The sequence below is a fragment of the Amblyomma americanum genome, chromosome 4 (assembly GCF_052857255.1).
Source record: "Amblyomma americanum isolate KBUSLIRL-KWMA chromosome 4, ASM5285725v1, whole genome shotgun sequence".
NCBI classification, from domain to species: domain Eukaryota; kingdom Metazoa; phylum Arthropoda; class Arachnida; order Ixodida; family Ixodidae; genus Amblyomma; species Amblyomma americanum.
Window position 1 is genome coordinate 199,832,229 of NC_135500.1, and position 69,545 is coordinate 199,901,773.

The window sequence follows — 69,545 nt, forward strand, 5'->3', positions numbered from 1 at the left end:
AACTAAACATTTTTCATAGTGCTTCTTCGATTGGAGCGTATTTCTAGCGATGCTGAGTCAAATAAGTATTCAGCATCTGAATATTATTGTCGCCATCGACAATACTATACAGGAGGACCCCTTACAGCTCCATTCACGAAAATTTACATGAAACTTCTAGAAATGTAACTATTTATTAATTCGTGCTTAATATACTAGTGATCTCATCTCTATTTTTGCAGCGCATTCTAGCCATACATTCCTAGCTTCCAATAGGTTCCGAATTTATTTCGAATTGCGAATTTCGCCGACGCGAAGCGCCGTTTCATTGCAGGCTTGTTGCTCAGGGAACTCCTCTGTCTTTACATATCTAAGGCATATATAGCATCTCGAATACTGGGAGTCGCAAGCAACTTATGTTCAAAGAATGTAATCGATGCCCTGCTCGGAATGACTCCACATGTTTATAGCTGCGCCTTTGGTTTTTCTTTGCAGTGGTGTTTATACACCGGTAGAATTTCTGCTCACGTCGCTTTTATGAACGATGCCTCAGGTTTCTTCCTTGTGAGTTGCTCGTCCATGACTAATCTTTCTTTTTAGTCAGTTTTTGTTTGCGCTCCTTCGTACGCCTGTACTGAACGATAGTGTTTATTCAGCTCCAGTTTTCTTATTGCAGCTTACGACAGTGATTGCAACCGAAAGTGCTGTAGCAGACCTTTTAGCAGTCGTTGGCAGTTAATAAAAGTGATAGTGTATTCCCAGCAAGTAGCAGGGGTAGTATTGATAGTGTAGTGGGAGCATAGTACAGTAGTAGTAGTCGCAGCAGTAGTAGTATTTATTGTAGCAGTAGCAGTTGCAGTACTAGCAGTAGTGATAGTGTAGTACTAATAGAGTCACCATCATCATCATGCCTGACTACACCCACTGCAGGGCAAAGGACTCTCCCATGTCTATCCAGTTAACCCTGACCTCTGCTAGATGCGCCCATCCTATGCCTGCAAACTTCTTAATTTCTTCCGCCCACCTAACCTTCTGCCGCCCCCTGCTACGCCTGCCTTCTCTTGAAATCCACTCCGTTACCCTTAAGGACCAGCGGTTATCTTGCCTTCGCAAGATAGAGTAGGTTTGGCTTATGGGGGTTTCATGTCCAAAAGCGATTCAGGCTATGAGGGACGCCGTAGTGAAGGGCTGTGGAAATTTCCACCACATAGGGTCTTTTAACGTGCACTGACATCGCACAGTACACGGGCCTCTAGCATTTCGCCTCCATCGAAATTCGACCCCCACGGCCGGGATCGAACCCGCGTATTTCGGGTCAGCAGCCGAGCCCCATAACCACTGAGCCACGGCGGCGGCTAGTAGTAATAGAGCAGTAGTACTAAATCTTGCCAGGATTGCAAACGGAGCGCGCTTTCCGCGCACGTCAAAACAAATATAGCGTCGGGCGCGCATAGCAATCCACGACTGCTTGGCGCAGGCAGCAGCGCGTGCGTAGAGTAACGAAGCAACAAACGGCACAGCATTCTCACACCGCGCGCGGCCGAGTGCTGCCCAAGGCCAGTGGCTGCGTGCGTGGCTGCGCACTTCTTTGCCACCAAACGTGAGAGGAGGTGGTCCCAGGAAGTGGCGAATCCCGCTTGTCGCGTGCGCACATCGACCTTCCTGCGTGCAGCACTCGGCCCGGAATTCAGCGTCGAAGGTCGCGCCGTCGCTCGCGATTCGCGTCTTCTGCCTTCGCGCCATCGCGCCTGCTTCGTGCCGTCTGCTTCCTGCCGTGAAGCCAAGGGCCTCGCGTTGTGGTTTGAGTAGGGACCTCTGATTGACGGTGTGACCCATACGTCTCCGACCATTGTTGAGATGCACCAAACTACCGGCACGAGTTAATTGCTGAGTCATTCGGGTGTTGTGCACTCGTTCGCGAATTCGATCATCGTCAAAGCAGCCGCAGTTCTGTGGAGGTGAAATGCAGAATCTGCGGTATGATGAGATTGCGGAATACAATAACGAAATCCAAAGAGTGAAAATTAACTCCGAAATCTCCACTATTTCCAGCAGTGTGGCACTGAGCTTTAAGATATTAATTAGCAATGATGACGAGGTTTATTTCATTGATCCGACGGGCTGAGGTCTCAGCCTGCGCTTCGGCTGACGCACTAGAGAATGGGGGAACAAAGTTTTAAAAAATAATAAGAATCGCAAAAAACGCATTACGCATTCCCCTTAGTTGCCTGCATCACAAAAGAAAGCGGAAAAAATAACTTTAGAAGTCGGTGATACGAACTGTCTTCGTAGTTGTTTATAAATCCATAAATCAATCATTTTTGCTATCAGAGAAACTCCGAGTCGTACTCACAAACAGAAATATGCACGCGTTCTGACGCGCGCAATTGTATACGCTGTCTGTCTTCTCAAAAGGGCTTAATTAATTAAATATGTTCGCTTAATTGCTCTGTGCCACCGGCTGTAATTAGTTGAGAAATGTTGGGCACCGAAGAGCAGTGAAATTATGCGAGTCGCATATGTGGAAAAAAGTGCGCTCTCGTGCATTTTCTGACTCGTAGTGTCACTCACGCAACTTGCTACCATTGTGTGTAACTATATCCGTAATTACGCGATGAGATCACTTTGAAAGCTGTGCTATTGAAAATTTCATGTCTTCGCTGTGTTGGTGTTTCTTTATACTGCATAGATTCGCTACTGTTATCGGGGCTGTACTGGCGGCTTCTTTCTAGGTTATCCAATTTAGACTTAATGCCGATCTTAGGGCTTCTTTTTTGTGCACAAATAAAATGTCTAAAAAAACTCGCATCTTTAAATACACGCGGATGGAAAAAATTGGGGGTAGACTGTAAACGCAACTAGGCACTCAGTGCTTCAAATCTGCAAGTGATGAAACTGAAAGTTCTTGTGGGTGTGCAGATAAACATACGAGTCTCATGTGGGTTGGTGTTCGTGTCTTTGTGTCCCCTGAAATTATGCTAAGTGTTTATGTCGCAAAACCATGAGAAAGGGCGCTTTGGACAGGCGAATGCGACTTTGCCTTCATTTTAAGCGACCGCTTTCTCTTAGTAGAGGCAGCGCTATGCCTTTCTTTCGCATAAGAGGTGTGCATGTCTCAAAAAGAAAACAGAATAAATGTTATAATTGCTTGACTGCCTGGAACGGCACGTGACACAGAGCCCCTAGGCGTAACTGGATAGATGAATGTACGCGTCCCCTTTGAATTGAGGTGGTTGCACGTGCAACCATGCTTGGTGCTTGTTGTTCCTTACATTTCTCTAACCGATCTGTAAAACTTAAGGGTGTCCTCTATAGATTCGCTATTTTTTTTTCAAATGGAAATTCTATTGAATTTTACGTTTCAGAAAATTTTTAATTACGAAGTTATATCCTTAGGTCACCGCCTTGCTTTAGAGCTACCAATCTTGCATTCACTTCCTGCTAACGTCTAACGCAGATTCATTCGCTTTTCCTTTGTCATTTAGGGTCTCAGGGAGAGTGATTGTGCTTGGATTGCCATATGTATGTTGACACCGGGCGTGAAGTGTTCCTAACAGGCGGCGTTCTGCACGCCGCCTTGTGAGTGAAGCACAAAATGAGCGGGGTGTCTATGCCACCTATCGGAAGCTAGGGAAAGTGATCTGGCAAGCAGGAAAATGGCCAGCTAGGAAACATTATTGGAAATCAAGGAAAAGGCAATGTACGGGCCGTCGCATCGAAGAACGCTACGAAGCTCGAACATATCCTTGCTCAGTGGTCAGGTATTATAGTTCACAAAATGAAAATGAAGAACTTGTGTCCAGGTGCCGCTATAATCGCGCTTGCTGCCACTGAGGCAGACTCTGGCGCGGGAGCGCAAACGTGCCGTCAATAAGAGAATGGCGGAGAGGCGAAGTCACGTACCGCCGTAAACCGTGCATCTATGTATTATCCTATTCTACTTTGGCAGGACATAATAAATCTCAGTGGTTATGGCTATACGCAGCTCAGTAAAAATGAGCGGCAAGATGCCTGGAAGGAGAAAGAACGACGCGTTTGAAATATCGCAGATGATAGCAGTGTGACATAGTGTCTACATGCGCAAGTTTTCGGTTTTGTGTGTTAATATTTGTTGTGAGCTTGTGTTTTGCTCCGCTGCCTGAAAAACTTAGCCAGCTAACAGCCTGTCGCTCCAGAACAGACAAGCGGCACTGCATCTGATTTCTCTAAGGATGGTTAGTGCTGCATTTTGGGGAGCGTTAGTATTCATTATGCTGGCGTGTCATAATTTGGTCGGGCACACTGTACAGACATAATCTACTCACGCATGCTTGCTGTAATACATATTCTAGTAAAACCGCCGCGATGGCTAAGTGGTTATGGCGCTCTGCTGCTGACCCGAAAGACGCGGGTTCGATTCCGGCTGTGGTGGTCGAATTTCGATGGAGGCGAAATTCTAGAGGCCCGTGTACTGTGCGATGTCAGTGCACGTTGAAGAACCCCAGGTGGTCGAAATTTCCGGAGCCCTTCACTACGGCGTCTCTCATAGCCTGAGTCGCTTTGGGACGTTAAACCCCCATAAACCAATCCAAAACATATTCTAGTAAAACTGTTACCTTCGTTTCATTAAATTTATCTATCTATCTATGGATAGATAGTTTTACTATTTATAGTAAAACTGCGGCTGTTCAGACTCACAACAGTTTATACCAGAAAAAAAAGTAATAGACTACCGGCCTCATACCAACCGCCATCTATGAGTCCAGGAAGAGCGTCGAAAGCCTGGTCGTTTTCCTAATCGACTTATACCGCAAACCGGTTTCCACGTGCACTGTGGAAGCTAGCCTCCGTACTCAAAGACAGTGCCCGTGACATCAGGCTCTAACTATGTGTACAGACGCTGTTGAGCGGACAAGAACCGCGAAATGAGAGGCTCGTTATGGCACACATGCGGAGGAAGCCAATGGTCACCGAATTCCGAAAGCACAGGGGAATTTTTCTGTCTTGTTTTTAAAATTAGTGCTGTTGATAAATCTTTTTTTTTAATTCGTGCTGTTGATCAATAAGTATTCAGGATTTTTGACACATATGCACTAGAATAGCAATCAATATGCAGGTGATTGGTTTTGCGTTCGCCGGCGGATACCAACAGACCTCGAGTGATCCCCTTCGCATCGATCCTGACTGAAAAGATCATGCCGTTCCAAGATTCGTTATATTCGCTGCCCCGCCGCGGTGGCTCAGTGGTTAGGGCGCTCGACTACTGATCCGGAGTTCCCGGGTTCGAACCCGACCGCGGCGGCTGCGTTTTTATGGAGGAAAAACGCTAAGGCGCCCGTGTGCTGTGCGATGTCAGTGCACGTTAAAGATCCCCAGGTGGTCGAAATTATTCCGGAGCCCTCCACTACGGCACCTCTCTCTTCCTTTCTTCTTTCACTCCCTCCTTTATCCCTTCCCTTACGGCGCGGTTCAGGTGTCCAACGATATATGAGACAGATACTGCGCAATTTCCTTTCCACCAAAAAACCAATTATTATTATTATTATATTATATTCGCACCTGCCTGGCCTCACTGCCGAAGGGACTGTTGCAGCAAGCAGTCTTCTTCGCTGGAATAATGTCTCCATCGAGGGTGTTAAAGACGACACCTTTGAGAATGGACGGCCAACGTGGCAGCAGCCTCGTTGCATCAGGGATTTCCATCGCGCAAGAAGATATTGCCGTAGAACCTTACGCATGTTCGTGCTGGAACGTCGGTCGGCGGTCGACCGTAGATCGAGGCGACGAATCTTCCCCGACGTTCCTCAAGGCCACGATCAAGGCGACGTTTCACGAGGCGCGGCCCTGCGTAGGATCGTGGGCTGCAAAGTGTGAGGGCCAGCGGAATGCAAGACCTTCGTTGATTCGGCGGTAATGATGCACACTCTGTGGGATTGTGACGTACATCGTGACTGGTGGAGCCAGGAGGGACTTAGCCGCAGTTTCGGAGTAATCGCAATAAACACGCAAGCGCGCGCTTGTGAACAAATTCCGCGTATAAACAGTTGCAGGCGTTCCTCGGTGCAGCTAGTATGCACGCACAGAGCGGAAGGAAGACTTACTCAGTGGACGAGTGATATTAGAGAATGCAACGGCCTCCAGGTGCAGCTGAAAACAGTGGAGGAGTAGGAGAGAGGAGAGACAGAGACTTTGATGAAACAGGAGAGGTCTGCCTGGTTGTTGGAATGACATACAACCAGACAGACCTCTCCTGTTTCATTAAAGTCTCTCTCTCTCTCTCCAAATGCTCGTTGTAAACGCTTGCTGGATGACGTCGGCCATACATTAAGCCACCGGTTGCATACGGTAGCGGTAACGCTCTACGAAAGCCGTAGTGAGCTGGACTTTCGTGCAGCAGCTAAGAGGTGAGCAATGGGAGAATCCCCAAGATCAGCTAGGCACATGGTCGTGCACTGCCCGCCAATATGCATAGGAGCGTATAGCTGCAGGTTACAACTAGCCTGATTCATGCTTCTAGCGAAAATTCCTACCGAAGTACATATTAATAAACCGGTTGTAAAAGAATATCTCACTGCAAAGTATGAAAGCACGGCATGGTGGTGTTGGCGTTTCATTCCGCTCTGACTGTACAGTACAACTCCCATAGTTTCATTTTTGGGCTCCATGTGCTGGCTCGCGAAAACATTGCCGTACTCTCAACAGACCGCCTCTTGTTATAAAAACACAAATCAGGAGAGGAGCGACTGTAATGTCACAAACGCGCAGCTGGTTGGTGGTGGTCGTATGCGAATACCATTTCGTTTTGGAAACGGACGCATGTTAGATGTGTTCAGCACCACGCAGATTGTGCCATGTACATTTGTTCAGTTCAAGTTGCTAGTTCAACCATTTTTATTGGTAGCACCCAGCTAAACTTAAGAACTAGGTGCATTACAGTCAGCCGCTTCTGAATGTTGGGGATGTCAGAGTGGGCTTGTGTTGTCATATATCACTACCTCTAGTGGTGACCCGTCTGACCTCAATGTAATTATCAAAGTCAGGCTTACTGCGACTCATATAAGAACTTTGCATTCACATTATATTGAGGCAGTGACAGAGGTCTTCTCCATTTTGTAAGATACTGCCTTAGCTTATAAGCTTACTTATGCTGTTGATTCAGGTTTTAGCTAATACACATCTCTCGGGTGTTTGTTATAAATACATTTAAATTCAGTTAAATGAAAATTTCTCAACCAGGAAACGCATTTCTATCAATAAATTGACGTCATTCTACTGTCCACGGCCGTCATACGTGCGTAGCGGCGTTGGTTTCCGCTAACTCACCTTTACACGAACGGCAAGGCCTGTCAGTTTTTACAGCAAAAATAGTGACCGGCATTTCAGCAACGCCCTCATTCATTGGCGGAGCCACAGAAAATTATCATGTGGCCCTTACCGGAGACGACGTCGCTGAAAATTATCCGTCACCGTGACCGATGGGGGACTGAGCGAAAATCATCGCGTCACATATTGCCGGACAATGAGAATGTCGTCCGTATGCCACGATGAGTTTGCACCCTCGTTAACGAGATCTACGCGCTCGCGTGATCTACGAGTAGCACGACCTAAACTATGCGGTCAGTGCACACTCTTCATATAGTGAGGTGTGGGGGAGGTGCAGTAGTCAGACACGAACGCGACGATCGCGCAGCAACGCCTCCGCTGTCGTTGTAATGCGCCTTGCGCGATAGCGAATATTGATAATCGCTTTTTTAGGAAAGAAAATTGCGCAGTAACGGTCTGATATCTCTGTGGACACCTGAACTTCGCCGTTAAGGGAAGCGATAAAGGAAGGAGTGAAAGAAGAAAGAGGTGCCCTAGTGGAAGGCTGACGAATAATTTCGACCACCTGGGGATCTTTAACGTGCACTGAAAGAAGAAATATTCTTCAGAAGATGCGCGGAATTAAACCGAGGACTTTTAGATTGCGTGAAGAGCACGCAGCCCATAGGCCACAAAACTATCTTTTTTTTCTTTATGCAGAACACAAAACTTTTCTTTATACAAAACTGCGGCACAGCGACAAGAAGAAATTAGACGTAATAGTCACAGCGGCCATCAAGAAGGCGCCTGGACTCCCCCTCCAAGACGTCCCCTAATCGCCTTCTCCACCTAGGAATGCATAACACGCTGGAAGAACTACTCTCAAGAAGAGATTACCAAAAAAGCCATATAATGCGGTTGTCAACGACCACCAAAGTTGATAGACGAGTCCTCGAGGTTCTGCACATAGCGCTGCCACCCACCACAGGAGACAGAGGGGACATTCCCAAGGACTAGAGAGATAAACTACTAGTTAGATCAAGACCAAAAAACATGCATCCCGAGCACAATCAAGGTAGGAGAGAAGCCAGAGCTAGAGCTATAGAGGAGCATTACGGCAGCGAAAATGGCACGTATTATGAAGACTCGGCGAGCCCTACGCAAGAGGGCATCTGCACCGTCGCGGTCATACACGATGGAAAGCAGGTGGATGGACTGTTGGTAAAAACTAGTAAAGTTGCGTTAGCCGAGGAAGTGGCGGTATCGCTAGCAGTAACTCGTTCAGACGCCACGCACATAATTTCTGATTCTCAACACGCCTGTCGAAATTGTACAAGGGGAAGAATAGGGTCACTTGCCAGCAAAATTTTAGCAAACGTGCAACATAGCTCAATGCGGAGAACAAAACAATTGGTATCGGTGCCCGGACACCAGGGAATAGAAGGGAACGAGGCTGCTCACACAGCCGCCCGAGTGTCTCCCTCCCGGAGTTGCACTGAACTCCCAGACTCTGTCGGGACTCCTGTACCAAATACGCTTACCAGATTATTCGGACATTACAGCATATCTGCGCCTCATTAGGCAGACGTTCCTGGAGCCCGTCAAGGGCCAGGATAGAACTGAGGAACGACACCTCGGGAGGCTGAAAACGGGATCGTTTCTATAAGCCCTGCGATTCTTAAACACATAGACCCGACTTTTTCGGGGTACTGTAAGTTTTGTGAGATGTGGGCAGACGCATATCATATGGTATGGGACTGCCAGAATAAAATCCGTAAATAAAGAGAGTAAATCAGCCAACGAGAGGGGGCTGGGAAGCGACCTTGTTCGACTGCTTGGACTTGGAGTCCCAGAGGGGCGCTGGTTCAAAGAGTGCGGGCAGCGGCTACTGTTAATGGTGTCCCGGAATGAGGACTACCACCAAGGCGAGGGAGCGGTGAAATCCTCCACTCTCCTCTAAAACCCACCCCAGTGTATCCAATAAAGTTTTACCACCATACAAAACACACTTCTTCTCTGGCGAATGACAGCGAACGTAGTGTATGCGTTCATTTACGACTGTATGTTAATGAGTAGGTGTTTAATTACAAAGAAAGAAAAATGTGAATTAAAAATTAATGATTTCGCCTTCAAAGCACGCAGTTATAGTCTTAACTGCCCTCCATAATTTTTTTTCAGTCGCATTCTTTTTGGTTTACAACACGAGGACGCAATGGTGGACACAGAATGAAAAGACGTCTGTATTTGTATCAATTTCAAGCGCGCGGTATAATGAGCATCGCATGGAAGCCACGCTGACTGGAATGTAACACTTTTCAGAGCTTGTTGACCTGTCCAGCAAAGAAAAGCTCCTGCGTACTACGGTCGCGGATGAAGAACAGAAACGGGTGGTCTGCGTAGAAGCGGAAGGGGTCGATGCCGATGCGGTTTACGCCGACCACTCCAGAGGCAGCGGCCGCCTCGGTGCCCTCCTCGTTCACTTCGACGACAGCACGCTGGAGCACATCGGACACGACCAGCTGGCGGTCGCCTGTGATGCCCGAGAGGTCCGCATCGTCGAAGATCCTCCCCAGGCCGAGGTGCGTGAGGTTGCTCTTGAGTGGGTTGAACTTGTCCAGCTTGAACCTGGAAGTGAGGTCGACACATTGTTGAGGCGTACAGTTTGACAATTTCTTCCGAGCCTTTCAATTTTCTCTCACACCTTTTCGCACCATAATATACTCTGAAAACAATGATCTCTCATTCCGAAGTACACCTGAAAAGTGTAATGCGCTCGGCGCTGGAATCAGTGTTCATTAAAGGTAGAGGTATTTCTGTCGTTGCCTTTTAGCGTGAGGTGAGGGGAACGCTTGGATGCGATCTGTATATTCTTTAGAAGAGCGATTTGGCTGGCTGGTTGGTTCTTTTGCATGGTGAGGGAACGGCGCAGGAACGAAAGACAAGGAACAAGCCCGCCAACTCGCTTTTCTAAACTTCATTTCTTGTTCTTCGGGCTCTCTAAACTGTCTGAACTCCGATCCTAGCCTTCTGAAACAGCACCCGTGAGTGTCTTTCAAACTTTCTTGTGTCTCGTCCCTACGCTGTTCCTTCACCGTTGTATATGCTGCCTCAAGGCCAGACTCGAGTAGCGGCCGTTCCTCCCCAGACCGGCCATGGCTGCCTACAGCGGTTGCTTAAAAAGTGCGACAGATGGAGCCACGCTTTCTAGCCAAACGATTCCAAGCGCAGCGCGCCTAATTTGAACTCCGAAGCCGACTGTATGGTCCAAAATATTGCCCCCCCCCCCCCCCCCCCCCCCAAAAAAAAAGCTACGCTAATGAGGATGACTGTGTTTATACCCACATATTCGAATACAGTGTAAAAATATTTACCTTGCTCAAGAAATGATCGCTACCATACTGTCGTTGCCAACCTCCCCAACCAGTTGCGTTTGCGGAAATTTTTACACGCAGTAAAGAAGCTTCCAGGTGGGCGTTACGTCACAGCATCGTAACTCTTATACCATAATGTCGGAGAGGGGTCCTTCACGGAGTTTTTCTTTCTTTCCGAAAGAGGGCATCTCATTACACACTGACGCCAATCTATTTTTGCACAATATTGGCTTCACATGTAGCTACACTGGTTATATAGTCGCAAAATTTGCGTACCCTATGTAGCCTGACTATGTTTACAGGAGCGGTGAACAGCGAATTTATACAGACTAAGGAACGAGCGCTTAACACACAAAGGGCGCTCTCTCTATCACGCTGATAGAGGAAAAAGTCACTGACTAATTATTCTGCATCAGCCCACTGTAAGTGCCACTTCAAAGGCATCGCTTCTAAAATTTTCAAAATTTCATTCGCTCCCTAAAATTTTTCGTTCTGTTTTTTAGCAAGTGGTAACCACGAGCGCCTAACCATGTTGGACCTCTTCCTGACTTCTGATCTTTTCTTGCAAAACTATGCAGCGCCTGAAATTTACTTCAGGGCTAACCCAACGACTGTCCGTTTGCATCTGTGTTCACGGGGTTTTACCCAAAAATCAAGCGCTGTGGTTGATAACAGGTCGCGGATTTTCGGGCAGGTTTATGCGTGGGTGGCCCCAGATGCAGCACACACATGGAAAGATGTAATCAGTGTGGCCTTGAAAAGAAAATTCTAATTTCAAAGAGGTGTGATATAGCAGTAATGTGCCCCTTTAAACCGACTTGCTTTAGGATATTAGTGGGAGTTTAAGCGCTTGTGCCTGCTTCGTCATCATTCTTATCAGCCTGACTGCAACCACTGCAGGGCAAAGGCCTCTCCCATGTCTCTCCAATAAACCCTATCCTTTACCAGCTGCGCCTACCCTATGCCTGCAAATTTCCTAATCACACCCGACCACCTGGGGATCTTTAACGTGCGATGTCAGTGCACGTTAAAGATCCCCAGGTGGTCGAAATTATTCCGGAGCCCTCCACTACGGCACCTCTTCCTTCCTTTCTGCTTTCACTCCCTCCTTTATCCCTTCCTTTATGGCGCGGTTCAGGTGTCCAACGATATATGAGACAGATACTGCGCCATTTCCTTTCCCCCCAAAACCAATTATTATTGTCAAGGCGTTTATTTGAAGCACAGGTCGGTTGGTCTTGGTTGACCGGCGACACGACGGGCACACTCACAGGCGTCGTTCGAAAAAACTCAGCTGCACTTCGTCTGCTTCTTCGTTGTCCCGCTTGAACTCGTCCGCTTCTTCGCTGCGCTGCGCCTCCGCCCACCTAACTTTCTGCCGCCCCATGCTATGCTTGCCTTCTCTTAGAATCCAATCAGTTATCCTTAAGGACCAGCTGTTATCTTTCCTTCGCATTACATGCCCTGCATTACATGCCCTGTATTGTGCCTGCATTACTCAGTAAAAAAAAAAGATACTCACTTGGGGAGAGAAATCACGACTGTGCGGTTCGTGAGCGAAGCGATGGCCGCATTGAGCTTTTCGATAGTCAAGACCTGCTTGACTGCTTCCACGCCGTCACGCTGTGTAGGCAGCACGACGACCATGCTGTAATCACTGTCGCGGTACGGAAGTTCGATCACCTGGGACTGCAGCTCCTCGGAGAAGCCCCGGGGCGTCTCCCGCCTCGAGAACATGGTGTCCACTTCCACGGGCTGGATGCCGCCATTATGGAATACATGCTTACTAGTTTCGCTGGGTTTGAACTGCAGCTCCCACAGGCCTTTGAAGACAATGGCATTCACCAGCACCAGACGCGTGTCGGTGCTGAGGGGCTCATTGAAGAGCTTGTCAATCTTGTTCCGCGTAGCCCCTTGGACCCACGAGTTGATGGCATCAATGGCTTGCTGACCTTGCTGCACGAAGTCCACCTCGAAGACGCGAGCTTTGAACGTGCTGTTGAGGACGTTGTAGTAACTCTCGAGGACATGGAAACTTTCCTGGACAGCAGCGCTGTTGGCCACTTCGAGGCCAGCTCGCGAGGCGTGCGCTTGCAGTCGGCTGGTTTGGTGGGTGAACGCCTCCCGGACGTCACCTTCGCTGAGAGATGCTGCGCTGTAGCCGAGGGCGTTCGAAAGCTCCTCCAGCGTTGCTCCCCTGGCGCCCACGTAGGCCATGGCCAGGGCCGTAGAGAGGCTGTACGGAGAGAAGAATACGTTCTCGTCCGGTCGGCTGGACAGCACCTTGAGAAGCCGGATGGCGAATTCGTTGTTCGCTGCGATGAGCTTCTGCTCCTTCTCTGTCAGGCAGAGGCCATGCGGGAAGAGGCTCACCGCCATGATGGCGGTGAGGGCCACTAGCAGATTCATGATGTGGTGACTGCGCAGAGAGAAAGTAACGATAAATGTCAACGATAGCCAGGGCGGTTGCCAGCATCTAGTGTACAGCCGTATTGCCTGTATAATTAGGTGCGTTAAAAAACTGGTAAGAATTCCATCAGCGGTTACTGATATATCAGTACAAGTTATTTTTTCTATTGGGGCATCATAGCGTCGGAGATACCACTACCGCAATCGAAGCGGTTATCATGCATACGAAGCATCGTTAGAGAAGGCGGGATTTATGTTTATATGAGGAGATGTATAGGTAAAATATGTCGGAAGGCGGCTGAAAGCCTGATCGAGATAACCGCGAGATGGTGCGGCGAACAGTTTTTACATTAAGACAACTTCAAGGTATCATATATTAGTAAAATAGGGCATGTAAAGAGTGGTCAGGGTACGCCAAAAGTGAGTGAAGCATACTGGAGGAGCCGACAACCAATTGCACCAAGGAACACATTTATATCATATTCAAACCCTGTCTTGTCTGTGTCTCTACCTTGCACGGCCTGAGGCAACTTACTTTTTTTTTCAGGGCTGATTCAGTGTAGACTACTGATCTTCATACTAGTAGCCAACCAGGAATGAGATAATTTTGCAGCTGCGAAAAATACTGTACACTTATTTTGTGAGAGCAGTTATGTTGAAATGGCGCTCAGACGTACCTGTTTCCGATGTGTCCTCAACGCAGTTTGTTTACAGCCGGCCTAAGTCGATCGTAATGGTCGCTCAAGAAAGTTCACGTGGCTGTCCGCTGCCCTGCCTTCGCTACGTGTGTGCGGGGCCGGTGCCAAGCGTCGCTTATATCGAGAGGCAGCAGACACCCAATATGGTCGAGGGCTCCTTGGAAACGCGAAAGACCACCGTCCGCTTTCTCTCTCACCCCTCTCTTCAAAATAGCGTCTAATCTGATGACGCCCCCCAAGGCGGCCCCGCGCCATCCCTTCTGTTTCTTTGACTATACTCGCGCGACTTCTGATTGCGCAGCGTTGTGTTTCGGTCGCGCGTCTCGCACCGATAAGGAAAGTCAAGGTCCTTCAGTGCCTCGGGCTTCCTTCTTGCTTTTGTGCGAGGCGTTTTCCCTCCTCCTTCTCCTTCTATGTTGTGCCGGCGCCTATGCGATGAAGTTGTGCTCATTATAGCTGTTTTTTTTTTTGTGTCCTTCTATGCGGTGCTTCTCAGAACGGCGCTGGAAACAACATAAAACGGCGGCGAATTTTTCTTTCCCGCACTCTTATCGCCCCACTTGTCTGCTTAAAGCGGTGGTTGAACGTATTTAAGCGCTCTTGTTTAGTTTTTCACGAGTCTGCTGCGCCGTGGCGACAGCGGCTAGATGCAAGTTCAAGTTTCACCGAGTCGGCGTACTCAGACCCCAGCATCGCACGAGTTTCGCGTTGCACGAGGTAACGGAGTAGCGTGCGCTAAAGCGCAGTGGGCACTGTAGACTTTTTTTTTTTCCTGCGTTTCAGTTTATAGAAAAAAATGCACTCGAATATTACCGCTATGCTAAGCTTTTTTGCAGATGTAACACTAAATTCATGCTTGAGGCGCACGTGAATTATGCATTGCACGAATGGAATTTCCCTTTCTTATACGGTTCAGTAATAGCTAACAAGTCAGGTAAAACTCTTGCTTGGGCTAGTTGGCTCATGCTGACGACGATTATGAACTTCCACCTGCCGGTGTGGCTCAATGGTTTTGGCGTTCGGGTGCAGAGCACGAGAGCGCGTGGTCAAGTCCCGGCTGCGGCAGCCCCATTTAATGGAGACGCAATGCTAACAGCTGCGTCTGCCGAGGTTTTGACTTTCGTGAAATGACTTCACGTGGTCGGGACTCTCCGGAACTCTCCACTACGCCGTGCCTCGTAGTTCATAGCGTTGCTTTGACACATAAGCATTTAGTAAACACACGCACGCACGCCATCTTCCCGTACCTTGTAGCTGGAGAAGGATGCATTTCACTCAACGTCTAGATTAGACACGTGTCTTACGAGTTCCGCATAACATGTAGAAAACAGTAAGCTAACTTTTCCATGGCCCCACCGCTGCCGCACATTGCTCAAGGTCTTGACACCATTTGGCGCGTGTCAACGCGAGAGGCGCATCAAGGCTGGGCACGCCACCAAGGCCGCAGCAGCACACAGCGCGTGGCAGCACGTCTGAAGAGCTGCGCACGTTATCTGGCGGGCAGGGCAGGCCTAAACGGGTCTAGGAGCTGCTACAGTACTTGAGATACAACTCACCAGCAACTGCAGGTGCACTTCTTCTTCGCCTTCCTCTGTAAATCTCAAGAGCAGGAATAGATAAATCGTTTTTCTTTATAGTCCCCTCATAGGTCCTCGCCGATTCCAAATCCCGGCCTTTTTAACGCCTACTGTCCTGCCATTCCCACTGCTATCATAGAGGGAGGGAGAACTTTAATTATAGAGAAGGTGGAGAGGTCAGCCGGTGGAAAAGTGACCCTGGCCTGGTACTCCACAATAGCGTAAAGGAAATTCGAAGGAAAGAAGATTGAGAGTGTAGATGAGAGAATGTTATGTCATAATACAGTGAGCTGCATCAAGTGTCCCGGACGATGCACACGTGCGCGCTAACAACAGGAGACAAAAGCGGAAACTTTGTTTTAGCGCTCTTCACACTTGACTGCGATATTGCTTACTCGTTTGGAGTGTGACCACCAAACATTAAAAGCCTTCTCTTGACGCAAAAAAAGGGGTGTTAGATTTATTGAAAACATATCCAAGTCTAATTCTACGTACTTTAGTCTACTTTAAAAATCACGCAATGCCGCCTATTCGGAACCTCTACGATCAACAGTTGTCACAGCTCATCTTCTCTGAATTTCGAGGCGACCCTAAACGCTTCTTCTCTGCACTTTACACAGATGCTGAAACGATCTACTTTAAGACGCATGCATTTTAACACAAGAAAAATTAGAACAAACTATGGAACAGTTACTATCCTGACAAGTCCCTGAGCTTTTAAATCGCCATCCTTCATTACTTGAAATAGTGGAACGGTCTGCTAGCTTGCCTGTTTCCCGAAAACTAAGCTATATTTTTTGTCTATCCAATGAGTGAATTTCCTTCCTTTAATGATCACCGAAAGGCATTGACTTTTTTATCATGCATAAAATGTTTATTTTAATGCTACAGTAAAAAGTGTTTGAATGTGTGTTTCGTTTGCGATGACTGTGTTACATTTCTTCTTTCACTGAAAGCACAAGTGCTCTACTATGATTATTGTAATGAACAAGAATGTACTGTTGCTTGCGCTTCGACAGCTGTAGTGTGCAAGGGGCCTAGTCAGAGGACTACTCCTTTTTTGTCCCGGTGCATTGGTAATGCTGCTGCGTATTGTCAAATATTGCCAAAATCCGAAACTCAACGTAATGCTACCGGCTGGAGCTGGGCTCTGCTGTAACGCCGGCATCGCTTTGTAGTGGCCAGCTCTAGCCAAACCTATCTTCCTTTCTTTTGCCGCTCGCACCACCGCTGTTTTTCCGAGTCTGTGCTCCTAAAGCCTTCCAAGTGGCTTGTGCCCTCGCGGCGGCCGGGTCAACTGCACTTTGTAATGGACGAAAGTCACTTGCGTACGACCGAAAGATCTAATAATACTCTAGAGGAGCTGTTCGGAAGCGTTCTGTGCCTCCGGCCTTCAACATTATTCGCACATGCCGGCCTCGCAATGCCGATACTTTACACCGCTACAATTTCCTCCTCGAATCCACCTTTAGAAACTGATCCAATGACGCCGATCAAGAAAATAAAGAACTGAGTTGTCAGCGGGAATGGCTAATGAAGAGGCAACGAAGGTATATTTTTTACACTTCTTCACTAGCGACACAACCCGAACCGAATGGTGAGCGCAGAATATCTGGAGCAGCGCATGCGCAGAAAGAAGCGAGATCCATAGGCCAGCAAGCAGTCCCCTCGAAGTTCATCCAGGCAGGCTTTTGTGCCAAGCTCCCGAAATTGATATGGCAAAAATGAACGCGAAAGAAGGGCAGCTGTACTGCTACTTTAGTGCTGGTAGAGCTATACGGGACAAACACCTGCCATCATATCGTGGCGTAAACCTGCCCAAATTCCTGCTTGAGGGAGTGGTACGTCCTTTTCTTGTTACATTTGAAATTTTTGCCTAAATGTATACAGCTCCGCTCGAGGTTTAACTTCATCATGACAATTCCCGGCCTTCTTGGGCTCAAGGACAGTGCAGCGAGCAGTGGAAAGAAAAATGATAGATGTAACGTTAAGAGACACGAAAAGGGCCGAGTGGGTGAGGGAACAAGCACGGGGTAATGACATCCTATCGAAATAAAGAGCAAGAAATGGGCTTGGGCAAGGCATGTAATGTGGAGGAAAGATAACCGATGGTCCTTCAGGGTAATAGACTGGGTTGCAACGGGAGGGAAGCGTAGCAGGGGGCGGCAGAGAGATGCGTGGGCGGATGAGATTAAGCAGCCTGCCGAAATAGGATGGCCGCAGCTGGCGCAGGACAGTGTTAATTGGAGAGATATGTGAGAGGCCTTTGCCCTCCAGTGGGCGTAGTCAGACGGATTTAGATGATGATTGATGATGATGATACTGGAACATTGCTGCATACATGACCCAACTGGTTCGTTTAGTCAGACACTTTCCAAGGTGTTACGATTTACACGTGAGTTTTGTAGTCGCGCATTTGCTGGATAGCTTTTGTCTGCGTGCACCAATTTTTACACACATCGTGACGCGGCCAGAGGGTTGAAATGATCTCCGTTCCTGATCACAGAAAAACTTCCCTCTTCTCTCCATGGCATCCCTAGAAGGCCCATAACATCTGCTGTTCCGCTAGTTTATTCGTATTTGCTCCTCAACTAATATACGTAGCGCGCGACAGAGCCTATCAGACGCAGAATGGCAGGACAAGAGCGTCCTGAACTGCGCAGGGAACGGCGTCACATTCGAACGATTGGCTAACTTTTGCAATTGTTTATTACAACCCTTGCTACACCTTTGTATTTAGAGGGAAAACTGTGATACTGCAAGCAAATTCTCATGGGAGAACTGATGTTTCGGAACCAGCTCGGCAACTGCTTCAGGTTTGACTGGGGAGGAAGCAAGAGTCAATCCTTTTTCTGTTCATGATAACGTCAGTCGAACAACAGTGCTCTCAGGGCGAAGTTAGAGCGAAATGTAACTCACTTTTCTAGCGTAGCCAAACACTTTTGGAGGCTGAAAAAAAAGAAAAAAATGTTTTTATATTTTTTTAGTGGGACGAGAGAAGAACTGTAAAAAGCATTCGCCGAGTAGTCTTGGCACAGCGAGCAGTAAACACCGCAGAGCTTTATAACATCGATTAAAGAAAAGACAAACAAGTCCGTTCTGTGCCACGCCCAGAACAAGAGAGGGCTGGCGTTTTATTACGACATGGTGCCTACAACACGCGCCAGAGGGTGCTGTGGTTCTGTAGACCACCTAAAATGACCATTGCAGACGCGTGCTAGGGTGTCATGTGGCTCCGTAGGCCACCTGAAGTAATCCTAGGAGACCTTCACTTTTAGCAGTGTTTTTGTTATTCACATATCTAAACCGAGTACCGTGGTAATGGCCGTACCAGTTTCTTTTTTTTTTTTTGCTTCGACGTGTCCGTGCACAGCTTGCGGCAGAAGTAGGCACAGCACCATTTGATGCTGAGTCGCCGTCAGCAAAGTTACTTTCAATGACGCAGATGCAAGCAACCCAACGAAAGCATTGGTACGCAAGGCAGTTGGCTTGTCACCACTGCATGTAGTCCTAAGCTGTCTGTGCTGCCGGTTGGCTATAGCGGCGCATTTGCTGCCGTCATTGTGGTGGTGGTGTTTTCTTGTCTGGTCCTCAAGTCGTCACTGCGTCGATGCCACACCGCGCCCTCTTAAAGGCACAATGTTCTGTCCCGCGCAAAACTGCTGCATTTGGCTCAAATGAATAGGCACAGGTTCTATCAATTGCCTACGCTCTTAAACGGGGCTAATTGGTTAATGAATCTAAAAACAGTAACTACCGCAAAAATAAACAGACAGGACACATGTTAGTGTGACCTGTCGTTTTTCTCCAGTCTGTGTCTTTCTGCGCTAGTTTATATATGTCTGGATCTATAAAATAAGGAAGGTTTATATATACTTACCGCGCAAAAATGTATTCGGCGTAAACAAAAATGGTGGAAAGAGTGGAATGAGTAAAGCTGAGAGTTACATTTGAAAGGGGCAACAGCGTCCCGAAAATCAGGCCAACATCATTCCCTTTTCTATCTTCTTTTTTTTCGGAGCAGTCAAAATGTGAAACAGCCAGCGGTGAGAGCCCTTCGCGCGTCAAAATGTTGTTAACAATTTGTTCATAAATTGATCAATTGGTCCTTTTAATCTACCTTCTTGAAGCATAACATTTTCAATACCTAATTTTTTTTTCAGACTGATGGCTTATTCTTACAGTGAACTATTAATTGAAGGCACGATATAATTTTCATTCCCTCCCTATCACCACCGAGAACTGCTACGTACACGACCTGACAACTTGGTAGCAAAAGCAGCTATCGTTTTTTTATTCATAGATGCTAGAATGCAGCCCACGTGGTGAGGTGTTCGCATGCTGATTAGCCTACAAAACGCGTGACTGCGTCGTTCAGCTGAACAAATCTCAACGCTGACGGCGGTGGACGCCAAGCGATGCATGCTTCATCACTTGCGAAAATCTGGGCGTCGGCGCTGGCGAGCACTGTACCCATGGCGCCAACTTTTCAGGTGCCCGCAGCGCCCATTAGAAGCAGTAATATTTGAACGCAGTGGTCATGAGAGCTCAACGCATTCGTACCAAAACACTATGATCCGGTTAAGCGGCGCTTTTGTAGCGATAGCTATATTACGGTGGCATTTCGAGCCTTAAGCGGGGCGGCGCGCCACCCTGTGGCTCGTCACGTGGTGCGGAGCAGCTGCCGGCGGCGCGGCGCCGTGGCTGATCACGTGGTTGGTCACGTGACCAAGTTCCACTCGGCCAGTTGTAGCTATCGCGTCACTCCAGGTTTAACCAGCGTTATACCACTGCCATTTTTGTTATCTGTTTATTATTTCACTATTCATGAAATGAGCTCAAAATGAATGCAGTGAGGGAGAGCAGGTAACGCTGCGAATTCAATCATCGGCCAGCGTTTAGGGTACGTCTTGCAGTAGTGCGCGTGCGCAGTTGAGCGTTTAAAGCCAAACAAATAACGCGGTTTTTCATACGACGCATGTGTTTTTACTCAGAAAAAGATAGGGAGTTGGGGGTACAAATACATAAAAGATGCCTTCGCATCCCTCAGAAGAAAAAAAGGTATGGGTGGAAAATGGTGGAGCGATAATGATTGCTCTGAGTTGGCTTGGATTTCGAAAGAATCTGAGCAAAAGGTCACATGTGCATCTGTTGATGCGTGCTATACCCTCTACCAACGAGTTTTTACGCTGGGAAGTATCAAAGCGCTACATAATGGTCTCCCCTAATGGCGCCTTCAGAACTGCCGCGATGATACCGGAGCAAAAAATACGCAATTTAATTGTCGGCGTGAACGGCATATTCAAAACAAGTGAAGCATTTCTGCGCTTGTTTATTTGAAAGAGACTTCTATTCAAATGTTGAGTATAGAATATCGAGAAGATCGCATACAGGGGAAGCCAACATTGAAGTCTTCTGGATGCAGAGCTGGAAATCAGAACGAAGAAACACCAAGAACATTCTCCAATAAAAATTTGGCACCGCATTCCCAGAAGCGCAAACTCGATGCAATTAAAGAAATGGAGACTTATACGCCTCCACTGCTTAGTTAGTAAAGCCCTATTGGAGGCAAACAGGAGTCCTTCCGATTGAAGGAGTAGTGTCTCTATTTATTTTAACTCCTAAAATTTATTGTTTAAAAAGATATTGCACCGTCACTAGTTTCACTTTGCAGTGATAAAGTTTTTCCCTTATCTAGGCTGAACATTATGAGTAAACCTGAATACAAATGCCAAAATACTGAGCAAAGCTATGCTCTGAACCTGGCTCCTCCTCTAGAGGTGGTTCACTTGACCGGCGAACAGGACATCTCCGGTCTGCCTGTTACGGATGAAGAACAAAAACGGGTGGTTCACTACGAACGGAGTTCCCACGAATGCGCTTTGAGTGTAGATGGTGACACCTGTGACTGCAGCTGCCTGACTGCCTTCCTCGTTAACCTCCACGACGGCTTTGTGAACGACGTCGTGGACGAACAGGTCCCGAGAGCCGCTGATTCCTGAGAAATCAGCCTCATCCTTGGTGAAAGCCTTCGAGACTCCGAGGAGCGACAGTGGACGTCTCAGCTTGTACTCGCCTTCAATCTTGAACCTGCGTTGCATGTAGGAAACAAAAAAAAAACATGGCCGGATTAACTCGAGGTTATACCAACCGCAACTGAACTTAACGTCCCTAACGGTCCTACTGCTGCTGCGTCGGCGGCGTGGCGGCATCTATCCAGTCTCTTCGCCTTCCTGGATTGCGGCGCGCGTCGGGTTTCTTTGCTTGTCCCGGTGGCGGGTTAACTTCACAATGGCAGATCAACTACACTGGCTAACGACTCCGGTATTTCTAGCCTCGCCGCGGTGGCTCAGTGTTTAGGGTGCTCGGCTGCTGACCGGAAAGACGCGGGTTCGATCCCGGCCGACACGGTCGAATTTCGATGGAGGCGAAATTCTAGAGGCTCGTGTGTTGTCCGATGTCAGTGCACGTTAAAGAATTCCAGGTTGTTCAAATTTCCGGAGCCCTTCACTACGGCGTCCCTCATAGCCTGAGTCGCTACGGGATGTTAAACCCCTCGATAAACTATAAACACTACGGTTTTCTTTGTGATGTTTCGTAGGTAAAGAAGCTTAAATTTTAATACCCCTTACGTAAATGCGTTTTTCTGAGGTGAGGTCTGTATTTCCTCTTAATCGGGTCTGAATGCCGTTTCAAAGTGTCAGTTGAAGGTCTATGCGCAAAAGAACAGAAAAAAAAAATTGAGGGAGGCGAGCTCCGCTATAAAGGATATGACGGGCAGCGTTAATCGGTCCCGTCAACGGTTTATCTGGTGCACGCAGACACGGGCGCTGCTTCCTCTTTCACAAGCACAATCATTATGTGAAAGACCAGAAAGACCACACGAAACATTTATAAAGCTGCACTTTAACCAAACCATGTGAGTTGGCAGGACAACCGCATGTAATATCTGCCCCGTCGCAACAAGTTATTGTGTAGTTCACATTATTCATTGCACAAGACATTATATGCAGTGTTTTCACAGAGTTTGCGCCAATTTTATGTGGGATGCGTCTTCTGAATGTCTGAAGCGGAATAGCCTTTTCCGGTCTGTAAGCGCTGGCGGCCTTGGTTTAATCAACCTTCATGTCCGGCAGATAGTTTCACATTTAATGTTTTTCCGCGGCACTACACACCCAATAGAACGTGCGTTCTTGCAAGTCAGTTCATGCTTTACCGACCCTCACTGTGTCTTGTAATGTTTCTGATCGTCCGTGTTTGGGTGGGTTAATGCATGAGGGGTATTTGGCTGTTCGTTTCCAGCTTGTTCGTTTCTCCCTTGAGTTCTTGTTTTCAGTGTCGGGGAAATGGTTGTAGAAGGATTTTGGTTTACTGGGACATGATGCAGTGAAAACAGTACGTAAAATGCCCCTCTCGCCGCGTACAAAGACATTTTTCTGTAAGCTACTCAGCGAGGTATTGCCCGTGAAAACATGGGTAGGGAAAAATGGCACCTTTGTGATGTTACATAAAAGATCTAGCATTGTCTCATAAGTTCATAAGTTGCAAAGATGCAATACTATTCTTGGACATCATGAAACGGAGATTTAAAAAAAAAACACAATTTCACACCGCATTCTGCACGATATCTCATTTGTCTGCAATTTGGTAATGAACCCTTAGACATGTTCTTTCTTATTGGACTATACAGCTTCTGGGAAACACGCATGATGAACTGACACTTTGAATCTGTTGTTTCAGCAAAAAATCACTTCAGTAGAATGATTGCCCATCCAAAGGAAGTGTGTTCCCAGACCAATTTCGAACAGGAGTGGCACTCGCTCTGAGTGCTGTGCTTTTATTCCCTTTTTTCGAGTGCTGGGTTGCTTAGGTGTGTCGTACGATGCATTCTGTTGATTTACCACTGTTTTCCTCATGGTTTGTACATTAGTCGTGCACATAGAACACTGCATCACTGTAATAGATACTCCATTGAAAAAAAAAAAAGAAAAATGCCTGTGTGGCCACACGGTAGCGTGTCTGACTCTCATCCAAAGGGTCAGGGATGTGATAACCGACTAATTTCACAATTTTATTTTCAGCATAATTCATTTACCTTATATACTTACATGTCCTAACGACGTCTAAGCCATGTTGCGACTTTCTAATCACCAGTTTTCCAATACTTTTTAGAACTTTACAAATTTGCCGCTCACAGTGTGACGTAACCATCTTTTCGACTAGTCCGGATTCTTTTGCTCACAACCACAATACCGACGCCGGATTTTCTGTATAACGAGAGCCTTACGCCGTCGCGTAATAGATAGACATTACAGTCATCCATGTTGTAGCCTGTATACTAAAGTCGCGGAGTAAACACAGTACCCCAAATTTAGGCGAGTAATAATGCTGTAGAATGATTACGTCAATGTCGTCTAAAGAATGATTTGATTCACATGCAAACCAATATATATGCATCCTCATTAACGGCAGTGACTGCCATGACTGCCGGTCTAACGAATTTAGGCACTGGATCTATGAGTAACTTTCCGCCTGACTGATTAATATCTTTTATCGATTAATATCTTATCTCTAAAATTGTGAACATGTTCTCACTTTGTGGAGAGCAAAGAGGAGGGTGACCGACTATGAGAATCATGTGTTCTCCGACTGAGCGAACCTGGAATTAAGGAATATGAGCATCATACGCTCCTTTCGAACTTGACGTCTCCTTTTGCCTTGTGACTGCAAATTCACGCTGTTTCCGTGGATAGGCATGTGGGCAAGCCACCCATCATTACTCATGTCATCGGACCGCATTGTAAAAAGAGAAAAGATTACCGAGGTGTTTACTAAAATCACGATGTGGCAGGAGTAGTCTACATTCAAATTAATGAATTATGAGCACTACATGCTGGTTCTAACAAAAAGGAAAGTACGGTACCGACACAAATTCTGCCAAACTTCAAAAAATTCACTCTCACCCTTTTCAAAACTGCTCATCTCTGTATAATATAAACTTTCTACTCACTTTGGCAAGGCCACATTGACAACGGTTTCACTGAGCTCGGAGAGGAAGCGCCGAAAGACCTGCCGCGTAAGAACTTGTCTCAGGGCGTCCGCACCAGTCCGGTCTCGTGGTCGAACAATGGTCATGCTGTAATCGAGACCCGCGTAAGGCACGTCGACGACGTCCGAATTCGTCTCGTCGTCCCGAGCGTATCCAGCCGTGATCTGTCCGTGCATCATGTCGACCTCCACTCGCTCCGTTCCCGCATTGAAGAAGGAAGCCTTGAAGGTGGAGGCTGAGTGGAAGGGCGTGTTCCAGAGGCCCTTGAAGTATATCGCGTTCAAAAGCACAAACCTCGCGTCGCTCGAGAGTGGTTCGCTGAGCAGCCGCTCAATCTTCCCATCCGTATGGTGCTTCACCCATTCGTTGATACTTCTCAGGGATTGTTCATCAGCCAAGTTGGTAGTACTTACTTCGGCGCTGAAGGACTGGTTCAGCGTCTGGAGGTACTCTCTCAGTACGTTGTATCCTTCTTGAACGACGGCTGTGTTGGCTACAAGAAGGGTCGAGCTTGAAGGTGACTTCAATGCTTGAGTGTGCTGGGCGTGGGCGTTGGGGACGTGGTCAGGCGCCAAGCCAGCGGACGAGTAAGCCAGAGAATCGTACAACTCTTGCTGCGTCTCGCCCCTGGCGCCTGCGTAAGCCATGGCTAGCGCTGTCGACACGCTGTACGGCGAGAAGAATACGTTCACTTCAGATGAGGCCGGGATCTTCTGCAAGAGCCGAAAGCCAAACTCGTTGTTGGCGTTGGCCACCATTTTCTCCTCTTGTGCGGCGCACAGGGCCCACAGCCACGCGAAGTAGATGACGCACTTCATTCCTGAAAACTGGGGGAGAAGAGTGGAGGCATGTCAGCAGATTGCGTTACATGGTGCTCTCTGACGGTGCACTTCCGAACTACAGCTACGTAGCCAGGGCTGCCACCCAAGCTGCCTGCCAGACACGCGCATGTGGACACATGGGCCTCGGCATCGGGCCCCTTTAGCATTCATTAACGAAATCATTATGAACCTTTCCCTTTATTTCAAAGGGCAAATTTGCCAAGAAAAAAAAAATTCCTGCTAAACGTGAGAACCCCAGGAACACCAACATCAGCAATTCCGCACTCAGTGGCCATGAGCCTAGCTACAGACAAGTCAGCCTGCGTGCTTTTGTTACAGAGCCCATAACTGGCAGCGTTCTTTGCGTGGGGTCCTGAATAGTATACGGGTCTTATAGACAGAACTCGTGCGTGCATAAGAAACCGCAGCCCGTGTAATGCGCTGACGCGCAGTACGCACTGACTGTACTGCCTAGCAGTTGCGTTAGTTAATGGGGGGTAGAATGTTCAAAGCGGTGACCACGTAACAGTATACAGGGTGTCCCAGTTAACTTGGACCAAGATATTAAAAAAGCCTAAGCGTTCTTTGCAACTGAAATCGCGTGGATGCTGTTAGGGTTTACCTAAAGTTGCAGTACAATTTTTTGCTCGTTTTAGTTGAATAATTATTCAAGATAAATGAATTATTTTTTAAATATAGCTTGAAATGCTCAGGCGTCAATAGGAAAGTTGTGGAGCTCCATAAACAATGCCCAACCCAGGCACTTCCAACGAGATAGGCTTAGCGTGGCCGTTTTTATTCGGGAAAAACGAACGCCCGCGGAGTTCAAGAAATACCACGTGACAGCGCGCTTCGTGCGCCAGAATGCGTCGCGATTACAGCGCTCTCCTCCGTTATTTGCAAAAAAAAAAAAAACATTGCAAGCGCCACGCCTTCTCTTCGCTTACGAGAAAGGGTTTCTATCTTTGTTCGGCTCCGACGTTACCGGCGGCGGCTGGCGGCGCATTCAACAATCTGCTAGCGTGATAGCGCAATTATCACCGCAGGAACGGGAGCCAGCTTTCTTTCAGCTGCCGCCCGAACCCACTGGCGCTTATATTGAACCAACCACAACGCGAAGCTCTGTCGTGCGCAGCACGAAAGGCGCGAAACGAGCGATGTTTTTTACAAAGCCCGAATGAGAGCGCTGCAATCGCGGTTTGTTCGGGCGCGTAGAGCGCACTGTCACGTGGTATTTTTTAAACTCCGCGGGCTTTCGTTTTTCCCGAATTAAAACGGCCACGCTAAGTCTATCTCGTTGGAAATGTCGGTGTCGGACAATATTTGTCGAGCTCCACAAATTTCCTATTGACGCCTGAACGTTTGAAGCTATATTTGAAAAGTTAATTAATTTATTTCGACTAATTATTTACGTAGGACGATCAAAAAATGGTACTGTAACTTTAGATAAGCCTTAACAACATCCACGCGATTTCATTTCTGAAGAACGCTTAGCTTTTTTAAAAATCTTGGTCCGAGTTGGCTGGGACACCCTGTATAGCCCGTCAACTGGCAGCTCCTTGTCTATACAGCGATGGACTAATACGGTGGTGAGTGGCATGGGCCTGAGTCATTCGCAAAACGTTCTAATGTCCTAGAGGCTTTTCTTATCAGGTCCTTACTTGGCTCGACTACATTGCCTGCAAGTATGGAAACCGAATCGAGATATTAAACGTGCCAATTACTAGCGCCCGTTTTTGTTATCCTATGCCGTACTGATCAAGACTCGTAAATAATTCCATCTCTCGCGAGCAGACAACAAGAGGCTGGAAACATTTTATGGTGATTACCCTTGGCCAATACTGGAATGCACGTTTACTGGCTGAAAGGGTTGCTTGGTTAAAAACAGGGACCATTTTAACGGCGAGACGAAACACACAGAAAGCATATGTGCTCCAGGTAACTGTTACAAGTCCTTCATGTAATATGTGTGCGCCTAGTACTTCCTTTAATCAGAGAAGAAATTATGTACGTTATTAAACCTTTATCATTAGACACCTATGGGTCTGCGCCTACTTAAATGTTCTTCGAGAGCGCTACGCGCGAAACATAGTGATTTTTGAATACTGTTTTTCTACGCAAGTAAGCTCAGAAAGAGAATAGTGTGTTGAAATGGATGACTTTTTAGGCGGGCAAGAAAAAAGACGGGAGCAAACTGTGAGTAAAGTAGTGTTTCTCGCTAGGCGCTGTGACGCACTCGCTCAAGCATGTCTTAATTCAAATAAACTTTTGAAAGGATGGAATTCACTCCTACCTGAATACGGCTACCCGTCATGCGGAGCGGACTCGTTGGGGGCACCAGAAATCAGATTAACGCGATTAGTTTCCCGTCTCAGACTTTGTTCCTTGTAGAAAATAAGGGAGAGTTATTCCAGGCTTCGCGACCGAACGCCGCGTTTTATACTCCGCGAAATTAGCTAGGCAACCGTGAATGGATGTGCGGATAGCTTTTTGCAACTTCTGACGCACTATCTTTGCTCCCTTACGGAAACCGAAGAAGGAGGCCGCTAGAAAACGAGACCTTGTGCTATCTGTAGACGCTACTTGTGATACTCGAGTGCTTGGTGAGGAAATGTGGGCTTTCCAGTCTCAAGCTGCAGCAACGAAATAGGCTGTCGCGCCGCCAGCACAGAAGCATATCGGCGTGTGCTGTGGGAGTGAAACTGAACGAGAGATAGCTGACGAAAATGCAGCGAATGGCGCACTACTGCAGCTGACGTCCGAAAATCCCGCGCGTTTATACCGCGAGGAAATGTGAATGGTCTGCAAATGGTAATAATAATGGGCGTTATGAATAACCGAACCCTGTAAGTACAGCGCTTCTGACTGTCCAGCGTAAACAATATTTGTCGCTTCTAGCAGTTTTTCAACAGCCGCGGTGGCTCAGTGATTAGGGTGCCCGGCTACTACTACTACTACTACTACTACTACTACTACTACTACTACTACTACTACTACTACTACTACTAATACTACTACTACTACTACTACTACTACTACTACTACTACTAATAATAATAATAATAATAATAATAATAATAATAATAATAATAATAATAATAATAATAATAATAATAATAATAATAATAATAATAATTGATTTTGGGGAAAGGAAATGGCGCAGTATCTGTCTCATATTTCGATGGACACCTGAACCGCGCCGTTAGGGAAGGATTAAGGGAGGGAGTGAAAGATGAAAGGGAGAAGGAGGTGCCGTAGTGGAGGGCTCCGGAATAATTTCGACCACCTGGGGATCTTTAACGTGCACTGACATCGCACAGCACACGGGCGCCTTAGCGTTTTTCCTACATAAAAACGCAGCCGCCGTAACAGAATTCAAACCCGCCCGCGGCGGCCGCGTTTCGATGGAAGCGAAACGCAAAAGCAGCCCGTGTGCTGTGCTATGTCAATGCAGGTTAAAGATCCCCAGGTGGTCGAAATTATTCCGGAGCCCTCCTCTACGTCACCTCTTTCTGTCTTTCTTCTTTCACTCCAACTTTCCTCTCTTTCCTTACGGCGCGGTTTAGGTGTCCGCCGACATATGCGGGACAATTCCACCGGCATATGTGAGACAATTACTACGCCATTTCCTTTCTTCAAAAACCAATTTTCAATTTTTATCAGTTTGGTGCGGGGAGTTCCTGTCCACACACAACGTTATCTGTATTGAGCTAGTTCAGAGAATTCTGCACTAGGTGCCTTCTTTGATCGCTTTAATTTTTTTGCCAACAAAAAAAATTGCTCCTGGATCAGGAACACGAAGACTAATTATAGAATTTCCGCATATTAATTTAAGTACTTGTGATAGCGCTTGAGTATGCGCGCCGTCTCCCGGTGGTTGTCTGTGTTTGGCTAGCTCTTTTTACTAAATCATTATGCACCAGTTCACCCAAAAAGAACTTTTAATCATTTAAGCACAGTAGGAAAATGCTAACTGCGAGCGTCGTTTTTGTTTCTAAATGAGACTTCTTGATGTTCAACAATGCTGAATCTTGGGCTAGTTGGTTCTGTTCACTCATAATGGCAAAGCCTTTAGCGCAAAAAAACGAGGACGTGAGAGCACGCAGCGGAGCTTTCTTCGATGCATGTCATTGTTTCTAGTGCTCCAGATTAGAGAGAATTAGGTGCTGAACAAGCCTCTTTAGACGGTCGACCGGAGCCCTTCACTACGACGTCTCTCATAGCCTGAGTCGCTTTGGGACGTTAAACCACCATAAACCAAACCAAACCTTTAGACTGTATAGGTTGTGGCAGTTTAGCGAGGAAAACCAAAGAACGCTACGGCACTTAAAATGGAAACCAGAGGCTTCACATGTGCGGCTCACTTAGTCACGCTCATGGCATTAGTAGCGACGAGGAACGTAAGACACAATGGGCTTCGATGTCAAAATGGCAATTTCTCTTCGCGTGAAGGAATCAGGAAGCAAACGTTTTTGAAGCAGGAATCATGCTTCTATATTTCTGCTAATCCTGCCTCCGCCTGGATGGCACCGATGATCTTCAATAGAAGAGAATAGAATAGAATAGAACAGACTAGAATAGAATAGAACAGACTAGAATAGAATAGAACAGAATAGAATAGAAGGAAATATTTATTTCACATAATATTTCACGTAATTTCACATAATATTTCACAGCATCAATTGTTTAATGGACCCAAGGCTGACCAATGTTCTGTTCAGAGAAACCTCGCAAACAAATGACGCGATGAAACGCTTTAACCCCGAAGTTAATCGATGTGCTTAAGCATGGACAATGCCTCGTGGGATGCGGCGAAATTCAACGACGTAGTTCGCAGCTTTTGATTCAACTAACGGCGTTGACAAGGGAGGCAAAATTCGCGACGGAGTGCTGCGGTTAGGTCTGTAGTGTGGGCCCATTGTTGGAAAAACGTCCCCCACCGCGCGCAGTTGATAAGGGGCTTGGTCTTGAACGCAACATTCGCAGCCATTTGAGGAAGCCGCCAAATTCCCTCACAGCATCGCAGTGTCTGTGTAGGATGATTTTAGCGTATTTGTTGCTACATGTTATGGGACGTTCAGGTCTCTTCTCTTCCTGTTGTACTGTGCACAAAGCTACAGGTCGTCGGATTCTTCTGCAATCAAATTTGCATTTGCTCGTTTATAGACTCATTATATACTACTTGAAAATAAAAGGTTAAGCTTACCTTTGGATTTTCAAACTCAAAAGGCGTTCGCTTTTTATGCACAAACTTCTTTGTTAAAGGGGATGTCTACTGACTTTTATCGGCTATAATTTTTTGCGTTAATTGAAAGCACCTTGTTCAAATAAGCCAATACCCGAATGTGGCGCTGAGAAACACCATATGGAAGTCTAGAACCTAACTTTAACATATGGCCGCCATTCGTTTTTTTCGTAGACGGTGTCTGCAAACTCTGACATTGCAGGCATGTTATATAGTTTTTATAGTCACTCTATTGAACTCTACGCACACCACTACTGCTGCGTCACCCTAGGCGACGTTCAGTAAGGATATTGAGCGTGACATTAACCAAGTTTTATACATTTCATTAAAAATTCAGTTGAGAGCACAGAGGTGTATTTAAAGCACTGTGAATGAAATAAAACTGGTGATATCTATCGCAACCACTTTTGCCGCCACCAGCGATCCCGATGGCAGCGTCACTGGCTGCAGAGTGGCAACCTGTCTGTTTGAAAACAATAGAAGAAAAGATGACAAAGTGTGTTTAGTCCACGCAAGGGGACGACTGCTTACATCACGGCGGCACGATTTCGAATGTACACTGTAATGAAAGAATTTGGCGCATCAGCGCTTACTTCATTGGACGACTTCCAACACCTCCTGTTCCCTTGGAGCAGCACAGCATGGCGATCGCGCAAACTTGAAGTTTCCTTCACGCGTCTTCGTTGCCGGGTGCCGCAACTAAATTTTTACCTCTACAGGCCTGGTCTGGCGGTCTCCCCATTGTGTCCGTATTGTGCTGAGCCGGAAACAATAGAGCACTTTCTTCTCTTTTGTCGTCGCTACTCATCGATCCGGAGGCGACTATTAGAGGTCCCAATGCAGAATCTCAAATTGCGTCTGTCTTCTGCGGTTGTTCTGTCCCTTGGCGCTTCTATGCTTGGCCATACCAATGGGAATGTTTGCTCTGCCGTTCAAAATTATCTCCTAGAATCAGAACTTCTACCATCATAAGCTTTCGTACTGCCCATACCATTATAAGCTTTCGTATTTGGGTAACTACTTTTTGCAATTCCTACTCTCTCTCTCTCTCTCTCTCAATCTCTCATTTTTTTTTACTAATTCCCTTACCTAATTTTCAGTTTTTTAGGTCGCCCTATCCTCCTGCAACCTCCTCTGCTACGGAAACAGAGTTACACAGTTTTTGTTAGGTCATCTCACGCTTGCATATGCAATCTGCCATTTAAATAGTCACCGCCTGGTAATGGCCCATCCCCCTTGTGGGTATGTGCCATTTTGTGAAGGGAACAACAGCAACAACAGTAACACGGTGGTTTGGGCTAGTTGGTTGCTATTCATAATGGAGACAAGTTTCGCAGAATGAATAAAACGCACACAGAAGACAAGGCACAAACAGCACAGTCCTGTCTTGTTTGTTCCTTGTCTTCTGTGTGCGTTTTATTCATGCTGCGAAACTTGTCTCCATTAAGGGGACAGTGACTAGCTGCAAGAGAAAAAGTTAATGTTTCTAAACTTTTTTTTGCAAACAAATTAACAAAAGTATCGCTCTGTATTGCGTTCATAGTATTATTCATACAATGGAGTATGTAAGATCTAGGCGACGTAGTCAGATTACTTGGGGAGCCACGATTTTTTGGCACAGCATGGTGCAGCCGCCGGCTCTGGCATGACTATTTTTGCCAGTTTAAAATGTAAACTTCTGACAAAAGCTCTAATTTCGCCCTCGCTATTTTCTTCAATATGAAAAATATTCAAGATTATATTAAACAGCTTGAATAAAAGGCCAGCAAGCCGCTGTCGTACCATATCTGCCATGACGAAACAATTGGTGGCAGAAACACTTGGGACATGGCATTCCGCAGCGCCGACGCCGTCACGCTGCAGCAAAGCTTGGACTCTAATTTCGGAAGATTCAGTGGCCAGACTTGGAAACACTCTCTAGCATTCAAACCCGAATAGTATACTTCATTTTTCATGAAAAGAGTTTTTCATGTTAGCGCAGTAATAGTGACAGCCGCCAGCCACCCGCAGGCCATGGAGCTTCACTGCTGAAGAGACACTGAAACTGTTATGCTAGCCTTGCGAATAATCGCCTTGTGCAATGCTTGGCCTGAAAGATAGCGCATAGTAGTTTTTAAAGGGACTCTGAGGACATTTTAATGTTGGCCTGCATCAATATATTGCCGCGTTCATATCAAAAAGCAGGCACTTTATTTTCACTGAAAACTAAGGTTCTATACACAACACAAAACAAACAAACAAAATAAAATTCAGATATTGCCATCACCGCCTTAGTGCGCAAGCATACTGCGATGGGTTCAAGGTCGACCTTTATGCTACAGATGACCGAGGCTAGGGCTGCCCGCTTTCACTTCGCGCCGATCATCATGAATCCGGTTTGGTCTTAATGATGCGAGCTTGAATAGAGCGGCTGCCACAACAATGTTCGATTTTTATGTCCAACTTACAAAAAAAACGTTAACGTAGCCACAAAAAACAAAAACTCGATTTTCATTGAGGGCAAAAATTTTATAGAGCGGTTCCTTGTGCCTCAATAAGCTGCGTTAAGCATCTTTCGCTTTCCAGCGCCCATTATCTTCCACGATACTTCGCAACATCGAGGGAGGATTAAATATTTGATACATTGAACACGACAGGTCAGACAGGTATGGCCGCAATAATTTCTTTGTAGTTCGCAACAAAAGCAAGGACGGTTAGAAGGGCTGGGATATAGATAATTCAGGTCGTAGAGAAGATGATAATAGCAGAGTACGGAGGTCCAAATAGAGTATTTATTGAGTTTTCGTCGGTCTGTTTGGTCCTCCATGAATCAAGAAAGAGCAAGAAATTCTTTGGCGGCTAACCGACTTACGCTTGGTGTTGAATGGTTTCCTTTTGGATAAATTATCTTCGCGGCTGTATTGGTTGGTAAACTTTCAGTTGTTAAAATGGTTATTTTTTTATTCAGGCGTTGTGATATTAAGATACTTTATAGGAGAGATCATTCTTTAGTGGAGGATTTGCTGAATGGCATAGTACTTGTCGTGATGACAGAAGTCAGGATAGCGTGCACAGGTTAAAGCACGTTTGCTGTATACCGAAGAATGGCAACAAAGTGAGTTCCGGCTTCCGGCCATTTTCTAGGTCCACGTCACCCCAGAGCAGACGAAAAAGTGTTCTGTTTCCAACCGACCTACAGGTGGTTCACTTGACCAGCAAAAAGCACGTCTCCCGTGTGGCGGTTACGGATGAAGAACAGGAACGGGTGGTCCACCACAAACGGCAGAGGTCTGCTTGAGGAACCGCCTCTGGTGAAGAAGATGACGGCGGTGGCGCCAGCTGCTTCGCTGCCTTCCTCGTTCACCTCGACTACGGCCTTGTGCACCACCTCGTCGATGAACAGATCGGGGCTACCGGTGATCCCCGAAAAGTCGGCCTGACTCTGGCCAAACGCCTTCGAGGCTCCGAGCTGTGACAGTGGTTCCTTCAGCTTGTATGTTCCTTCCAACTTGAACCTGGGTGGAGAAATGAATGGTAGAATAGTACCGGAATACCCAGGTTGAGAGCTGCAATGATTCTTTTCCTCTTTAGCAAATGAAAAACACGTACTCTGTTGGTAGTGAAAGGTACTTTTAACTCACCGAAACTTGACCTCACGGCCAGGATTGCGGAGTTTCAGCTCATTGCAGAAATAAAATATTTTTTTTTTACTAGCGCAGTTGTTTTTGCACAGGTACTGAAGTTTTATCAAGCGTCTGCGATGTAACTACTCTAGATGTAACTACTACAATCAAACTTTCAAGTTTTCTTCACGCCGTTATCAATTCTGCGCTGCAAAAAGTATTATGCAAGCATCAAAAATCGTTTGAAAATACTTCATTTTCCAAAGACAGCTGCAGATCATGGCTCTTGAAAAAAGAAGCAAGAAAATTTACTATATTATACGAACACTGATTATGAGAAATTTATGCGTTGCATACCGATTATCGAAATGAAATCAGTATGCGAATGTTCATGTTGCAGCTCCGAATAAGCTGTATGCCTATAGATAACTTATTGTATGCTTGGTATCAGTCGAACCCACTTATAACGAACCTGAGGATCACGTGGATTGCAATTTCGTTGTATCAAAAGCTCCCAGTATGCGTTCTTGGCATAGTACAATATTTTTTTTTAAAGTAACGTCGGTGTTGTCACATAATCCTCGTAAAACATTAAATGTTTTCAGCTCCCGTGTTCTCTTGCTTGACTGCGTTGAGTGATGCGAACATGTTCCTCATACTCCGGCAAACTTGAGGCCGAACAAGAAGACAAACATTAAGAAAAACGCAGCTATTCGAAACATTTCGAAAATTTTCGTTCGTATGGCATTCAGCAGGGAAAGGTTTTCTCATTTTGAGCGGGTTCCGAACCATCGCCGGCGCAAACAGGGCAGCTTTGTTTTCTGACGCTTCAGGGCACTCGGCCATCACCACCGCCACTCGAGTTTTGTTTTCTAGTGCGTATACTCTCACATTACGTGTTTTTGTCGTTTTCGTCTTCTTTGACCCGTTAAGTGTTCGCTTTCAAATGCACAGCGGAAGTGCCACCGAGCTGCGCACGAAGGTGAGAAGGCGGCCCGGGCTGCCTAACGTGTCGCTAAGTTCAAGAAGCGCGGGCGAATGCAATGGCGCACGAAGCAGAGAAATCAGCGTGGGACGCTGAACGCGATGTCTTGCGCGTAAAGGACTAGTGGCTGAACGCGGCGGCACGTGAAGTGCCAAAAGCGGCCAGAGACGCCTAGCGCGCTGCTGAGCTGGAAGAGAAGCGGCTGATGGCGGTGTCTCTTCCAACCACGAAAGCAGACAGGGCGACAATGCACACTGCCTAGTGCCGAACAATACAAGCGCCTGAATGAGGAGGCAGTGAAGCAGCCTGAGGACCTGGCCAATACCCGCGTGGCTTCTAACTTTTAGAAGCTGTTCTTGAATGGGCTGCACCTTTCCTGCGATTCGCTTCATTCTTAAACTTAGCCTCTCGACGATGGGATAGACTCTTAAAGTTATTACGCGCCTTCTGATCTTTATTTCAGTTTTTTCGGAGTGTGGAAGATGCTTGGTTCAGGGTAAGCTGCAGTACAATATACGAGGAATGAGTGTCCCTAGAGGATAGTCATGTGATATCTCTAGGGTCGCGCGCTGCCGTAGGAGAACTATGGAATGAGCAGATTAGCCTTTATAAATCCAAACGCTGGTTTGAATATTTCTTTAAGCGGCTGCACTGACGCCTTCTGTGTGTTAAACCGAATACTAGCCCCGAGGCAGTCGCTCCAAATAGAGTGTACGGATCTTCATTACATGGAAAACAAACCTTTCTTTAGCTTTGCATTTCAGAAACCATTCGCTGATGAAATTACGGAACTGAGAAGAAAATACGCAGCGCTTACTGCAGGCTCAAAAATGCTACTCACTTGGGCAGCTTTATGTCAACGGGCCGTTTACTCAGCTTGGATACGATGCGCTGGAAGTCTGGCCACGTAAGATTCTGCATGAGAGCATTTGCACCTGTTCTCTCGCGGGGTAGCAAAATGGTCATGCTGTAGTCGAGCCCGGCATAGGGCAGATCAAGGACATCGGCGTTCGTGTCGCTGTCGTGAGCGTAATCCGCGCGGAGGCTTGCACTCATCATGTCCACTTCCACACTGTGTGTTCCTGCATTGAAGAACGGTGCCTTTGACGTTGCTGTCGCCAGGAAGGGCACGCTCCACAATCCTTTGAAGTAGATAGCGTTGAGAAGGACCATCCTCGCGTCTGGCGAGAGAGGTCCGTTGAGCAATTTCTCAATTTTTCCCTCCGTCTTGTTCTTCACCCAGTCGTTGATAGCATTCAAGGACTGTTGATCACTCAAGGCAGTGGTGGTTATTTCGGCCTCAAAAGAGTCCCTCAGCAAGTCTAGATACTCTCTCAGCACGGAGTATCCATCTTTAACAACCGCTGCGTTGGCGACGCGGACGGTAGAGTTTGATGGTGCGCGCAGAAGATGCGTGTGCTGTGCGTGGGCCCTGGGAACGTGGTCGGACGTCAGGCCTGCGGACGTGTAACCCAGAGTCTCGTGAAGGTCTTGCTGCGTCTCGCCTCTGGCGCCAACGTAAGCCATGGCCATTGCTGTGGACACACTGTACGGCGAGAAGAAGAGGTTCTCCTCGGATGAGATCGGGATCTTGTGGAGGAGCCGAAAGCCGAACTGGTTGTTGGCATCGGTCACCTTTTGCTCCTCTTGAGCGACGCAGAGGACCAAAACCCATGCGAGGCAGATGATGGACTTCATGGTTGTTTACTGCAGGAAGAATGAAAATCATCTTGTACACATAAAGGATAACTGTTAATATTTTAAGTTCTAGCGTGGCCATCAATTGTAAGCTTATGTCGTGGAAAGACCGGCGGAGAATGCCCACACTGTGCGCATGCTTCATTTTCCGTTCGTCATTTGTCACTGTGTCTGAGCAGATGTTAATAATGAATATTTATCAATTTTCCCAGCTGCCAGTTTAGTTGAATTTGTCACTTCTTAAATAGAACGAGACTGTTCGCAAGTAACAGTCTTTTCTACATGTTGTAGTCGGCGGAATTTGTTGCCTGTTATGTTGCAAGCCAGTCAGTTGGCAAGCCAGCCATGAACATTTTTTTTACGTTACAGCTTTTTGAATGCTTTGGCTCGTCATTTACTATTGGCCGCTCCCATGTTAGCACCGATAAAGTTGTACAGAGTATCCATGCGTACTGGAGCACCTCTATATATCTTTCATAGTAACGCACCACTTGAGCATTGTGGATAGTGCGGCGGCTTTTATAGCACATATGGAGATTTGCGAAGGAGAACTCCACAAACCGCATCTCTACCTTAAATTTTTGCCAGAACAGCTTTTCAAGCGGGGCAATTTGTTTGTCCCCACCCGGAGCCAGCAGATTGCTTATTCCCTGGAAGAGGAACTTGGAATATAAGTGTGAAGGTGCCGAGGCCCAAGGGCAGCGTCGAGCAAGGCAGAGAGATAACGGTAAACTGCAGGACTTACAACGTATTCCACCATCCGTAGTCGCGTACTTTGATTAAGCCACATTACAGTTTAGCGCGTAGATATCTAACCAGAATACTTCTAATTATTTGCTATGTCGAACACCCAGATTATCCCCTTCAAGAATTGTGTGTAAAGGTAATATAAAAACGCGCAGTTCATGGAACTCTAATTTCTCCGATCGCTCGATATACCGAACAGGAGGGGCGCTTTTCCTAATGACTCTCTTCGATCCCTTTTTGCGCTGACTTGTGCACCTCAACTGGCAGCTCTAACAGTGAAAAACCGCCTGACTAGTTGAACGTCGGATGTGGTTGAGGGTGGCCCCCGTTCCTTGTACCTATTTTCTACTCCGTATCTCTCTAGTGCGGTGAAGCCAGCTTAAGTAAAGCTTAGCGGTGGCCTTCGGTTCACTGCCGACGGCGCTGCGGAAACTAAATTTACCTAAATTTTAATCAGGTTAATGTATTTACACCTTACCGTGAGCAAGATCAGCCGTCTTTTGATAGGCAGCGGCTAATTCCATATCCCTGGATAGTTCGGAACGAAGCAAGTCTAGGCCTAGCGGCGACCAGCGAGAGATGCGCTGCCAGCGAGCCGGCGGGTGGCATTTCGCTCCAAGAAGCGAGTCGCTTGCGTGGTTGCACTGTGCTATTCCTTCTAGCTGGCAGATGAGCTTCCCTACTGCCATGTTTTCTTTTATATCGAATTATGTATATATCGAACTACTTCGCGGTTACGTTCCAGTTAGGTATAGCCGGGTTCGACTATATAGTGTAGCAAAGTGTGCTCGCTGTGAATGCTATATGTGACACGCAGTGCACATACCTTAAATGTGCGTTGGTAAATAAGGCGTCAAAGCGCGTTATTCCTGTCTTCGCCAATACGTTCATTCGCAAGTCGCGCGAGTAACCCGCGCCTCCGCGGTGGCTCAATGGTTATGGCGCTAGGCTGCTTGCCCGACAGACGCGGTTTCGATCCCGGCCGCGGCGGTCGAATTTCGATGGAGGCGAAATTCTGGAGGCCCGTGTACTGTGCGATGTCAGTGCACGTTAAAAAACCCCAGGTAGTCGATATTACTGGAGCCCTTCACTACGGCGTTCCTTATATCCTGAGTCGCTTTGGGACGTTAAACCCCCATATAAAAAAAATAAAAAACACCAGTGCGAGGAATCCTAGTGTTTTTTTTTTTCAATAGCGAATTTAACTTAAAGTGCGATGCTTTAGAGAGTACGCACCTGAAAACGTCCAGCTGTCCAGAGTATCAGAAGGAGATGGCAGTGCGCGCAACGATCCTGTAGACTGACGCCTCTCGCGTTGAGGAGAGCGCGGCCTTACAGAGCCAACAGAGTAGTGCTTGCAAAGAGCGGTCGAGACGAGCCTTATAGTCTCTGTCAGACGCCAGTAATAGGTCACAGATGAAGGCACGTGGGAGTAAATGATACGGCGGCCTCCGACCGGTTCTATCGCTTCGCCCCAAGGCTAACCTAAGAAGGCGGCTTAGAAGAAGGGCCCTCATTATCTGTCTGGCCGGTTTTTCGCTCACCCTTGATGAACAACGTCACCTTGTTTGTTCATCGTGAGTGGCGAGAAACGACTTTAGTAGCCCCACTGTCTCTTCTTCATTTTCTCTCGAGCTTAGGTTATGTTAGGTTGAGTTTGGTTGGGTTAGGAGATGTTATGATGTAAGGCAAACATGGTGGTCGCGAAGGGAGAGATGAAATTTGTGAAAAGGAGGAGAGAGAAAGGTGTGCGGCCAAAGGGGCTGCCGAAAGAACCGGCACACGAAATAAAGTTTGAGGTTTTATTTATTGCTTGAAACCTAACGCCGCCAACCACCATGCCTATCTTGGGTAATTTTTTTCCGCCCGCGGCGTTGTGCTCACGTGCTTAAAAAACCTTAGGTCGATTTTCCTGCTCCCTTACTTTCGCCGCTGATAGTTCTAGCACAAGCGGTCTAGGGCGAGTGAAGGTGAGCGTGTCCCGATAGTATTCGGGACGACAGTGCCACAACTTACCTACCACCCACGTGTTGGAGGCGCGCTGATACTTACACTGCATAGAGGATATTGTCACGTTATTATATGAAGAACTCGGCAACGTACCTGCGTGTATGCGATGGAACACTTGAGAAAAAATTCTAGAGGCTCTTTTCATATCCGCAACGAAGAGAATGTCACGCGGTTTGCCTATTTTGGCGCGTACAAGTTGTGCGCCTCAGAAATTAAGATTTCCGCACTCCTTAGAAGCTCGTTTCCTATCTAGACGCCCGTAATATGCAACGAAAATTCTTATTTCGCTTCGCGTCGAACGCATTACGGTCGATTCAGTTTGCAGGTCTGCTGTCTACGAACCTTCGTCCCAGGGTCTACATAAAGTTAGAACTAGCCAATGAGAGAAGTGGGAGCCGCGATTAGGGTACAACAAGCCACCTTTCTTACAGCTGCCCACATTTTAAAATAATTGCATATGAAAAGAGCGTCTGCTGTGGCCGCGTGGTTATAAATAGACCGTCGTTACATTTAGGCCAGCAGTGGAGTTTATATGATGCAGATTTTTTTAAAAAGAAAAAATTGTTGCAATACGGTTACATATTTGTAACGCGAATAATAGAGCGTTGACCTTATTGTGATCAAGAGAAAAAGGAGACATATCGGCTTGATATATTACATTGCATGCTCTAACCGCCAGAACGCCACAGCGCCGACCTATGGTGTATAGAGCATTCACATCGTATTCGGGAGAGGCTGGGTGGTGCGGGAGGTGCCGGGCTCGTAGTTGAGATATATATTTTTAATCGGTGGTGCCAGCAGCACCTTCCGGGCACCGCGGAAGCTAGGAAGGCTATGCTAACGGCGCCGCCGAGCCAACATTTTTTGGCGACGAGGTAAGAACAGCTAAAGCTGTAAAAAGAAAAACACAAATTTTGGTGCTAGTTTTTACGCCCTGCTAGTGCGTTTCCGCGCGTTCCAGAGGACAGCAAACCAGTCGCAGTTTGCTGAGCCACGCTCACTCGCTTGTGTCATATGTTAATATATTATCACACTTCTCTTTCATCGTTTAATGCCCGGTGTCGCGATTTCTTGGCGTACTGCTGTCACACAGTGTATGCAGTATCATTATCATCATCGCCATCAGCCTAATTATCATCATCATCATTATCATCATTGCCATCAGCCTGTCATCATCGCCATCAGCCCACGTCCCTCCTAACTGTGCCCACGTCCCTAACTCCCACGTCCCTCCAAGTGTCCCTGTCCTGCGTCAACTACTGTCACTTTACTCCCGCAAACTTTCTAATTCTATCCCCCCACCTGACTTTCTGACGCCCCTCTGCTACGCTTGCCTTCTCTAGGAATCCACTCCGTTACCTGTAAGGACCATGGGTGATCTTTCCCTTCGTAGAACATGTTCTGCCTGCACCATTTTTGTGATGCCCGCTAGGATACCATTAACTCACGTTAGTTTCCTTGATCTATTTTGCTCTCTTCCTGTCTCTTAACGTTGCAATTCTCATTTTTGTTTCCATGGTAAGCTGCACAATATTAATCTAACTTTTTTTCTTGGCCTCCACGTTTCTGCCCTATAGGTTAGTAGAGGTTAGCCAGCGGTGTTATGCGTCGGAAGTAAATCCAACAAAGTTTTTTTTTAACAGATGGAGTGTCTTAGGCGAGTAAAACACTTAGTGCTGTTGAGAGCCGTGTTGCTTAGTCTGCAGCGCTTTTTTTCCTCTTTCGCAAGGGTTAGTTAATGAATAACAATTTTTTAAATCTTTGGTGCGGGAAAAAAAGCGTCGATTTAAGAAGTGCAGATCGTGATGAAAAAGAGCAGAATGCAATGTTTGCAACAAGAAATTTTAAACAAGAATTTGAAATTAGAAACAATTGAAACAATTTGAAGCAATAAAGAAGAAATGTTTGCTACAAGTAGATTTTTGTGCCGGCTTAAACAGAAAGCACGAGAAGTGCGGAAACTACCACCCACCTATTAGCGGCGCAACTTCAGTGGCCCAAGACTTCTCTCCGTTAAAAAAAAATCCACTCATCCTCTTTGCATTTCCAGTGGCCGTAATGTGCGCGCCAGCAACTGCTAAGCCGGCGCACTTTCTTTTCATGCCAGCAAAAAAAAACAAAAAAAACTACGTAAATGGCACCATCTGCAACCTTCATCTATGTGCCTCTCTGTCTAGGCAAATAAAAATTCACAGTCTATCACGTCGCTGAGAGTAGAAGCATGAAATGCATTGAAGAAAAGGCGTAGCGCATTCTAGAACGGCTCACAGATGGCGCTATGGAAACTTCGTTACGTTAGCAGCCACTTAGCGAACGACAGCCGCGTCTACCTTAGTCGTTTTTGGTGTCTGTCAACCCGCATGGCCAGCGCTGCCTTCAGCAGCAGAGGTGACGTCCGCGATCTCTATAGATCGTGGCTATATATGGTCGAGTATTCCTTTCTTGACCCCAAAACCAAACTTTCTCTTAGCGGCCTTCGCAAAAATACGTGGGCACGCATAAATGGTCGAAAGGAGAGGAAGGCGATGATGCCCAAATAACAGCGCGATAGGCTACCAGTTAAAAGAATGCGCTGCGGGAAGCTGCGGCGATGGCCGAAGTCTTCCTGAAGCCGTATAAAATCCAGTTCAAAACAAGTCACGTCCAGGCGACAAACCACTAGAATGCACGCAAGGCTGAGCGCGGCACCAAGAGGTATATCCACTCAGGTTTGATGTCTGCCTGGGAATGCAGTTCCCTGGGATTAACAGTAATTCGGCTGTAACGATTTTGTTTCTACAACATATTCGTAATGCCGGTCATCACGCGAGTTTTCAATACACTGTGCAGTCCATGTAAGAATGAAGATGTCAAAAGGTTCATTAACGTATGTTTTGAAGAAATAATAAAGCGCATGCAATAGATACAACACAATAGATACAACACAATACAATAACACACAGAAGAGAGGATGGACACAATGTTTCTCTGTGTATGCGCTATAATGCTTCTTGAAAACATAAGCCATCTATCTCGTCAGCATGTTCGCTTTAATTAACGCAAAGGATGTTTCTACTCAGCTGCAACGAAGCCTGCGTGGGTGCAGTCAGTCACATTGTTTTCGCTCGTCTCCCTTAGGAGCAGAACATTATTTCGAGACAAGACAAGATCAGAGGGAAATCTGACAAATGGATCACCTATTCACTGCCGTAAGGCTGGGAAGTTTAAATTACGTGTCGGTTTGGTGAGTATTTGGCCGCAAACGTCGCATCGCCTGAAAAAATACGGCGCTGTCTTGAGCACACCTTCAAAAACTATCCTTCAGAAATTCAAGAGAGAGAGAGATTTATTTCCAAGGAGAAACAGAGAGGACGGCCGGAATAATTATTCCCTTGTTGGCTACTGTGCACTGGAAAGGGAGGTGGGAAGAAGGAGGGATACGATAGGAAAAGATGACAGTCTATGAGGAAAGCAAGAACAGGTGTTTATTGGCTGAAAATTCCAGTGGTTTTTATTATCGAGTATGGTTCAAGAAAGATGTATAAAATGATTCTTTGAAAACTAACACTCATGCATCATGTTTAAAGTTTACGGTTTAGGGGAGTTTAACGTCCCAAAGCGACTCAGGCTATGAGAGACGCCGTAGTGAAGGACTCCGGAAATTTTGACCACCTGGGGTTCTTTAGCGTGCACTGACATCGCACAGTACTAGGGCCTCTCGAATTTTGTTTCCATCGAAATTCGACTGCCGCGGCCGGGATCGAACCCGCGTCTTTCGGGTTAGCAGTTGTGCGCCATAACCACTGAACCACCACGGCGGCCTCATGTTTAAAGTATTTATTTTCGGTAAATTATCTTCACGGTTTTCTTTGCAGATCAACTATCAGTTCGTATAGTACTTGCTAAGTTTCTTCAGGTGCAGTAGTTTTGAGCTGCCTCAAAAGGCGAAAAGCATATGTTAGTCCAGGTTTTGTTGAATGTCTTAGTGCTTGTCCCTATAATGAACACCAGTATAAATTGTACTATCAGCAAGAAATAAAACGCAAACAAGACAATTGAACCCAGACTGCCAGATAAGCCACTCTTAGCCAGGGGAAGCTAACTACTGGGTACTACTATTTTAATTTCGAAGGCGCGAAGACTCTTCTTCAGAAGTGTGATTCAACCTCACTTGTATTTCAAATTGAGGAGTTAATATGCTGGCGTTTTTATTTTGCCACCTCAGTTTTATTGTTCCCGTTTCATTCGTTGCCTTTAGTACATGTCGATGCATATTTGGAGAAACGATGACAGGCGACAAATAGAGCTTCTGTTTCCGTAGTTCCTATCCTTTCCGTGTCTTCTCTGAGAGGTCGGGCACGTTCCTGGTTAAGCGAGCATTGACTGGTTGTGTCCCTGCCTTTTGTTTGTTTGGTCTGTCACACGCTCACTGAGTGAAAGCGGGAGAGCGTAAAATTCAGGACTGCGTGGTCCTCCGCCGCTTCTAAAGATGGTTCACTTGACCCGCGAAGAGGACGTCTCCGGTCCGCCTGTTCCGGATGAAGAACAAGAAGGGGTGGTCCACCACTAATGGAACGCCCCTGACGGCGATTGTTTCAACGAAGATGACACCAGTGGCACCAGCTGCTTCGCTGCCTTCCTCGTTCACCTCCACCACGGCCTTGTGCACGACGTCGTCGATCACCAGGTCCCGGCTGCCGGTGATTCCCGAAAAGTCGGCGTGACCCCCGTCGAAGGCCTTCGACGCTCCCAGCTCCGACAGAGGTCTCTTCAGTTTGTATTCACCCACCAGCTTGAACCTGGGCGGATAAAGAAAGCCACGAATACCGGAACGCTTGAGTCGAGAGCGGCATCAATCTCTGTCCTCTGTATGGCCTCATGAGCAACGGTCATAATGCGCCCCTTACAGAAATTTATTTACACAGTCTACAGACTGTCCATAGGCTTCTGTCTATAAAGTCTATAGACTCGCTATAGAGAAACCCTAGGGAACAGTCTATAGGGAATACAAATCCTATAGACAGTCTATTGACAATGTATACATTTATGGCCATACACTTTTAGAAGACTTTTATCTATAGACTATGAATAGAAAAAGAAATATCTATATAAATGTAATAGAGTTGATATGAAGTCTATAGACTGTATATAGACCTCTTTTATTAGGGGCTGCTCCTATCATTAACTTTGAAAGAGCTAGAACTTTACTGCTCTCTCACACGTGCGGACTTTCAGCTCATTTGCAAATTTGGGGCACCTTGAGTTGGTATTGTGCGGGTATGGCAAGTTAGCACCATGCCTATGTGATATAGCTACTTCAGGTGACTGCCCCACCTTTTTCGCACAGCGCGATTACGTACTCCTTGTTGCAAAACATAATTTTGAGGCATCAGAAATCGGGCAATATGCACCAGTGCTGGATTCCAGCAACAGAACATCGCTTTTGAACTATAGTTTGATGGTGATAGGAGTGCATGATGTGAGAATTTCGCACGCAGCGTATTCAAAGTTGTAATGAAATCAATACGCGAATGGTCACTTCACAATTGTGTTCAGTTAGCATGCCATGGAGGTAGTGATATTTTGCCTTTTATATTAAAAGTATTTCGTCCATATCGCAGCAAACAGTTGACACCAGATTGCTGTTTCATCAGCGGTGAGATTTGTAATAGACTGGCAATGCAATTAAGGATTATAAGAAATTTTCAACTGTCTCGTAAATGTTATTTCCTCTGCAGTAAAGCTAGGGTGCACTTCCAGCTGTTGTCTCACGGTCTGCTTGAGTCTACTTGCGTTTGTTAAAACGGTTAATTTCTGCTGTTGCACTAGCGCCTTATTTATAAAAGACCGGATACTAGCCGTGCTGGATATCGCACCAAATGTACAACTGCTCTTCACTTGAAACAACAAGCTTCCTTTTCTTTTTCACTTCCTCGACGGCTCATTGCTAATTAAAGTCCCGGCACTGAGAAGACACGAGAGCACACAACGCTGAAAGGCCTAGAACGAACAATTTGTCAAGATTTTAACTTATTTAAACCTATTATAGTGCGAAAGCACTAGTTGTTTGGCTTTACCTAATTTTAGAAATGGCCCGGGCCAAATTTGGAGGTCACCGTCGTGTATGGCGCGGTCAGTTATGGCTGGACTTCAATTTCGGTCCATATCAGATAAGGTCAAATTTCTGGGGCGGGTGGGCAAAGTTTCGGGGGTGGCTCGGGCCAAATCTGCAGGGCAGCATCGTGTTGGGCGCTGTCAGTTATAACAGAACGCTGATTTTGGTCTAAATTGGCGATGGCCAAATTTGGGGGGTGGATAGGACAAATTTTGGCGATGGCTCGGGCTAAATCTGGAGGGCACCATCGTATTGGGTGCTGTTAGTTATGGCTGGACTTCGATTTCGGTCATTATCAGCCAAGGTCAAATTTCGGGGGCGGGTGGGCAAATTTTGGGGGATTCCCGGACTAAATTTTGGGGGTGACCAGAGCCAAATCTAGAGGGCACTATCGTGTTTGGCGCTGTCAGTTATGGCTGGACTTCGATTTTGGTATAAATCGGTGAAGGCCAGACTTGCGGGGTGGGCAGGATAAATTTTGGGGGCGGCACGGGCCAAGTTTAGAGGTCATGCACCCGCAGGTTGGGCGCGGTTAAATCCGGGAGTTGCCAGACTGAAATTTTAGCTTTCGATGTGTTTTATGCTTTTTAAAACTTAACATGACTTCAGTGTCACTTGGTATCGGCACAAGAAAGATAGGACAGACAACATTCTTGGTCGGTGTTGGTGAGAGTAGAAGAGCTTTCGCACTAAAGGCTACTCACTTGGGCAGCGCTAAGTCGACGGGTGTGTCAATCAGTTTCGACAGGAGGCGCTGGAAGACTGGCCACGAGAGACTTTGCCGGAGGGTGTCAGCACCTGCTCTATCCCGGGGTAGCAAAATGGTCATGCTGTAATCGAGTCCAGCATACGGCAGGTCGAGGACATCCGTGTTCGTCTCATTGTCTCGGGCGTAACCCGCCTGAAGATGTGCGTGCATCATGTCCACATCTACCCTGTTTGCTGCTGCATCGAAGAACGGCGCCTTCGTCGTCGCTGCCACCTGGAAGGGCACGCTCCACAATCCTTTAAAGTAGATAGCGTTGAGGAGGACCATGGTCGCGTCTGGCGAGAGAGGTCCGTTGAGCAATTTCTCAATTTTTCCCTCCGTCTTGTTCTTCACCCAGTCGTTGATAGCGTTCAAGGACTGTTGATCACTCAAGGCAGCGGTATTTATTTCGGCCTCAAAGCAGCCCCTCAGCAACTCAAGGTACTCGCTTAGCACGGAGTATCCATCTTTAACAACCGCTGCATTGGCGACCCGGATGGTAGAGTTCGAAGGTGCTCGCAGAAGATGCGTGTGTTGTGCGTGGGCCCTGGGTACATGGTCGGACGTCAGGCCTGCGGACGTGTAACCCAGAGTCTCGTGCAGATCCCGCTGCGTCTCGCCTCTGGCGCCAGTGTATGCCATTGCCATTGCTGTGAACACACTGTACGGCGAGAAGAAGAGGTTCTCCTCGGACGAGACCGGGATCTTGTGAAGGAGCCGAAAGCCCAGCTGGTTGTTGGCATAGGTCACCTTGTCCTCCTCTTGGGCGACGCACAACGTCAAGGTCCATGCGAGGCAGATGACGAACCTCATGGTTGGTCACTGCAGGAAAAGTGAAAAGAAGGCGGACACAAGAAAGGTAAGCAATGCTGCTTTTAATTCACGTTTTAAATCTGTATGCAGCATGAAAGTAGCGGTACTATGTTTTGCATTTGTCTTTCCTGCTTAGCAGCACAAGGTAACCATTCCGGGTTTTTGGCAGTCGCTAACAAGCGCATGTAAGCAACTAATATTTTAAAATTTATGCCAACTGGCAGTTCTACTTAGTTTGTCACTTAACAAAAAAAAACGAGACCGAAAAGAGGGGAAAGAAATACCCGCTAGTTATGTGCCATGCTCGCAGGCATAACAGTACTTGACCACTATCAGCCGCGTTGGTGCGAAGAGTAAAGAGAAGTCACGGCAAAGTATCATATGCATTAGTGCATGCAATTCAACCTTATTTGTTTCCTGTAGGCCTTTTTCTAAGCATATATAACGCAGATTACTTTGAAAATAAATGTTTTCACACCTAAATATTTTATTTGGGCCTCCAGAAAGATAAGTGCTTAGTTTTTCAGCGCGAAATACTAGGGGTTCTTTTTTTGTAGCGATGTGCAACATTGTTTACAAGGTGTATTAATTGTCGAAATTAGCAACACCAAAATGAAACACTTTTCAAGCAAGCGCCCGAAGAATCATGGAATCAATTTCTGTATTAAAGATGCATATTAACCTTCAACTGACGAAAAAATTTCATTCACAAAATCTGTCTGCACAAAAATGGTGGAAGGCATGGTACCCCGCTCACTTTTTCTCGAATTGTATTTACTGCGCTCGCTATATGACATTAAAAAATTATCTTATCTGAGACACGAGGGATCGTAAATCAACTGAAACAAAAAAAAATCACTACTAAGCACAGCATACTCTAGGGTCAACATATCACAGCCGCATTCAGTATGTTTCCCTTAAGTTAGGACGGCACTTGGCTGTCCGGTACGTTTTCTGTCGGCCGCCAGTCTGTCCATATTGTCGAAATTTCGCGGTCAAGGCAACCGCGAGCAATTCTTACGTCCCAGATTCTTTCAGTGCTCCGGTGGTGGTTCTGCTTGTGTCAACTTCAGCTTCCTATTCAGCGGCAACAAAACAGTGGGACAGCGTATAGGCACTCGGACACCTCCGTAATCTCATAGCGAGAGATAGATAGATAGATAAAGAGGAGGAGGGAAAGGCAGGGATGTTAACCAGAAAGGGGTTCCGGTTGGCTACCCTGCACAACGCTGTCACAATTTGTCATAGGCGAGAGCCAGTCATAGAGATTCCAATGGGACCAGTGAAATCGATTGCCATCGTCAGAAGACGGTACAGCGGTGCGGCCAACGTCGCACGCATGCACATAGGTGCGGCCATCGAGACAGAAACGGAACGGCGTGCCATGATTACAGTAAACTAAAGGCGCAGCTGCGCGGCCAAATCATACAAAATCAGCTGCTCATGTCGAAAGGAGTCGGGATGCCTTCGGCGAGGTATGTTCGCTCACTGGGAGAGAAACCTGCAAGTGTGTGCTAACGTGCCGAAGCCCAGAGGCAGCGTCGTACGAAGCAGGCAGGGTACTTGCATTACGAGCAACAAATTACGGAGGCCGTCGTCGCATGCGTGAAGATTCAGTCACAATTCACCTTGCCGTTGGCCTTGCAGAAGTGGCTCTAACTGAATGTTATACTCCACTTAGGCATGCGCAGTAATTTGGTAGCACGATATCAAAACGAGCTATCTCTGCTCTCGTCAGTAGACTGGTTCACAAGTATGGGTGAAATTTTCATATAGTTTTTTCTTTAGCAAGTTTAAGGCATATCGCACCGCTTTGAAGGGTACGCACCTGAAGGCGTCCAACTCTCCAGAGAGTCAGAGAAAAATGGCAGCGCTCGCAGTGATCCTGGAGGCGGATGGTTGCGTTACGCTTTTCAGAACCAGCAGAGTAGTGGTTGCAAACAGTGCGCTAGAAGAGCTTTATACTCAACAGAAAAGGCCAGTAATGGGCCGCGTAGGATGGGAGGTCCATAGAGAAGACGACCCCGACGACTTGTATCTCCGCGCCACTGTAACCGAAGAAGGCGGCTGAGCAGAAAGGCCCAGCATTATCGCCATGGGTTGTTTTTAACCCGCCTTTCTGGAGCAACACTATCTTGTTTGTCCAATTTTAAGCGTTGAGAAACGAGATCGCCAGACATAGAGACTGCCTTGTTTCGAGCCCGTGCTTAGGTTAGGTTTGTTTCAGTTTGGTCGGGTTAGATTATGAGGGAAGGAAAGACTGATAACCGCTACTGACAGAATGACGTCAGTGAAACGTGGAGAGCGAAATCTATGCATCTAAAACGGCCGTCAAAACAATCACTGCATGGAAGATGACTTCAAGTTTCAAATGCTGGAAAGCACCAGTCGCCATGAGCTTAGCGGCCTTTGGCGATATCAAGCGTTGTTGACCACGACTTCCTCGTGTTATCGCATTCTGTCTGCGGCTGATGGTTTGTGACGCGCCTGACCTAGTCAGGACGTGGGTGTGCGTGACCCATGTGCCCTCGGGGCCATGGGGCTCAACTTAAATAGCACACGCCTGTTTCAACAGCTCCTTAGGGCGCGCTGGTGCTTAGGGCATGCTAAGTAGGGACATTATTTATGCAACACATGCAACTGTGGCAGCGTGTGCGGGATAGAACGCTCCAGAAAGCTTTTCGTGTCCGGCACACATAGGAAGCCGCATTCCTTTCGTGCGTCTATTTTGGGGCTTTACAGGTTGTGTGACCCGTCGTTTCAGAAATTCTTTGTTTCTCAAGGGTATAAGCCGCGATGAAAATCCTCTTTCCTTGCGTAGAAACCACAACAGCCAAAATCCCCTGGTACTTTATTTTACCGCTCGTAAAGACAGAACAGCCATGAAGAGAGATAGACAACACAGAGACAGAAACAGCCACAGCGAGTAGCGTGCACTAGCCTTGAATACTGCATCACAAGCAACCTTCCTTCCAGCTGCCCACATTGTAAAGGCATTCCACTTGGAAACAGATTGCGTGCTTCGAGTGGTAGGAGAGTTCAATAATGCTGCGTAAACAGTGCCGTACTGTTGCACAGTGCAGTTTTTATTTGCAGAGAAAAGTGCAGGAAAAGAAACGAAAATTTTCATGAGAGTTCTGTCCTGCGCTATTTTTTTTTTTTTGCGCCTTTTATAGAGCAAAGCAACCGAGTCCCATTTTTGTAAGCCACGTCAACTAGAGTGTGCCATACCTTCTTTTTTAAAGAAGGTCATGGCGTGGAATACGCAATTCCTATACGGTTCAGCTCTGAACCTTCCTGACCACTCAAAAGCGTTCAGAGCGTTCGGGTACAAGGATGTCACTATGTCTTGATGCGGTACAGAGTCGACTGTATGCGAACAAAATATTGTTCATGGTTGAAATGTCAATCGGAATGATCGCTCTTAAGACATATTAGACTTTCTCGTCAAGTCGCCTTTCTGTTACATTTTCTCCACGTGCGCATTGCGAAAGCTGTTTTGAAGCGTTTCCCGGGCTCACGGTTTCCGTTTCTTTCGGTGAAACTTTATCTTTCGGGGTAGTGATTGTCTCTGACGTCCTGACATGTGCAGCAACAGGAGGGCAGTGATAGAGCAGCTTCAGTTTTCTTTAGGCGGCCCCTTATTGACTCCGAGTTGCTCAGTCTCCAGTGTCCTCTGGCAGCATACTTATGAAAGCCTCCTCAGTGCCTGCTATGAAACCTGTTTTCATTTGTCAGCGCGGCTTCTCTACACAGCAGCTGGCGAACACTGTAGAGGGAGCATGGATGCACTGAGAGCCAATCTTGTTCGTTCTAGGACGACTGAGCAGCTCTTAGCCACCTGATTCTAGATCGTGCGCACATTTTAAGACAACTTCTCACTCTTTTGTGACACTGTCAACGGCTTTGTTTAGTGCTTTTACGAAAGTATCCACGGCGCCAAAATTTTAATTGGTACGGCGTTTATCAGGGTTCAGTGCAAGTGTTGAAGATCCTGAATGTAACCATGTTAGTACTTGTTCTATTGTGAAGCGCACGGTCATTTCTTGTGTGCATTTGACCTTCGCAGCCTACTCCCCAAAATGTGCAAACATGGGCGTAAATTTGCTCCGCAATCCTCAATAGCTTGTTATTATTGGCACTTGAGAAGCGTGACAATTTGAGATGCATTTGAAAGGAAAAAGAGCAGTTCTTTTCATTTGTTCACCGCCTTGAACATTTTTGCGTTATTTGTTTAAACTCTGTTAATGCGAAGCGACGATTTCAGAGCTGACAGTTACAAATAAAGCAAATAAACGCGAAAGGCTTCGGTGGAGCTTTGTCTTTTGTCGGGAAATATGGAAAAGTGCTCTCCAGTCAAGATTATATCGTTCCGCTTTTTTTCATGACAACGAAAGCTTCAAGAAGTGCTGGTTTGCGACTGCCTGTATAGAGGTTTTGCTTACTAGTTTCTTATTTCAGGCCCCTTGCCTGTCCTTAACTGTCCCCCCTTTATAATATTGTTACGACGAAGTGGCAGTGGAAGCCGAAGTGCCCTCTCGCGAAAAAGGACGAACGGAGAAAAGGAGGTTAATGTGGCTCCCTGTTCGTGTTGGTGCTCCCTGCTAGGAACTCTTTATTCTAACCCCCAACACTTGTAAATAAATGTAAATAGTATTTCCCCACAACAATATATTGTGCGAATGCGGCACGCTCTTCCATCTGTACCACCCTCCGTGGTTGTTCGCTGGTTACGACATTCGGATGCTGAGCCCGAGAACTGAGAATCGAATCCTGCATTGGCAAAATTTGATTTCGCGTTCCAGCGCTCACCTCAGCAAAAGACGATTGTGTCAGTGCATTTTAAAAAACCGTCATTGGTCGAAATTATTCCGGAGCCTTCCACTATGGGCGTCTCTCTCTTCATTCCTTCGCTGCCTTACTTCCAACCCCCACGGTGTGGCTGAGGCATCCACTGCGAGTGAGACAGTTACTATACCTTTGCTTTCCCGAAAATCAACTAATATTTTGTTCCCTGTGACCAATCGTTATTACATCTGTATCAACCGCTTCTCCTATCCCTCACCCCACCCCACATTTTATACTATGCCTTCACAAGACCAAAAGTACCTTCTGCCATGGTGATTTTTTGTCAAATAAGCTCTTGCGCCACAAGAAGTGTCATCTTTGGCTTAATTTTGCGAACCAGCTAACGCTGACCTCTCGTCGTACCTCAAGGACCAATTACTCTTCAAATTTTAACGCGATGCGCCGTAGCGTTAAGCCTCCCTTTCCGGAGAACATCGGGCGTCGGCGCTGTGAGCGAAAAATTCCCAGAGAAGCAGCCTAGGTGGGCCACCTAGGTCACGTGATCTTGTGGAGTCATCACGACCTGCCCAGCGGATTATGAGCGAACTGCCTCCCGTGGCAGGTGGCAGCTAAAACTAACGATTGGTTGCGAGAGGTTGCCCGGGAAGAGCGACCCGTATCCCACAAGCCCCACTGGTGGCAGCACCTACCATCACAGGGCAGTGGCGCATCGCTTAACACCTGCAGCAGATTTGTCGCGGTTTCCAAACAATATCCGCCTTAGTTGGTCGAGAATGGAAGCTATAATTATTTCATGCTTTAAAGTCCTGGACAAAGAAACGATAAGGTGGTTTTTGTATATACCACATAAATATTGTAGGCAGGTGAGGTTCAGTGGCGTGTGCGAAAATAATGAAATATAGAGTACCTACTAGATCACTTCCTATACTCAACCCTCTCCGTTGCTTTCATCTGCTTAGGAACAACCATGGGCGTGTCTTTACAGGCTAGAACGAGTTTTGATTGTTCTCTCATCCGCAGTCTTGAGTGGGAGCTTGCGACGCTGTTCCGCTGAGAACTAAGATCTAAATGCCGTCCATTCCTCCTATAGATCTCACTGATTCCTGTAAACGCTCACAAATTACCAGGGTATGGAGAGAGGCTCTATCGTTCATCTGCAACCAAAAATATAGTGGTGCAGGCAGTCGGAAAGCTTTTCCTCGCTTCCTTGATGTTGTAGCACCGCGAGACGAACACGCAGAAGAAGAAAGGACCAGGCGAAGTGCTCAACTATCAACAGAACCATTTTTATTCAATACATACAATATATACGAATAGCGTTACATGCGCAGTCTGGGTCAAGGTCCAAGAACAGACAAGCAAACGTACATGTGATACAGCACCCTGAGTCGAAAAGCAATCGCAAGGGTAAGGCGTTTTTGTTAAGACAATATAACTTGGAGTCAAGCGACAACAACAGCCATGGACGGTTTTCTGAATGCCTTATTTCTTGTCCCAGTGATGCACAAAAGCCAGAATGACATGCCTACGTTAGTGCACACTTTTAAAGTAAACGCTATGCGATCAAATGAGCTTCCTTCCTCCGCTGTTTTATTCAGTCCATTTCACTTAGGCACCGGGTGTGTTTCTTGCTTCCGCTTGTTGAGGGCGGCAGAGCACAAAATTAAGCCTCGTGTGGTCCGTTAGCCCTAAAAGTGGTTTACTTGACCAGCGAAGAGTACGTCTCCTGTCTGCCTGTTACGGATGAAGAACAAGAACGGGTGGTCGACGACGAACGGCACTCCCACAATCGCGCTCTTCGTGTAGAAGATTACGCCGGTGGCGCCGGCTGCTTCGCTGCCTTCCTCGTTCACCTCTACCACGGCCTTGTGCACGACGTCGTAGATGACCAGGTCCCGGTTGCCGGTGATCCCCGAGAAGTCGGCGTGCTCCTCGTCGAAGGCCTTCGAGGCTCCGAGCTCCGACAGAGGTGCCTTAAGCAGGTATTCGCCTTCGAGCTTGAACCTGGGCGGATAAAGAAAGCGCTCGTAATGGAACCTAAAGTACGCCGCTGAGCGAGTTGGTGACCAAACATTGTGAGAGAACACGACGCAAATAAACGGGATGACCCGTCGCAGTGGCTCAGTGGTTATGGCGCTTGGCTACTGATCCGGAGTTCCCGGGTTCGAACCCGACCGCGGCGGCTGCGTTTTTATGGAGGAAAAACGTTAAGGCGCCCGTGTGCTGTGCGATGTCAGTGCACGTTAAAGATCCCCAGTTGGTCGAAATTAATCCGGAGCCCTCCACTACGGCAGCTCTCTCCTCCTTTCTTCTTTCACTCCCTCCTTTATCCCTTCCCTTACGGCGCGGTTCAGATGCCCAACGATACATGAGAGAGATACTGCGCCATTTCCTTTCCACAAAAACCAATAAAAAATAAAAAATAAACGGGATGGAAGAAGAACAGGCGCAGACGAGCGATGACTGGCAACTGAGTTATTGTGCGAGCGCATAAGTGCATGTGAAGGTTTATGGGGAAGAAGAAGAAAAGAGAGGGAAACATCACCTAAAAGCAAAAAAGCGCAAAGGCTCGTCATGATGGTGATAATGATGTCGTTGGTCATACACTTTACGATGGGTGGGCACCTGATAAGTAGCTGTCCAGCCAAAATATAAACAAAAAGTGCATGGGTGGATGCATCGGTGGACGGACGCATGGATGGATGGGCGGATGGATGGACGAATGGATGGATGATGGATGTATGGATGGATGTATGGATGGATCTGGTTCTTGCTTCTGCTTCAATCGATGTCCAGATCATGTCCTCCTATACTGCCTCCTATGTGATTTTGCTATGGACACCCAGTTTTAACCTCCCCACAGCTATCTTATTTATTTCTAGTCCCGACTGAACTTCTGCCTTTAGGCACAAAACCGAATTCCCAAAAGTAAGTCTTGAAGCTTTATTCCTTTCCAAATACCTCTCAGTACTTAACACTTGCTGTGCCCCCATAATGCCGTTTGTGTCATTATCGCGGCATCTCTTCGCTCTTACAACGGGTGGGCACCTGATAAGCAGGCGTCCAGCCAAAATGTAAATACAATAGTAAAAAAGTCGAAGGGTTAAGATAAGCCACATGATGGCGGGACAGAGACACTGAGGTTTGCTGGAGCATGATTCCCCTTTGCGTGCTATAGCACAGGCTTCAGATATTTCTCTTATCTTTAAATCAGAGTAATTCCTGAAGATGCCGCTGCGTTCAAACGATGGAAAACACCCCTGTCAGGTTTTATAATGAAATGCTAGGTTGTGGCTGTGGGGCAGCGGCATCTAAGGACGAAGAATGTTCTCTGTGGCGATCAATGACGCATCAGCACGTTCGGCCACATACGAGGCTCCGCAAGAAAACTGCACTTCGTAAAACACATGTGTGCGACAGGCAACAATACGCGTTTCATGCCTCTTGCGGCACACCAACGTACGACGCCATGAAGAGTTCCCCTTTCTGCAGAAATGGTCTCGCTTGTACGGGACAGAAAAATTAACATGAAACCCAATCCCGAGAGCGACACGCTTCAACTTGTGAGGTACGTGGCGAACGTAGGAAATTACGGCGATGTCTCGATTGCGCCTCGCTTTCTCTCACTTGTGTCAACAAAGCTAACAGGCAGCTTAACCTTCCTTGCGGCAAACTTGCATTTGCGTGATCTCTCAACCCGGGTTCGAACCCGACCGCGGCGGCTGCGTTTTTATGGAGGAAAAACGCTAAGGCGCCCGTGTGCTGTGCGATGTCAGTGCACGTTAAAGATCCCCAGGTGGTCGAAATTATTCCGGAGCCCTCCACTACGGCACCTAATTCTTTCTTTCTTCTTTCACTCCCTCTCTTATCCCTTCCCTTACGGCGCGGTTCAGGTGTCCAACGATATATGAGACAGATACTGCGCCATTTCCTTTCCCCAAAAAAACAATTATTATTATTATTATTATCTCTCAATAACCCTTCGCGGCATGGCTACGACTGCGCGCGCGACTTTGCAAACTTTTTCAAAATGTCTAAAGCGTTTTCACGAATGCATTGATGGCGGCATAGAGAACAGAATCGTTTTTCAAAAAAGAAATAAAGATGGAGCACGCAGGAAGTGCTGCCTGGCGCTGTAAGGTTTTGTTCGTACAGATGGTAGAATACTTTACTAGAGGACACTGAAGTTCAGTTTTCGTTTCAGAAATAGGTTCGAATGATAAAGAAAATATTTAATTGGGCATAATTATGTTGTATTGAAGTATAGGGCTGCAATTTCGTGAGCGTGGAAGTGTGCGTTTGGCGTGAATTCCTGAAGTGTTTTACCTATTGGTGTCATTTTCGTGAAATAGGAGGTTTCAAATATACACACACAAATTTTCAGACTTTTCTCGATAGGAGAACAAAACGCGGGTCTTAAGGTAAATGCATTCTGTTGACATTTAGCGCTTGTGTGCGTCTGTTCTTCATCTGTCACGATTACTTACGCTGTGTTCTTTCCCCAAGGAAAAGGAACTGTTCGGGTTGTCGGAGCAACAATGACCGGCCTACGTCTCATGATCGACGGCCGTTTTTGGCTGCTCTTGAGGTGATAGAAACGTGCGGGCACTTCACCGCATTGACAAGCGGACGACGTTACAGTAGATTTCGAAAATAAAAAGTTTCTGTTCAGAGCCATTTGCCTTTGTACGAATGCTTCAAGATAGTACCATAAAGTACAATTCATAGACACCACTGCTGTTCGCTAAAAAAAAAAGAAAAATGACCGAGGTTCGGACAAGAAAAGGCTACTCACTTTGGCAGCGCCACGTCTACGACCGTATTGCTCAGCTTGGACAGTAGGCGCTGGAAGACTGGCCACGTTAGACTCCGTCTGAGTGCTTCGGCACCGGTCCTCTGCTTGGGCAGCACAATAGTCATGCTGTAGTCGAGCCCGGCGTAAGGAATGTCGACAACGTCACTGTTCGTTTCTTCGTCTTCAGCGTAACCCGCCTGGAGCTGTGCATGCATCGTGTCCACTTCTACACTGTGTGCTCCCGCATTGAAGAACGGTGCCTTTGACGTTGCCGCCGGCTCAAAGGGCGTGCTCCACAACCCCTTGAAGTAGATAGCGTTGAGAAGAACGAGCTTAGAGTTTGGTGGGAGAGGTTGGCTGAGTAACTTCTCGATTTTTCCTTCCGTCTTGTTCTTCACCCAATCGTTGATGCTGTTCAGGGACAGTTCGTCGTTTAAGCCAGCTCTGTTGACTTCGGCCCCGAAGGACTGACTCAGTAGATCCAGGTACTCTCTTAGCACAGAGTACTCATTTTGAACGACCGCTGCGTTGGCGACGCGGACGGTAGAGTTTGATGGTGCACGCAGAAGGTGCGTGTGTTGGGCGTGAGCACTGGGAACGTGGTCAGGTGTCAGGCCCGCGGTCGAGTAGGAGAGAGCCTGATGCAGATCGTGCTGCGTCTCGCCCCTGGAGCCAACGTACGCCATGGCCATTGCTGTGGACACGCTGTACGGCGAGAAGAACAGGTTCACCTCGGACGAGACCGGGATCTTGTGGAGGAGGCGAAAGCCGAACTGGTTGTTGGCATCGGTCACCTTGTGCTCCTCTTGGGCGACGCAGAGGGCCAAGAGCCACGCCAGCCAGATGGCAGATTTCATGGTTTTACACTGCAGCAGGGGTGGGAACGTCCATTTACTATCTTGCCCAACTTGTACTCTTATTTTGCCTTTCATGAAAAAACGCAAGAACTGTGACGGAATAATTTTCAGTATTATTTACCATTTTGTTTCCATTCAATGAATCAACTGATGGAGGAATTAAGGTCACTATATGTCGCAGTTTTTAACGAAAACGGTTACTGTTCAATTGTAATTCGCGTTGGAGCACCGCGGTTGGCTGCTATGCGCTACGTAGGCACGCACCATGAGGGTGAGACGTAATAAATTAATAAGTTGTCATAAGTTAATGACATTTTCTTCGTCGTGGTGAATTCGGCATCGTATTTAATTCATAACGCTGTTATGCTCCGTAATGCTCGGGTAACTCCTCATAGGGGGCAATCAATATCATTCACATGAGCCATGCTCTTATGCATGTTAATATAAACAGGATTTTTCAATAACTGGATAAATGGTACTCATTTCACTGGAGGCTTGTTTTTATGCGGCACGATTTTCTCTACGTAATGGTCTCTCTACGTTGCATCTCCTGAGCATTCTTCTGTACCCGAATTGCGTCACCGCCTGGCGGTACTTAATGGAAATTACTTTAGTGCCAGTGGTAAAATAATGGCTGGCAATACAAGAAGGTTGACTTTATTGGCAGTGCAGATCGTACTCTCTGTCCCAAACGCCTGGCACAAAACTCGGGTACAGTTCCGGCTTGCGTGTCATGGCTTGAAGACAGAAAGAACGCTTGAACTAGGCGTCATTGCTTAGCACGTCTGCTCTCGTATGCCGGGCTGTCACAATCGCCCATGTGAAGGACGCGAACCCCCCGCGAATCCTGCTGACGCGCCACATATGCGTTAATACTTCTGCCTGTCGTCCGAAACCTACAGCTGAAGCTTCCTCCCCAGTGTCAACAAACTGCAACTCAAAGCTTAGGTATCTCAGTGCCTTTTAAAATCTTTGCTCTTTTTATTTAGTAATTCTTAGCTAAAGCGCGGTACTTCGGAGGCGTACGAACCTGAAGACGGCCACCACTGCTGAAAAGTCGAGGGCGATGGAAGCAGGGACAACGAGCCTGTAGGTTGGTCCTTTCGTCGAGGACTGCACGCCGTGTAGAACCAGAAGGCTAGACACCGCAAACAGCATGGGAGGCGAGCTTTATGCTGCTCGGAAGGGGCCAGTACTGGGTCACCGGGGATGGAAGGTCCGTGGAAAGTATTCGGCCCCCTCCGACTCGTCTATCTCTCTGCCCCGCTGAAACCTAAGAAGCTGGCAGCAAGGACGAGCGTCTTCGTATCTATCTGCGGCTTGTTTAACTCGCCCTCGTCGTTCAGTATAGAGATTGCCAGCCACACTGACTCTGCTTAACTTTGCTGTCTTGCTTCGAAAGCATAAAACCTAAAAGCACATGTCGCCATGTGGGCATCGTAGTGGGCACCGTAGCAGGGTGTCCGAGAAAGCACAGACCCGGAATTTTTCGGATGAAGCTTTTTGTTCAGTGATCACATGACCAATCACTCTTTGGTCGATCTTAGCACTGCAGTAGCTTGGTTATATGCATTTTAAATATTCTTTGCTTGACATCGCCTAGAAGAATGGGTGACCGCAGATCACTACGAAGGAAAGATTCTTGTTTTGCCCTGCGCTAGACGTGCGGACAGGATTCTTGGACAACATTTTACAGGTGCTGAAACTTCCCCGAAGTTTCGAACAAAGGTATAACGCCAGTCATTACTAGCGGTGCCAGCGTGAATTAAGAGGAGCAAGTCGCCGTCCTGCCGGTTGCCTTACTGCCTTATGGTAAAACCGTTGCAAATGCAGAGACCTGGCTGGCACCTGGAACATCATCACCGCACTCTGCAGCAGCTCTCCAACCGTTTTATGCTAAGGTTCACTTAGTACCCGCAAAGCAAATCTTGATCCTCATCCAGTAGCAGTCAAGCACGGATTCTCTTCTTTGAGACTAGAAGTACACACCAAAAAAAAACCTACCGAAAAGGTATCCAGGTGGGCAAAAAATCGTTTTTCCTCTAAAGCATTACCCTTTGGTAATTCACTCTATTACTTAAAAAGGGCATATATAATTTATGCCCGTCCAGGGAGGCTTTTGCGCGGCGTAAGGGGAATATTTATTAGTTCGTTTAAGGAACCGGCACGGGTTGCTGAGGGAATGTTTTTAGCGCCCACAGGGAAGTTTTAAAGGTTGCCTGTAGGAATTATTTTGCAACCATTTTGGACTTAAGGAAATTACCTGAATTTTATACCCAAAAATTTTGGACAAGATCTTTTTACAAGGAGAAAAAGTTTTGGAACGAAATTTTTTACATGTATTGTGAGATTTAATATATTGTAAGCGAGCGGGCGTCATTTGCTGGCGCGAGAAGCGAAGGAGGAAAGCAGGTCAAGATGGCTGATGCCGCCGTCCGCCCATCGGCAGGAAGACGACGGGCTCGTGGGGAGAAATACCGGTGTCCGTGGTGCGCGCCGCACGACGCTTCGAATGATATTCTACCTTGCGGCACCAGTCTTGCAAACATGCTTCCTAACGGCGCACAACTCCCATCGAACCACACAGGCTTTCTTACCGTTTAAGCAAATCGCGCTGTTCATGCATTCCGAGCAGCGGCGTCGCCCCCAGCTTCGCAAGCAATTGGAAGTATGAAGGAAAACCGGCGGTGCGGTGCATTGTGGGTGAGCGGCCATCATGTAGTACACTTTAGGAGTCGCCGCAGCCTCTACGACAGCATGTTGCGCTGCTGCACGAATGAACCTGATAACTGCTCTTGAGCGGCACACGATACAAATAGCCTATAGCTGTTTGCAAATGGTATTAAATGCTTCGTTCTCTGAAGATTCCGCAGCGACGCCACCTGAATGCGGTAGACGACGACATGAGGAGAAATCAAAAGCAATCGAGATGGGCCCTTTCATGCTGCGGGCATGAGACCGCGCCAGGAAATAGGCTTGTGGCCATGCGTGGATGCGGTTTGGTTTATGGTTTATGGGGGTTTAACGTCCCAAAGCGACCCAGGCTATGAGAGACGCCGTAGTGAAGGGCTCCGGGAATTTCGACCACCTGGGGTTTTTTAACGTGCACTGACATCGCACAGTACACGGGCCTCTAGAATTTCGCCTCCATCGAAATTCTACCGCCGCAGCCGGGATCGAACCCGCGTCTTTCGGGCCAACAGCCCAGCGCCATAACCACTCAGTCACCGCTGTGGCTCTCCATGCGTGGATGCTTCGGAAATCCACGCATTATATGTGTTCAGGACAAGCTTCACCCTTCGTAAGCATTTGAAGTCACGGATGAACGCTCTTGAAACATGGGAACATGTTTCGACGTTCCCTGCAGTACAGGTACCATGCGCAGCGATTATGCCGCCATCACTCTTGGCAAACACCCACACTTTTAGCGGAGTCTTGTTCAGGCTTTGCGAACGGTTTACCTGCTAATAAAACACTCAGTGGGCACATAGCAAGGTGCAAAAGAAGCCGCCTTACCTGTTATCATGATTCATGACGGCTGTGCCGGTAGCCGATCGTTTCAAAGTTGTAGCCCTCCAGTGCCTCCGCGACTTCTGTTGCTTGCGAGTTCTCAACACCAAGAATTCCTAGACGTCCGAAGCATCACGCATGGCTACAAACATGGATACCAGTATTTCCTGGACACAGTCGCTTGCCCGCAGCGTGAAAGGGCCCATCCCGATTGTTTTTTTATTTTTCCTCATATCGTCGTCTACCGCATTCAGGTGGCGCCGCTGCGTAATCTTCAGGGAACGAAGCCATTCCCTTTAGGCTACTTGTAGTGCGTCACTCAACAGAGGTTATCCCGTTCATTCGCTCGGCAACGCAGCATGCTGCCGAAGAAGCTACGGTGATTGTGTCGGGAGTCCGCTAAGGAGGGCTTCAAAATGACCGCTCACCCATAATGCACCGCGCCGCCGGTATTCTTGCATACCATAGAGTTATTGTACTGGCTCTAAAGGGAAAGCTACGCTTTCCCGGCAGCGCTTCCGCCGTTACGTCCTGCTGAGCCTCCTCAACGCAAGCTCCCATCGCCGAGCTCACCTGTCGTTAGAGAAGGGCTCCCAGAGCAAGATCGCCAAGCCCCCGTGATCCTCAGGATGGTGGTCAACGCCATTCGCCCTCTGATACAGGCCCTGCAATCGTCAACCACCCGAAGCGCCTTACTGGTGCCGGACTCTCTGGTTCTAGCACTACAAGATCTTTAAAACATAATGGCTGGCCAGCTTCCCACGTTTCGTGAGGAAGTCAGGGGCGCTGCGGTCTTCCAGTGGAACGCAAGAAGCCTTAAGTCACGAATCGCAAGTTTTCGGCAATATGTTTTCAACAACCACTTCCCGATATTAGTCATCTGTGAACCTAACCTTATCCCAAGCAATCAGGCTTTCCGGGTACGAGCCCTTCTTTGCTCCGTCATGCGGGGAGCGCAGCAAAGTTCTGGTCTACAACCGCACCGACATAACGCACGTTTGCTGCCCAGTTAAACCCCACAATGACAATCAGTACGTGTGTTTCATAGTCAGAAAAGGATCCATAGAGTTCACACTGATTGCGGCGTATGTCTCCCCCGCCTCTCAATTGGACTGTGAGAGGTTGAAGACAATTATGAAGGCAACCCGTGCTCCTTGGATTATTAGCGGAGATTTCAACGCCCACCACCAACTGTGGGGACGTCCTATAGTACACGCCAGAGGGAGGAATCTGGCCTTATTTGCTTCAGAAAATGAACTTTGCGTAATGAATGACGGCAGCCCGACATACCGGCGAGGCAGTTCGTACAGCAGTTGCCTAGACCTGACGCTAGTTTCGCGGTCTCTGCACTAGCGTGTCCAGTGGTTTTGTGATGTGGAGACCTACCGGAGTGACCACATACCCACCTACCTCAAGTTTCCAGGTCTTGGGACGTCCGGCCGAGCTACACACGCACACATCGATTGGACGGCATTTAAAACTCGAATGGAAGAGGCGTGCAAAGAAGCCCTCACTTCCAGTTTGGAGGACATTATAGCAACAACAATGAAGGCTGCTAGAGGCTTCCTGAGGTCAATTCGAATGCGCACCGAATTTGATGTCGAATTAGACCACCTACGCGCTATTCGTCGGCGTGCAGAAAGACGTTACAGACGGACCAAATGCGTAAGGGACCTCACAGAGGCGCGTCGTGTGCAGAGTAAAATCAAGCGACGAATGGACACGCTGGCGGAACAGCGCTGGAAGTCCTTCTGCCATTCTCTGGATCCACGAAAGCCCATGTCCCTCATTTGGCGGACAGTGCGGGGGCTTCGAACGCTTCCACAGCAAAGACAGCCTTTCTATGACTTGGCTCTATATCAAAACCGTCACCAGATTGAAGTTGCAACTGACTTCTGAAGGACAATCGCGGGTGCAGTGACTACGTCGGGTTTTCAGCGTGTTCCTCCTGCATCACGGGATTCAACGATAGATGTTGTCTTTACTCGTAAGGAACTTGATGCTGCCCTTGCGGAATGTAAGCGTTCGTCTGCACCAGGGCCAGATGGCATTACATATGCTGCGCCGCGCCACCTTAGCCACGACGCGCGTAGAGAGCTACTCAGCCTTTACAACCACTCGTGGCAAGACGGAGTTGTCCCTCCCCAGTGGAAATCCAGTCGCATGATGCCATTACTAAAACCAGGGAAATCCCCGCTCGACCTGTCATCATACAGGCCAATAGCTTTGGCCAGCTGTGTGGGAAAAGTCATGGGAAGAATGCTTCTGGCGCGTCTTAGTGGTACCTTGAGCACAATAACGTGTATCCTAATGCCATGACGAGTTTCCGGCGGGGTCGCTCCTCTATAAACAACGTCATTGATCTTGTGTCCACAGTACAGTAACAGAAACGCCAGAAGCGCATGTGCGCGGAACTTTTTCTTGATGTCAAAGGTGCATACGATAACGTGACACATGAGGTCATCTTTGATGCGCTGGAGGCTGTTGGAATCGGTGGACGGATGTTTAGGTGGATCCAAAGCTATTTCACCAAAAATACATTTTTTATTATGTGTGAGGATGGCTCCCACACCCGTGCATTACACCAACCGGGCGTTCCTCAGGGCGGAGCCCTCAGTCCTACTTTGTTTAACACTTGTAAGACCCCAGGACTACCTACCTAATACCGTCCATATCTCTATGTATGCCGATGACTTCTGCATCTGGGCCTCCTCTGTGACGCGTCTACAGGTGCGAGCAAGACTTCAGAGGGCAGCAACCATAACTTCCTCCTATCTCCGAGAGCAAGGTCTTAGCGTGTCAGCCGAGAAGTGCGCTATAGTGACATTTACGAGCAAAAGTATGACTCGTTATCCGCTAACTATTGACGGCCATGTCATTGCCTATCGTGCATCTCATCGTTTTTTTAGGAATTTTCATAGATCAGAAGAAAAAGCTAATCTCTATCACACATCTGCTCAGATTTCTTGGCGGAAAATCGTGGGGCTTGACGATTCTATCAATGCTTTCAAGTACATGCAAGACGAATTTGCGTGCCCTCCAAACTACACAAGATCAGGCACCTCGCACATGCCTGGGCCTCCCCCGCAGCGCATCAACAGTTGCTACAATTGCAATCTCCCAGGACTACCCACTCTCGACGTATATAACACTTTACACCCTGCGGATCCACATACGACATTTAAACCCCAGGGATTTACCAGCACCACCTTGTGTCAGTGGCGGATCAAAGACCATACGCCGCGTTTTCAAGGGTTATAGCAGCCCACCAGTCGTCCATCCCATCACAGTTCACCCCGGCAGCACGGCCTTCCTCTGCGTTGTGGTGTCTGCGGGAGCCATGCGTGCGCCTTACAATTCCGGGCATAAGGAAAAAATCGAACTTATCGACACCGGCCATTAAACAGTAGACACGCTACCTACTCCACGCCGCATATAGTGACCGCATTCATTTGTGTACAGATAGTTCGGTCTCAGGTACAAGTTCAACCTACACCGTGGACATTCCTCCGAGACAGACCAGTATTATCCAGCAAACTTCGCATCGAACAACCTCCACCGGGTCAGAATTGAACGCTCTTCGTGCGGTTGTGCAGTACATCGGTGCATAAACACCCCACAAATGGGCTGCGTTCTGCGACTCAAAAGCAGCCCTACAGACTCTTAATTCTGCTTTACGCCATGGTGATCACGATCAACTCGTAGCCGAATTAAGACATCTCCAACACCAGGCGCAGGAAGAGGGTCATGACATCGTCTTCCAGTGGATACCGGGACAATTTGGCATTGTCGGAAACGACGCGGCTGACTCTGCAGCTAGAGCGGCTCACTGCAGTGTCAACATTGTCCAGATACCGTTGTCAAGAGCCGACGCAGCAAGACATCCGGGAATGCTTGGCCCCAAGAGAGCGTTTAGAGCCATGGTCTTCTACTGGCAACTCCACATGCCGTCTGCACCGCTGTAGACCCCTTACTCCAACTCAGTCCTCCGTCCGGCCTCTCCCGCTGCGATGCTACACTGTTGTGTCGCCTGTGGCTGGGAGTGGCGTTCACAAATGCTTACTCCCACTTAATTGCAATGGCGGACTCTTGCGTGTGAGATCTGTGGGTGCGACGAATCTACAGAACACCTTCTTTGTAACTGCCCTCGGTTTCAGCGTGAACGTGCACTCCTGGCTGCAACACTCCGCCGTTTAGATCCTCGGCCCCTTAGTGAAGCCAAGACTCTGGGTCCTTGGAGTAAGCCCTCATCGCAGATGACAGCTTTGAAGGCACTTTTCAAGTTCTTGAAGGACTCAGGACTGAGTGCAAGGTTGTGAACTATCAGTGTGTGCTTCAGAATAACGGCCTGAGGGGCGAGTTGGTGCATGGTGAAATGAACGGCTGCGCAAATCAGGACACAGACAAGAAAGAGACACCACATTCGCACTGTGCCCTGTGTACCCTGCAAGTAATGGCCAACAGACATGTGGAAAAGTCATCATCTCCCTCCGTTCCCCTTCCCACGTGTAGGGTGGCATACCGGGCGCTGCCTAGTTAACCTCCCTTGCTTTCCGTTTGTCTTCCTCTCTCTCTCTGCGCACTGAGCCCATGCAAGTCAGCGGGAAACGCATAAAACGCCGCCATGATCCAACGGTTTTTTGGATCTTGGCGTGTACGGTGCCCGTGTACTGTGCAGTGCCAGTGCACGTTAAAAACTCCAGGTGGTCGAAACTACCGGAGCCCGCTACTTCGGCGTTCCTCATAGCATGAGCGGCTTTGGGACGTTAAAACCCCAAAACCTAAACCAAAACTGCATTCTCATGAAGCCTAAAGTTTTATTTCGTGAATATGAACGCTGAACGCTGCGGTACATCTCAAGGCCCGCCGACTGCTGCGTGAAGATCTGAAAGAGTGAATTTGAGATGACCACGATGGAAAAGAAAATATCTGTTTTAATGCCAATGGAAAAGCCCTGCTGCACCAGAGGATCATCAGAACACGATATCGGGAGGATGACGCTGAAGGAAACTTCTTTGTCATAAGTTCCAACACATCCCATACAATTTCACTCACCTATTGGCCTTTTAGTTTTTGATCTGCTTAACTACCACCTTATTGCTATACGAATTCAGGTAGCTCGTTTCCCATTCGTGTGTGCTGCTATATGTACCTATTTTATGTACTGCTTTCCTCACATAGTGTCTTGTGCGGAGCCTACCGAGAATCTCAGTGAAAAAATTGCAGCCAATTTCACCTCCGGGACACCCATCGAAAGAAGTACCGTTTTAGCACAGCGACAGCCGTCATCAGATCGGCCACAGCGCAGCTGCAGACCTGAAGCATTGAAGCTGCAGCTGGGTGACGACTAATGTATAGAGCTTGCTCCTCTGCCGCTGTGTATCCGCATAATTGTATGCTATAATATTGACTGGGCCCAAGGTGACCTCCCATTTGCATAACAAGGTTTCGTTTACTGAGTACCATCTTCACATTACACTTTTCGGCGTCGTAATAGAGTAAATTAAATTTTTGTATAAAATCTGAACACGAGAGGCCTGGCAAATTGGATGTGTATTAATCTGTGTGTATTTCCTCGGAAAACTGAGAAAGCTTTGGGGGATGGCGCAGGAAAGCCAAATGATCCCGGCAACAACTTGTGTGCAGCGGAGTCCATATGAAACATGGAAGTCCGAACGGATAATTTATTGATTATTTTACCCAGTTTTATTGTTTTGCGCGATTAAAGAAACAGGAAGAAATTTTTTTTTGAAGAAACGAGACTCACATAGAGTGTGCATCGCCGTCCTTATGCACAAATCATTTTTGAGCAGTGTTTCGTTTTGCAACGCTTAGTGATTTTTTTTTTTTCAGGTATTGTGGTTTTCAGCAGTCTTGTTAAAGGAAATCATGCGTAACTGGGACTCATCCTGAATATATTGGATCTTGTCTCGATTATAAAATTCAGTATAAGTCAAAGTGTTTGTGTTCAGGCTTGATTTGTTTACTGGAGCAGTCGTCCCTCTTAATTAATATCGACACTTCGAGGCCTGGCGTGTTCCTGGCTCGCATTTAGCGAGATCAGGAAAGCACTAAAACAACTGCTCGCTGCCCCTCGTTCTAAAGGTGGTTCACTTGCCCCGCGAAAAGGACGTCTCTCGTCCAAGCATCACGGATGAAAAACAAGAATGGGTGGTCGACCACGAACGCAGTGTGGTCGCCGGCCCTGGTGTAAAAGGCACGGGCAGCGACGCCGGCTGCTGCTCTGCCTTTTTCGTTCACCTCCACCACGGCCTTGTGCACGACGTCGTAGATGGCCAGGTCACGAGAACCCGTGATCCCCGAAAAGTCGGCTTGGCTTTCGTCGAAGGCCTTCGAGGCTCCCAGATCCGACAGAGGTCTCTTGAGCTTATATTCGCCTTCCAGCTTGAACCTGCTCGAAAAAAAAAAAGACACGTACACAACCTAATACCCAGGGTGCAGGGCAACTAGTACTATCCTTTGCCCTTATGTGAGCAACGCTCGTTTTGTGTGTTTTAAGCAGCGTGCATAGCTCCGTTGAGTGCGTTTAATGCATCACCGAGTGTGTTGAAATTTCTGGGATGAAGGAAAGAAACACAGCCAGCAAAAAACGGACAGTGCACCTAACTTTGCTAACCCTGGAATTCGGCGATAAGCTTGCGCGCACATGGTTACCCATCACGTGGCTTCACATCCCCCCATTGCGTGCTTTTAAGGTTAAAAGTCAACCCAGAGGTCACCCAGTGTCAAAGGTCAGAGGGTCAAGGTAAAATAAAGGTCACGGGTCAAGGTAAGGGGTAAAGTTTCGACACTAATAACTGCACCACATATGGTAATATCATGCACGGCTATCCTTGGTTGGACTGAAGTTCGTTCAAGGTCGTCGCGCTGCCTACCCGAAGACTGCTTTACCTAGCGTAGTGAAGCTTTTCGCTTCAGAAGTGTAGATGTAGAAAGGCTACTCACTTGGGCAGCGCCATAAAAACGAGTTTTATCTCCAGCTTGGACCGGAGCCGCTGGAAGACTGGCCACGTTAGACTCTGTCTGAGAGCGTCTGCGCCTGTTCTCTGCCGGGGTAGCACAATGGTCATGCTGTAACCGTTCCCAGCATAAGGCAGATCGATGACATCTGAGTTGGTTTCATTGTCTTCCGCGTGAGCTAGTAGTCCGCGGGCGTACATCGTGCCAACCTCCACACGCTGTGTCCCTGCGTTGAAGAACTGTGCTTTCGACCTTTTTGTCGCCAGTAAGGGTATCATCCACAATCCCTTGAAGTAGATAGCGCTGAGAAGGACCAGCTTAGCGTCCAGTGGTAAGGGTTCGCTGAGCAACTTCTTAATTTTTCCCTCGGTCTTATTGCTCACCCAATTGTTGATGTCGTTCAAGGAGCCTTCACCGCTCAAGCTAGCAAAGCTGATTTCGGCCTTAAAGGACCGAGTCAGTACGGCCAGATACTGCTCGTTCACGGAGTATCCATTCTGAACAACCGCGGCATTGGCGACCCGTATGGTAGAGTTTGACGGTGCACGCAGCAGACGCGTGTGCCGGGCATAGACACTGTGCACATCATCGGGCGTCAGGCCCGCGGACTCATAGCGCATGGTCTCATGCAGATCCCTCTGTGTCTCGTTCCGGGCACCAACGTAAGCCATGGCCATCGCTGTCGACACACTGTACGGCGAGAACAAGAGGTTCTCCTCGGACGAGGTCGGGATCTTTTGGAGGAGCTGAAAGCCGAACTGATTGTTTGCATCGGTCACCTTGTGCTTCTTTTGGGCGACGCAGAGGACCAGGAGCCATGCCAGGCAGATGGCAGACTTCATGGTTGACCACTGCAGGCAAACATAGAAAACGCAGCAAAGTAATCGGTTTTGCATCTAGTCTCACCCTCCTATAGACTGCATAGTCATTCTCATTGTTAGCCAGCGCCTGCGAACAGGGACCGGCGAAAAAGGTGCAACGCTAGACGCACGAAATTCTCTATACAATGTTATTTTTGTTCCCTGGCTCTGGTAAACAGTGATCAGTTACCAACTGGCCGAACTCTCAGTATAACTGAATTCGTACCTCGAGAAAACGAACAAGACTCTTGACTATGCTTAACTGATAGTATGGTTTTGTGTTTATTATAGTTCCCCTGCAGAGGTCAGCGAAAGCGTTCTAGGTTTTTTAATGTCGCATATGTTGGCGCCGTCGATAGTCGCTAATAACTGTCATGCACGTGAGCGCACCGCAGCTGGCATACAGATAGATAGATAAAGAGGAGGAGGGAAAGGCAGGGATGGTAACCAGAAAGGGGTTCCGGAGCTGGCATACACACGCCGCGTAGGCAAAGAGTACCAGCACTTGAAATGAAAAAATTCTTAAGCGCAAATCCGCTTCAAACCGATGTTGCTTGCTCCATGCATGTCCCTACTTAACCGCCTCTAAAGCCTACCACTGAGACG

The 69,545-nt window shown here is 47.5% G+C and overlaps 6 protein-coding genes across 6 annotated transcripts in view; all 6 read right to left on the reverse strand.

Annotated features, from left to right (window-relative positions):
• Positions 1-9,476: 9,476 nt before the first annotated feature.
• On the reverse strand, positions 9,477-13,857 carry LOC144129037 (iripin-2-like). Its single transcript, XM_077662920.1, has 3 exons — positions 13,718-13,857; positions 12,154-13,050; positions 9,477-9,885 (listed from the first exon to the last, which is right to left on the reverse strand). Exons 2-3 carry the CDS (start codon positions 13,038-13,040, stop codon positions 9,576-9,578), a joined length of 1,197 nt encoding a protein of 398 aa, XP_077519046.1. The 5' UTR covers positions 13,041-13,050; positions 13,718-13,857; the 3' UTR covers positions 9,477-9,575.
• Positions 13,858-20,638: 6,781 nt separating this feature from the next.
• Positions 20,639-27,706, reverse strand: LOC144129038 (iripin-1-like). The gene is made up of 3 exons (XM_077662921.1): positions 27,479-27,706; positions 24,326-25,191; positions 20,639-21,405 (listed from the first exon to the last, which is right to left on the reverse strand). Exons 1-3 carry the CDS (start codon positions 27,497-27,499, stop codon positions 21,090-21,092), a joined length of 1,203 nt encoding a protein of 400 aa, XP_077519047.1. The 5' UTR covers positions 27,500-27,706; the 3' UTR covers positions 20,639-21,089.
• Positions 27,707-33,535: 5,829 nt separating this feature from the next.
• Positions 33,536-38,840, reverse strand: LOC144129039 (iripin-1-like). The gene is made up of 3 exons (XM_077662922.1): positions 38,699-38,840; positions 35,859-36,724; positions 33,536-33,924 (listed from the first exon to the last, which is right to left on the reverse strand). The coding sequence occupies exons 2-3, from the start codon at positions 36,713-36,715 to the stop codon at positions 33,603-33,605; spliced, it is 1,179 nt and encodes a 392-aa protein (XP_077519048.1). The 5' UTR covers positions 36,716-36,724; positions 38,699-38,840; the 3' UTR covers positions 33,536-33,602.
• A 4,078-nt stretch (positions 38,841-42,918) lies between these two features.
• On the reverse strand, positions 42,919-49,314 carry LOC144129040 (iripin-1-like). Its single transcript, XM_077662923.1, has 3 exons — positions 48,956-49,314; positions 46,271-47,136; positions 42,919-44,250 (listed from the first exon to the last, which is right to left on the reverse strand). The coding sequence occupies exons 2-3, from the start codon at positions 47,125-47,127 to the stop codon at positions 43,935-43,937; spliced, it is 1,173 nt and encodes a 390-aa protein (XP_077519049.1). The 5' UTR covers positions 47,128-47,136; positions 48,956-49,314; the 3' UTR covers positions 42,919-43,934.
• Positions 49,315-53,206: 3,892 nt separating this feature from the next.
• Positions 53,207-58,784, reverse strand: LOC144129042 (iripin-2-like). The gene is made up of 3 exons (XM_077662924.1): positions 58,619-58,784; positions 56,732-57,597; positions 53,207-53,940 (listed from the first exon to the last, which is right to left on the reverse strand). Exons 2-3 carry the CDS (start codon positions 57,586-57,588, stop codon positions 53,625-53,627), a joined length of 1,173 nt encoding a protein of 390 aa, XP_077519050.1. The 5' UTR covers positions 57,589-57,597; positions 58,619-58,784; the 3' UTR covers positions 53,207-53,624.
• A 7,118-nt stretch (positions 58,785-65,902) lies between these two features.
• The window catches only part of LOC144129043 (iripin-1-like), a 4,393-nt gene continuing 750 nt past the window's right edge, over positions 65,903-69,545 (reverse strand). Inside the window, exons 2-3 of the mRNA XM_077662925.1 lie at positions 68,065-68,930; positions 65,903-67,510 (exon numbers count right to left, since the gene is read on the reverse strand). Coding sequence (XP_077519051.1) covers positions 67,198-67,510; positions 68,065-68,921 — 1,170 coding nt within the window. The 5' untranslated portion in view covers positions 68,922-68,930 and the 3' untranslated portion in view covers positions 65,903-67,197. The remainder of the gene's footprint in view (positions 67,511-68,064; positions 68,931-69,545) is intronic.

What these genes read in the sequence shown, in the direction of transcription:
- LOC144129038 (XM_077662921.1), bottom strand. Translation starts at nt 27,499, where the DNA reads ATGACGGGTAGCCGTATTCAG. An exon ending in TGACGGGTAGCCGTATTCAG is followed by an intron (nt 25,192 to 27,478) that starts GTAGGAGTGAAT and finishes CTTCTCCCCCAG; the next exon opens with TTTTCAGGAATGAAGTGCGT. An exon ending in GTCAATGTGGCCTTGCCAAA is followed by an intron (nt 21,406 to 24,325) that starts GTGAGTAGAAAG and finishes CATGCAACGCAG; the next exon opens with GTTCAAGATTGAAGGCGAGT.
- LOC144129039 (XM_077662922.1), bottom strand. Translation starts at nt 36,715, where the DNA reads ATGAAGTCCATCATCTGCCTCGCATGGGTTTTGGTCCTCTGCGTCGCT. An exon ending in GTTGACATAAAGCTGCCCAA is followed by an intron (nt 33,925 to 35,858) that starts GTGAGTAGCATT and finishes TTCTCCACCCAG; the next exon opens with GTTCAAGTTGGAAGGAACAT.
- LOC144129037 (XM_077662920.1), bottom strand. Translation starts at nt 13,040, where the DNA reads ATGAATCTGCTAGTGGCCCTCACCGCCATCATGGCGGTGAGCCTCTTC. An exon ending in GTCGTGATTTCTCTCCCCAA is followed by an intron (nt 9,886 to 12,153) that starts GTGAGTATCTTT and finishes CCTCACTTCCAG; the next exon opens with GTTCAAGCTGGACAAGTTCA.
- LOC144129040 (XM_077662923.1), bottom strand. Translation starts at nt 47,127, where the DNA reads ATGAGGTTCGTCATCTGCCTCGCATGGACCTTGACGTTGTGCGTCGCC. An exon ending in GTCGACTTAGCGCTGCCCAA is followed by an intron (nt 44,251 to 46,270) that starts GTGAGTAGCCTT and finishes TTATCCGCCCAG; the next exon opens with GTTCAAGCTGGTGGGTGAAT.
- LOC144129042 (XM_077662924.1), bottom strand. Translation starts at nt 57,588, where the DNA reads ATGAAATCTGCCATCTGGCTGGCGTGGCTCTTGGCCCTCTGCGTCGCC. An exon ending in GTAGACGTGGCGCTGCCAAA is followed by an intron (nt 53,941 to 56,731) that starts GTGAGTAGCCTT and finishes TTATCCGCCCAG; the next exon opens with GTTCAAGCTCGAAGGCGAAT.